At 41.0% G+C, this 72,089-nt stretch overlaps 1 protein-coding gene and 1 long non-coding RNA gene across 2 annotated transcripts; one reads left to right on the top strand and one right to left on the bottom strand.

The window, feature by feature from the left end:
* Positions 1–7,523: 7,523 nt before the first annotated feature.
* LOC133832130 (uncharacterized) lies at positions 7,524–8,491 on the top strand. The gene is made up of 2 exons (XM_062262514.1): positions 7,524–7,824; positions 7,923–8,491. The coding sequence occupies exons 1-2, from the start codon at positions 7,524–7,526 to the stop codon at positions 8,489–8,491; spliced, it is 870 nt and encodes a 289-aa protein (XP_062118498.1).
* Positions 8,492–47,391: 38,900 nt separating this feature from the next.
* Positions 47,392–49,783, bottom strand: LOC133830383 (uncharacterized). Its single transcript, XR_009892027.1, has 2 exons — positions 48,873–49,783; positions 47,392–47,635 (listed from the first exon to the last, which is right to left on the bottom strand). It is a non-coding gene; the product is annotated as an uncharacterized LOC133830383 (long non-coding RNA).
* Positions 49,784–72,089: the final 22,306 nt, after the last annotated feature.

Raw genomic sequence — 72,089 nt, 5'->3', positions numbered from 1 at the left:
TTGTAGTCCCTTTCGAGGTTCTGGAGCGAGTTAGGGAGGTAGCCTATAGGTTGTCCATGCCTCCAGCTCTATTAGGGGTTCATGTGTCCATGCTCTGAAAGTATGTATCAGATTCGACACACGTACTGAATTATGAGAGTTTGGAGCTGGATCAGGATTTGTCCTATGAGGAGAAGCTGGTTTCAGATTCTTGATCGGAAAGATAAGGTTTTGCGGAGCAAGACCATCGCCTTGGTGAAAGTGCTGTGGAGGAACAACAAAGTTGAAGAGGCGACATGGGAACTTGAATTAGACATGCGGGAGCGGTATCCCGAGTTGTTCAGGTAATTTCGAGGATGAAATCTTTGTAAGGAGGGGATAGTTGTAGTGACCCAAATTTGCTAATAAGGCTTGGAGCCTTGATTAGTGTGCCTGGAGGGCAATAATTGTTATACTGTATTAATTTATGTGAATTTAATGAATATATGGTTAGAATGCATGTTTAGGTGATTAAATATGCATGTGGGCCCCATTTGGTTGTAAGGGGCATAATGGTAATTTTAGCCCATTAAGGGCATAAATGTTATATATGTGATATTTTCGATATAATGGTAATATATTTGTGATGCACGTTCCGAGACGGTCCTAGAGAGCTATTTCGCTAAAAGTCACAACGGGATTAAATACCCGGCTCGGGAGGAGCCTAGTGGTATTTCAGGAATATTATAAATTTAGTTGGGGACTTTTAATTAATGGTTAATGGCATTTTAGTAGCTTGGGTAACCATAGGTAACCATTGAGGATAGTTACTCTAGGTGAGAAAATGGTAAGTTTGTAAGAAGATAGGAAAGGTCTAAGTTGCCCTTGAGGATTAGTTAGAATATGGGTTAGATGGAAGGGCAAATGGGTCTTTTGGCTGGGATTTAGATAACTATGGCTGAGTGGGAAAGCTATTCACGTTTTCTACACTTAGACAAATTCATCTCTTGCTGAAAGTTAAGGAAGAGTTAAGAAGCAAGAAGGAAAGGAAGGAAGGGCAAATCTCTTGGGATCAAGAAATGGGTTTAGGGCTGAGATTAGAGCAATTGAATTCAAGCTTTAGCTCAAGGGTGTGTTAATCACAGAGGTAAGAAATTCATCCATGGTTTTTCTTTAAAGTTTAAGCTTGTTTTGAGGATTTGAGAATGAGGGTTGAAGCTGAATTTGCAGCTTGTAGTTTGTGAGAATTCAGTTGGGAATCAAAGGGATTTAGCTTGGAGTTAGAGTAGGAAGAAGCTCAAGGTCGAATTCCATCTTGAGGTATGAATTTCATGCATCTTTGAAAGTTATTTCTGGTTTAGTTTAAGAATTCTGAAGGCTGGTTTAAACTTTGCAAGGGCTGGTTTAAGTTTTGAGAATTTTGAACCACTAAGTGATTCTTGAGTTTGATTGTGTATCTAGCCCCGTTGTTGATGTTTATAAGTTGTTAGATGGCTTATTTTGGGTTTTGAACTGAATTTGGGACTTAGATAAGTCTTGGTAATGATTTGGGAGTGTTTTGGCTCGGGGAAAACGTTTGGAGAAACCAGAATTTCTGGGTTTGCGAAGGGGCGTCGTGGCCTTGTTCTTCTGCGTCGCGGCGCTAGGTTGCATCAGGGAAGGGAGCCACGCTGGGCGCCGCGGCCCTTAAGGGCTAGTGCCGCAGCGCTAGGCCATTTCTGGGCAGGGGGAAATTTCAGTTTTTAGGCTTTTTCCCAGGGGGCTCGGGGGACGCTTCTGCCACCTTGTGTGAGGATCCGGGAGGTCCCGAGAGCTTGGGATTGGTTCTGGAAGATGTTTTTAAATTGATTAGTAATGGGAGTGTTATTTGTGTGTTGTGACTAGATTCTCAGTGAGGCTCGGATTAGAGGATCGTGCTCGAGGGTTCAGTGCTCAAGAAGCTCGGGACACAGGTAAGAAAGCTGCTGTACCCATAGAGCAGGGCGAGGCCCCATAGTTATGTTGCAGGGCACGGCCCTATATGATTATGTGTTGGGTGTAGCCCATTGATTATGTTAGTATATGTTTAAGTTATGTTTTAATTATGCTGTGTATGCATATATGTGAATGATCGGCAAGGGCCAGGAAAGGCAAAGGTCGGAAACGACGAAGGCCGGGAATGACAAAGGTCGGGAATGGCAAGGGGTCGGGAGCAGCATTTAGCACGCGAAGTGTGAGCTGCTAGGGTAAGGCCCTGAAGGATACCTGGGATATCCTTACAATGTAGACTGCAACTCAGGGCCTGGTAAAGCGCCTGAGACGACATGGCCGTATGTGTTTAGCTTGTTGACAAATTGGTTATATGCTAAGTGGTTCATATGTGTATGTTATCTGTTTATGTGGAGTTTTCTTGCTGGGCTTCAGCTCACGGGTGCTCTGTGGTGTAGGTAAGGGCAAGGAGAAAGTCAACTGACCATAAGTATGGAGAGCGTGATGCGGCACGTACATGTTTGGTCTGCCTGGCTACTATAGCCAGGGGTATTTTTGGAAGTTGTTTGTAAAGAACCCTATTTTGTCGTATAGTCGACTTAAAGTATATTTTGAGTTGTAAATATTTATGAACAGTGTTTTGGGAACCCAAATGCTAAACATTTTATGATTTTTCAGTAATGAAGTTATTTTCAAAGTTTATGACTCTGTTTGTGGTTTGATTACACATTTTCCTTAAAACCTCGATTAGCAAGTTAAAAGCACGTTTTAAACCCACTTAGTAACGACTCTAAGGAAGTAGGGCATTAAAGAGTAACTAGTCATAGACTAGCCAAGCGCTTTAGTTTTCTTCGACCAATAGGTTGATCAAGCCTTTAATGCTCATGTTGGTTAGTCCTAATCATTTCGGCACGCGCTAATATGCTATTGCCGCTCTTGACTCATAAGTCAATTCCATACAACCAGCGCTCAGTACTATTGCTGATCTTGAGTGATAAGTCAGAGCTTCACGACCAGTATTAAAAACCATTGTCGTTTCTGACTAATAAGTCATTGCCATTCACAAGTAAACAATGTTGTCAGGCATTTACAATGCAACCAATGTCCATATATAGAGCACTCAACATGCCTCATCAATAATCATGTATGTCACATACTGGGTGCAGTTTTCTTACCTCAGACTTGAGCGTAAAATAAATAAAGAACGACCCTTGAGAACGATCCTGTCCTTAGGCCATTAGCGATCACCTAATCATAACCAAAGATGAAATCCCATCAATAAAAAGAGTAATAAAAGGTTCATGGACTAAAACCCAGCCCTCAGGACCTCGAATCCTACTAAAACGGTTAGTAGATTCGATCTCGAGCTTTGAAATTCGAAACTCACGCCTAAGACTAAACAAAAACCCATCCTAGCTCAAAGAGGACAAGCGGGCCACAGCGTGCCCCCAAGACAGAGAGCCCCTTATTTGGGTGCCAGGGGCAGGCCGCAACTTATCCTTAAGGGCCACAACATCCTTGCCAAGCATAGCTCAATGAAGTCCCTGGGGTTCACTCAAGTCACAACTTGCATGAACTCGGTCGCGACTTGACCCCGCGTACCCAGCTCCCCTGCATTTTTCTCAATCTAAACCTCAGCCAAAACTCATCAAACAAATCCCAATATCATAACCAAACATTAATACAACATTATCGCCAATCTAGCTATAGAGTCCAAGAACTTTACTTAGCTAGTTAGATAGTAGTATAATAGTTATAGTAGTATTATTGTTATAACTGTGGATTTTTGGTTCAGACCGGGATTTATTTGGACACTCATAGTAGTACTTGTAGATTTTCTAAGTTTAACCTATAGTTTAAGAATATTAATTTTAACCTAAGGTTTGATTAATATGACTGATATTGAAGGTAATAATTATTATATTATAAGGTTTAGATAAGAACCAATTAGATAATAGCACATGCTATGTATGGGTTTATTAATGATTAAGTATTTTGAGGATTAAATATATTAAGGGTAAAATTTGAATGCTCTAAGGTCAGTCAGCAGCTTTGAAAACGAAAGGGCTTAGTCAAGGCTGTTTACTCAATTCAAATTAAGCTAAAAATGTGTAATTTCATGTTTAAATAATCAGCGTATGCCGATATATCGCAGCTATAGGGGGCGATATATCGCAGCACGAAGATACGAAAAACACGAAACATTGCACGATTGCCTCGGGCATATTGGCCCAGGCGATATATCGCCTACAGGGGGCGATATATCGCCCCTCTCAACATAATTTGAAAGTTTTTGAAATCGTTTTCCATTCAAACCTTCAACCTCTTGATAAGTCCAGCACCTTTCTGAACGAGTCTTCAGCCTCTGCTGAACGATAATTCAAATTATTTTCACATAAAAAGCCATTATTTTTATTCAAGTTAAATGAGATCTTTTCATTCCTAAACTCTATAAATAGGACCTAGTACCCAGCCATTTATTCATCTATTACTCTAAGTTCAGAGGCTGCAAGTTGCTAGGTGATTGTGAGAGTGTAAACACTTGGGTTGGGAATCATAAGCTTGATCATCATAAGCTTATCAAACACTTGGGAAGTAAGGTTTTATAGCATTTCGGTTCAAGGTTTAGATTGGTCTTACAAGTCTTCAAGGTATTCCCACACTCTAGTTCATTGGTATTATTTTATTTAAGTTCTCATATTCTTCTACTCAGCCTTCTAACCTTATTCTTTATTTTGGTTAGGAAATCTAAGAACTTGCACATAAGTTTTTGGTAAGTATATTCTCAATGGTATAGTCCTTCCATTCCTTTCATTTCTTTTCTTCAAAGTACTCACTCTGTTACAAATGGTTTTTAGGAGTGTTCCAAAGTCCCAACTCTGTCCTCATATCCCGGTAATTTTGGTAAGGAAAATAAGATAGAATTTATATGTTATATGTTTTATATGTTATCTTATGATTTTTATGTTATGAAATATGTTATGTTAAGTATGCTTGTAGGCTTGGGCATATGACCTATATGACTAACAAGCCCCAAATAGATTATGGGCATATGACTTGCTTAGCTAGCAAGACCCCACTAATCTAATGGGCATATGACTTGTTTAGTCTATGGGACCCCAAGTAATAATGGCCATTATAGTATGTATGTCATATGAGTGTTATGTTATGTTTTTTTTATGTTTTTATGAAATTTATGTATATGGACTATGTGTTAGATTTTCCTTGCTGGGCATTAGGCTCACTCCTTTTTGTTTATATGTGCAGGAAAATAGTCTTAGTGGTGGGAAAGGTTCTTGGAAGCTTGGAGAATGTGTATTGAGGAGGAATGGATTCAAGAGCCGAGCGTTTCGATTCGAGGATGTAGTTTTGTTTCTTATGGTTTTTTTACATGTATTTTTCCGCATTTTATTATGTAAATCTCTTTTTAATTATGTCATGTTTTGATTTTAAAACAATGGGATCCCATATCCTGCTTGATATTTTATGTAAGTTTAACTTTTATTTTTACAAGTTTCTTAATAAAGTTATGGTCTTTTCACTTGTAAAGATTTATTAAAGATTAGTGTTTATGTATAGTTTTCGTTAATGGTCCAAAAGTCTAGAGTAGTTGGGTCATTACACTAGCTATAAAACCCAAGCCTTTCAACACCATTAAACACTCACTTCTAAGATCAAAATCTCAAGCTTATAAACCACCTTAAAAATAGAGTAAAAATAAAGGTTTAAACTTAGAATTCCTTACCTCAATTGCGAATTAAATCCCTTCAATAGCTGCAACACAAACCTAAACTCTCAAGCCTCAAAACCTTAGGCTTCAAATCTTCTAGCTTGCCTCAAATGCTAACCGAGAGAGAGAGAGAGAGAGAGAGAGAGAGAGAGAGAGAGAGAGATGAGAAGAGAACCTCTGTTTTGCTACCTGTGTATTCTACAACCTTCCTTGGCTGAATATATCCAATGGTCTAAATGACCAAATTGCCCTTAGGGCTATCTAAAGGCTTCAAATCTAAGCAAGGGCAAAATTTTCGTTTCCCACCTATCACGTTAATCATAATTAACGTCCTCCAATTCTCGTCACTCCCAATATCCTCAAATAATTATTAAATCATATCCCATTACTTGTTCATTCCCGGTAATGTACTAAATACAAATTTACCCCTAGGCTCACCCCGAGCCCGGTAATTAACCCCGTTATGACCAAACTGCTAACTTGCATCCTAGGATCGTCTCATGCCGAATAGCTCAAAAATATCCACATAATGATGTGGTCTCATTCATATTTCATATACATGCACATAAATATACAAATACGCCCTCAACGACCAAAATTACGAAAATGCCCTTCTTATAAGAAGTGGGCCCACATGCATGTAATTATCATCATATAATAATATAATTCACATAATCATGCATATAATCACATAATAATGCATTAAATCAATTATGGCCCTCCTGACCCCCTAATTCGGGTACTAAGCCACATTAGGGAATTTGGGACATTACAATTGTCACTTGAAAGAAATCCATCTCAAGAATGGTCTATTCACTTGGTGCAATGGGAGAAATAACAATCTGATTTTTGAGAGACTGGATAGAGTGTTTTGCAATCTGGAGTGGTCTAAGCTATTTGTGGTTTCCAATATTCGTCACTTGTCGCAGTGGAATTTAGATCATTGTCCCATTCTTCTTCTCTATAATACTCAGCAGACCTCTTTTGCTTCTTCGACTTAGGGATCTCGGTTTCACTTTGGATATGCTTGGGCTGATAGTAGTGAAAGCCAAAAGATTATTGCAAATTCTTGGTGCGATTATGAGAAAATCACAACCTACAATCAACTTCGTCAATGTTTGAAGACTTGTGGCCAAAAGCTTAACTCGTAGAATAGAAGATGTAAAAGTGATTTACAGTACAATATAAAAGAGCTTAAAGATAAAATCAACTCACTTTCTCATTCTTCGCATATTACTAATTGGCTTACTGTGAAACAACTAGAAAGGAAGCTGGATGTGCTACTGGACAAGGAAGAAATCTTTTGGAAACAGAGGAGTAGAGCATTGGTTACATCATGGGGATAAAAATATCTGTTATTTCCATCAGCAAGCTACCAAGAGACTACGGAAAAATGAAATAAAAGGTATTTTTGATGATAACCTTAAGTGGCGAAGTAACAAAGAATGAATGACTGAAACTATCTGTGATCACTTCAAAAAGCTACTTACAATAAACAGCAGTCGGAGTTTATCGATAGAATACAAAGGTGTGACCCAAATTGTCTTAGCTACCAAGCCAATGAGTCTCTCCTTACTCCATTCATAGCTGAAGTTATTAAAGAGGCTGTCTTCCAAATACATCCTCTCAAAGCCCCAGGAGCAGACTTTCCAGGTGCTTTCTATCATCAAAACTGGGATCTATTGGGTCATCGGTTACTAAAGTTTTCCTTGACATACTAAATGAGGATGTTGATTGTAGTGCCATTAACGATACCCTCATTTGTCTCATCCCTAAAAATAAAAATCCCCTTCGGATTACTGAGTATCGGCCCATCAACCTTTGTAATGTGGTCTATAAAGTCATTTCGAAATGTTTGGCTCATCAGATGAAAGCTAGCTTACATGGCGTAATTTCAAAGAATCAAAGTGCTTTTATTGAAGGAAGACTCATTCAAGAAAATGCAATCATTGGGTTTGAAAGGTTGCATAGCATGAAGAAAGGAAGATTTGGCAATGGTAAGAAAGTGGCCCTTGAGCTTGATATGTCTAAAGCCTACAATAGAGTGGGATGGTATTTTATTGAAGCTATGATGAAGTGTTTGGGTTATGATGAGAAATGGGTCCAAAAGTTGATGAAGTGCATTAGCTTGGTGTCCTATTCATTCTTGATTAATGGGACTATCCAAGGCAAAGTTATCCCTCAAAGAGGTCTTCGTTAGAGAGATCCTCTCTCTCCTTATCTCTTCCTTATTTGTGTTGAAAGTCTCACTTGCTTATTCATGAAGCTGAAAGAGCTAATCAACTCCATGGTCTCAAGTTTGGTAAGAATGGTCTTAGACTCTCTCATTTATTCTTTGTGGATGATAGCTTTATCTTTTTTGATGCTTTTTTGGTTGAAGGCAAAGTATTGGCAGTAATACTAGCAACTTATGCTAAACTTTTAGGCCAATATATTAACTTTGACAAGTCTGAGTTGTGTATTGGAAAACAAGTACAAAAAGAGGAAGGGGCTACTATTGCAAACTTCTTAGGCGTTAAATTGGTGGAGTGCCATGCTACTTATTTGGGAATGCCTGCCTTTGTAGACCGAAGGAAAAGGGATGTCTTTGCTAGCCTAAAAACTAAAGTTTGGAACAAACTTCAAAGCTGGAAGTCTAACCTATTTTCACAAGCAGACATGGAAATCCTTATCAAAGCAGTCATACAAGCCTTACCTTGTTACATCATGAGTTGTTTCAAGTTACCCAAACGTCTTCTTTATGAGTTACAATCCATGGAAGCTAGATTTTGGTGGGGGTCTACTACAAATAAGAGAAAGATGCATTGGTGTAAATGGAATCATTTATGTAAGTGATAACTCTACAAAATAGAGTTATTTTACCACTTTTTATGTGCTAATTGTTGCTTAATTCTTGAGTTTTTAAGTAATTTATTAAGTTTTTAAGTAATTTTGTATTTATTAGTCTTATTGTAATTTTCCAGATTTTTATATGTTTTTTTAGATATTTTATTATAATATGTTGTAGTTTAATTATTTATAATTAATATTGTTAAGTTAGAAGTTAAAAATATAATTCTTTTGAACTTAAATGCTACATTAAATTAAGTTATAATCAATATTTTTAAATAATTAATATGATTTATTTATAATTGAAAATATTTGATTGTGATTTAATTTATCTTTATGTTGTAGGAATTATGTTGAATTTTTGGAAAAAGTAAGGAAATCAAAAGTGGTATTTGTGAAGAAAGAAAATAGAGGAAAATGAAGCCCAGGCCCTCCATTCGGCCCAGCCCGTCTGCCTCAGCCCCTTGGCCCACGCAGCCCACTCCAGCCAACCTCCCAGGCCCGCCTGGCCCTTTCTCCAGCCCACCTGCCAGCCGAAGTTGTTTCCTCCCCAATGCCTGACTCTTCCTTGCTGCTCCTCAACCAATGCCACAACCCACCTGCCACTCTTCAGTAGCCCATCACACCCAGCTGCTCCCAACGCTTCACACTTCCCAGCTGCCCAGCCAAAGAAGCACCCACCGAAGCCTTCACTCCTGCAGCTCCTCCCAGCTCCCTGGGCCGCATCTGCCCAGGCCTGAAGAAGCCAGCCCTCCAGCTGCCCAGCCGAACCCTTCATCTCCTCCATTCAGCCTTCAACTCAGCCCAACAAGCAGCCCCAAGGCCCAATCTGAAACACTCCAGCTGCTCCCCTGCCCAAAGTTGCCTTTTCTTATTTTTTTGAGCCCAACAAAAGCTCACTTTTGTACCCTTGTCCCCTTTGCCAAAAATACTATTTTTTTACCCAAAATTTTCTACACATTTTACCCCAAAACATCATCATTACATCCTACAATTTACTCCTATATGTCATATTATTCATCATTTCAAATTTAATTTAATCAATTTAAATTTATTATTTTAATACACTTTTTTTGGCTATAAATAAGGGAGTTGGGTGCTTGATTTTAGGAGGTTACACTACACATTCTACACTTTCAAGACCTCTCCATTTTCTTCTTCTTCTTTGTTGTAAATTTTCTATATGTTTTTAGAGGAAAATTTTGGGGGTTCATCCTCCAAATTTTCCTATTTATGTTTGTAATTTTTAGTTTGTATTTTTTATTCTAGTTATGAGTTTCTAATCTTTTTAAGATTATTAAGGTGATGATGAAACAATATGTAACTAGATAGTATTTATGTTGTGTGTTGATTTCTCATTTTGTGCAATAAAGTTTATGGATTTTCTTCTTCAAATATCTTATTTCATCTTAAATATCATGTATTTTGGATTGTTAGCACATATTTACACTTTGTTCTTCATTAGTGCAAAAACATAATATTCTTTGTGTAAGATGTGTCATTAAATTGTACACATCCAATGCTTAGAACAAAAATATTATGTTTTGCCTTATAAATAATGTTCATTGATTTATTTGTTATTTCATTAGATTGATTTACACTAAATGCTTTGAAATTATAATTTTAAAAGTGAAGATAAATCCTACAATTATATAGTAATTTGGGAATCAATGTACTTATAAATATTATAGAACTTATATTTTGTAGATTCTAATACCTTAATAATCTTCTTTTACCATCTTGATTTCTATTATTAATTTATGTTTATATATTGTCTTTAATTTCTTTATTATTGTCTCTTATTTGGTTTTCTTGTCACAAATTCTCATCAATCTTTGGAGCTAGGTTAGAATTTATTAATTTTGGTTTAAAATAGTTTTCTTTTGATTTTCGACAACTCATTTGTGTTCAACATCCTTGCTTACACGATCACTATTCTATATGAACGATTCATGCGCTTGCGATTTACATATTTAAAACATACCCGTTTTGGGTCCATCAGTAAGCCTAAGAGTCATGGAGGATTAGGCTTTCGTCAATTGGAAGACTTTAACAAGGCTCTTTTGTATAAACAAGGTTGGAAAATAATCTAGACCTGAGTCTCTTTTAGCTAGAGTTCTTAAGGAGAGTTACTTTTCCTCTAGCTCTTTTCTTGAAGCTAATATAAATTCCCAAAGTTCCTATCCTACATTTGGAGGGGTCTAATTTGGGGCTGAGACTTATTAGTTAATGGTGTTCATTGGTGTGTTAGATCTGGTGCTAATGTGTGAATTAATGAATACAAATGGATCCCTAGAGCGAAGTCTTTCACTCTCAGGCAGCCAGCTTGCGTTCCTAAAGATACCCGAGTAAATTGGCTAAAAAATTCTGATGGCACTTGGAACAAGTCTAGAGTTACAGAAGTCATTCATAAGGATGATGTCCCTTGGATTTTAGGATTAGCTCTATTTACCCGAAAAATGGCTGCTGATGATGTGGCAAGGATTTCTCACACGTGGCGGAAGTGCTGTTCGATTATCGACCAGAGGCACATCACTTCGTCAGGGCTTAACTATTAGATACGACCAGGCTAGTCGTATAATTTGATTTATTTCCTTCTAAGATTGTAATCCTATAATAATTGCATTGAATATTTCCTCTTTATTACCTTGATACGCGGTGATTAAGGAAAGTTAAGGCCCATTGGCCCATGTAACCCTCCTTGAGCCTATAAATATGCATGAAATAGCTCAAGGAGGGGACTTTTTGATCTCTGAATCTTTTTGCTAAGTATTAAGAGAAAGAGAGCTATAGTGTGATTATTCATCGTTTTATTGTAATTCTTTCAAAGTTTGTGAAACTCAAGAACCCTAGTTCTTTGATCACGACTTTGAGATTCAATATTAATAATAGCACTAAGTGGGCGTAGGTCATTACCATTCTTTGGGGCCGAACCACTATAAATCCTTGGTGTTTTCTTCTTTTCCATTATATTAAATTCTTAATTGTCGTTTTATCTTTTGTCATACATTTGACTCCATGTCGTTGGCCAAATCAAGGGTCAATATTCTAGTGCTTTCATTGAGAGTTTAACGAAAAACTGTAAGAAAATCTAATGGCAAAAACATCCAAGAAGACTGGACAGGCCGCTGGCACTGCACCATCCCAACCTCCTCCCCCAAATGTGGCTGAGAATGAACCACATTTGGAGTTTGAAGAGAAGGAGTTAGATTCTGAAATGCTGAGGGCAACGCTAGGGGTGTTGCAGGATGAGTTGGCTAATCTGAGGGCCAATAAGGAGAATGTTGCGGAGACAATGGCGCTGCAGCAAAGAGAAATAGAACGCCAGTGCCAGAAGCTGAGTGAGCGGCAGGCAGAAATGGATCATCGGCAGAGGGATGCCATGGCCGCTCTTGAAGCATTCATCTAATCGGCTCGGAGTCAGGCTGCGCCAGCCTCCTAGCCAGATCAGTCGCCGAATGTGCCACCTCAAAAAGGTCCCAATCCTAGCCCTCCGCTCCAGCCGGCAAGCCCTCAAAGGCCGGAGCAGCCGCCTGTGGCTCAGGATGATGTCCCACCTAGGGATCCTGAGCAGCAGCCTCCATCTCAGACTGGTCGAGGCAATCCCCAGCGCCCGAGGCAGAATAGGGTCGGGCAACCGCCCCGCAGCCCTAGACGCCCAGGGGATGAAGAGCTGAATCTACCGAGCAGGGGACAGAGTCCTTCCACCAATAGAAGGAACATCGAGTCAGGCTCTGCGGTCAGGAGCCCCTCACGACATAGCAATGCACGGGGAACCAACGACCAGCATAGACCTCCCCCTGACTCTCGGGAGATGCCAGCCCAAAAAGGAAATAGCATGAACAGCTGGTCACGCCGTAGTCAGCCACAATTTAGAGATGGCCATGACTATAATGAAGCCGATTCTGGCAAAGGAAATGCTGGACGGAGAAATGAAGAAAAAGGTGGAGGCAGAAGCCCCCCACCTAGAGAAAATAGGCCAGCTAGCCACAATATTGGGGGGCAACCCAGGCAACAGAACCTCTTTAGTCGGCTAGGAGTTAGCGAGCAGAGACATAGAGACGATGATTTAAGGGACGTACTTAACGACCGCCGTGAGAGGCACGACGAGTACGCTCCCCCAGCACCGGTGGCCCCAACAATCCTAGAAGCTGTTCAGGCTCAGATTGATGCTCTGAACCAGGCGGTACAGCAACTGATCAGGGGATATTGAGTACAATAGGAGGAGGGGCACTCCCTTTGTACAGAGGATTGCTGCGGCTGAAACCCCCAGTAAGTTCAAGATGCCAACATTGCCGAACTTTGACGGGTACGGAGACCCAGTATCTCACATTAATAAGTTTGAGATACAAATGGATATACAGAAAGTGTCGGAAGATGCCCGCTGCCGGATCTTTCCAGCGACACTGTCTGACACTGCCCAGGAGTGGTTCTTCAAGTTCCCTCCTGCTAGTATAGTATCTTGGGAAATGTTTGTGAAGGAATTTTACGGACAAATCTACGCGGGTCGCGTACACCCCACAGAGGCCAACCAGCTGGTCAAGATACGCCAGAAAGAGGGAGAGCCCTTGAAATAATATGTCCAACGCTTCATGCGAGTAGCAGGTGGAGCCAAGAAAGTGGGCGATGAAGGTAAGATGATGGCCCTAACTGCTGGGGTTAGGCACCATTCACCCCTTTGGAGTAGCCTCAGAAAGAATGGGGTAAGAAGTACCCAGGAGTTTTTGGATCGGGCTGATCGATATATCAAGCTCGAAGATACGATTGCCAATGAAGGGAAATCACCAACAAAAGACAAGGGGCCGAAGGAAGAACCTGCCAAAGTCGCCAACGGGTTGGAAAAGCCCAATGGCAATGGCAAGGGCAACAGGAATGGCAATGGTAGGAATGGTGGAAAACAGGCAAACAATGAACCCTCAGCTTCTGAGAGTAAACGCCCCAAAGCAGTCAATACGAGCCGAGATTCACCAAATACACGGCCCTTGTCGAAAGCTGAGCTAAAGTCTACCAGGAAACCAGCTCAAGCGTGCCTTACAAACGACCCGCAACTATAGGGAAAGATATCTCCAAGAAAGATACGATGAAGTTCTGTCATTTTCACAACGACTACGAGCACGACACCAATGAATGTAACCAGTTGAAAGACGAGATTGAGTTCCTGATCTGGCAGGGACATTTAAGAAGATACGTGCGAGCCACAGGAGGGTCTCAGCGAGAGGCTCAAGGTGGCAATAAGCAAGTGCCTGCACGCCAACACTCGCCACCTCTACAACCAGCTCCTGTGGCAGGCACTTTCTCACCATCTTCATAGGCCCACATCTTGCAGGAGACAGTGGGAAAGCAAGGGAACGATATGCTCGAACCCTACGCCATGACCAGGACATTGAGATGATGAGTGTGGAGGATCGAGCACCAAAAAAGGCTCGAACAGAGGAGGAATTGATAACCTTCTCTGAAGACGATGCTCAGCACGTGCGATTCCCACACTCCGATCCGCTGGTCATAGACGTACAAATTTCCAACATGATGGTGAAGAGGGTGTTGGTCGACACAGGAAGTTCGATCAACATCCTATACAAGTCTTCGCTAGAAAGAATGAAGCTATCCGTCAAAGACCTGGAGCCATGCAACCAAACCATCTATGGTTTTTTCGGTGAAGGGCTCGCCCTAACAGGGTCGATTAGGCTTCTAGTTACAGCAGGTACTGTACCTGCTAATAGGACATTACTCACTACTTTCATAGTAGTTGATTGTCCTTCAGCATACAATGCTGTAATTGGGAGACCAATTTTGGTCGACCTACAGACCGCCATTTCAATATGGCACCTTGCCATGAAATTCCCAACAGACGCAAGGGTAGGATGCGTATTGGGAAATCAGCGGGAAGCAAGGGAGTGCTACAACGCCTCGATCACCAAGGCAAAGAAGGGTGTATCGAGAGATGTTCCCGGAAAAGAGTTGCAAATGGAAATTGATGCTCAGACCCAGTCAGGTGATAATGTCACCAAATAGGGTGTTGCCCAAAGTGAGGATATAGACTTGGATCCTCGCTTTGGGGATTTTGAGGTGGAAATAGGATCCATTGAGGACCTTGAAGAGGTCCAACTCGATGAAGAAAATCTTACCAGGGTTGTGAAAGTCAGTAAAAACTTAGAGACAACAACAAAACAAGCACTAGTGGAGTTTTTAAGGAGGAACCAGGAAGTCTTCACCTGGTCGCACAAGGACATGGTCGGAATAGACCCTGCAGTCATTAGCCATGTCCTGAACATCGACAAGAGTTATCCACCGGTGCAACAGAAAAGAAGGGTGCTCGACAAAGATAGATCAAAGGCCTTAAAAGAAGAAGTCGAAAAGCTAAAGGATAATGGGTTCATCAGGGTGGCGTTTTATCCATCATGGGTCTCTAATCCCGTGCTATTTCCCAAGCCAAATGGCAAGTGGCGCACTTGCATGGATTTCACAGACCTTAATAATGCCTGCCCCAAAGATTGTTTCCCACTCCCAAGAATCGACCAGCTGGTGGATGCCACTACAGGGCATGCGATTCTCTCATTCATGGATGCATACTCCGGGTATAATCAGATTAGTATGCATCCTCCTGATGAGGATCACACTAGCTTTCGGACTGATACAGGGCTTTACTGTTACAAAGTAATGCCCTTCGGTTTGAAAAATGCTGGTGCAACTTACCAGCGACTAGTCAACCACATGTTTAAAGAGCTGATCGACACAAACATGGAGGTCTACGTCGACGACATGCTGGTCAAGTCGAAGAAGGCAGAAGGGCATATAAAGGATTTGCAAGAGTGCTTCAACTTCTTGAACAAATATAAGATGAAGTTGAATCCCCAAAAATGCTCCTTCGGAGTAGGATCAGGGAAGTTCTTGGGATTTATAGTTAACTCGAGAGGAATTGAAGCCAATCCCGAGAAAATCAAAGCCCTGATCAATATGAAATCGCCAGCAAAGATTAAGGATGTTCAAAGTTTGACCGGAAGGATTGCCACACTCAATAGATTTATTTTGAAGTCAACAGATAAGTGTGTTCCATTTTTTAATCTACTTAGAGGCAACAAAAAATTTGAGTGGACGGAGGAGTGCGAGCAGGCTTTTCAAGCATTGAAAACTCATATGGCGCAACCACCAGTCCTATCGAACCCGGTTGATAAGGAAACTTTGTCAATCTACCTGGCGATCACGGAATATGCTGCTAGTGCCGTTTTAGTAAGGGAGGAAGAAGGTGTGCAAAAGGCTGTTTATTAAGTAAGCAAGAGGCTAATTGGAGCGGAGCTGCGATACCCACCTATTGAAAAGTTAGCCTGTTGCTTAATTTTGGCCTCTAGGAAGCTACGACCTTACTTTCAAGCTCACCCAATCACGGTTTTGACCGACCAGCCTCTACGGCAAGTTCTGCAAAAACCAGAGGCTGTGGGTAGATTGTTAAAATGGGGAGTCGGACTTGGGCAGTTCGATATCTCTTACTTGCAACAAGCAGTGATAAAAGGGCAAGCCCTGGCTGACTTCATTGCAGAGTTCACCGAACTTACAGATAGCGAGTAGAACGAAGAACCAGAAGAGCCTGAGTCGCAAAACCAACCTCCCTCATGGAAGTTATTTACAGATGGCTCTTCCAATGAGCATCATGCAAGGGCAGGGGTGATCCTGATTATGCCTAAAGGGCATTGTTTTCACTGTGCAATCAGGTTCGACTTCACTGCTTCCAACAATGAGGTTGAGTATGAAGTGTTACTCGCTGGGTTACGATTAGCCAGGGATATGAATATAAAGGTGCTCGACATCTACAGTGATTCTTATCTGGTGGTGAATCAAGTCATGGGAGAGTACCAGGCACGAGGTTTAAATATGGTTGCCTATTTAAACAAAAAAAAAGATCTATTGGCTCAGTTCGACAAATACACCCTCTAGCAAGTACCTCGCGACCAAAATTCCAATGTTGATGCTTTGGCCAAGTTAGCAAGCGCGAAGGATGATGATACTCTGAACATAGTACCAGCTGAACGGCTATCTGTGCCAAGCATCCAAGCAGAGGAGACCACTTTGGTGATCCAGATGGTAGATACGTGGATGGCACCATACGTAGAGTATCTGACGCAAGGCGTGTTGCCGACGGACAGAAATAGAGCTAGGACCCTTCAACGACAAGCTGCTAGGTATGTCCTGGTAGATGGAGTCTTGTACCAGAGGGGATACTCAATGCCACTCCTCAGATGTGTTTCGAAAGAGAAAGCCAAAGAATTGATGAAAGAGGTACACGAAGGCTTTTGTGGGGACCACGCCAGGGGGCAAATCTTGTCGAAAAAGATCTTGAGGCAAGGATACTTCTGGCCCACGATGAATGAAGACTCGATGGAGTTTGTACAGATGTGCGACAAGTACCAGAGGTTCTCCAAAATCCCACGAGCAGCCCCTAATGAGCTTAAACAAATGCAAAGTTCGTGGCCGTTTGCAATTTGCGTATAGATTTGATCGGCTCTTTGCCCACCGGGAAGGGCGGCATCAAGTACGCCGTAGTTGTCGTCAATTATTTCACTAAATGGGCCGAAGCTGAGCCACTCGCAATCATAATGACCAAAAAGGTGTTGGATTTCTTGATCAAAAACATCGTTTGTCGCTATGGATTTCCAAGGAAAATCGTCTCGGATAACGACACACAGTTTGATAGTGATTTATTCACGGACTTTTGCGAACGGTATGGGATTATCAAGAGCTTTTCTTCAGTCGCTCATCCCCAAGCAAATGGACAAGTCAAAGCAGTCAACAAAATGCTAAAGGATACCCTAAAGAAAAGACTAGAAGAAGCTAAGGGTGCTTGGCCAGAGCAATTGCCTAAAGTCCTTTGGTCGTACAGAACTTCTCATCGAACAACAACAGGCCATACTCCATTCTCTTTGGCTTATGGATATGAGGCTATGTTGCCCGTGGAGTTAGATACGCCCTCACATCGCAGAATAACATATGATCAAGGCTTGAACAGCCAGCTATTGATGGAATCCCTGGACTTGATCGATGAGAAACGTGAACAAGCACAACTCCGAGTAGCTGCGTACCAGCAAAAAGTCGCTCGATATTTCAACTCTAAAGTACACGAGAGAAAATTTAGCGTTGGATATTTAGTACTTCGAAGAGTTTTCCTAAACACCCGCGACCAGGCTACTGGAGTACTCGGACCTAATTGGGAAGGGCCTTACCAGATTGAAGAAGTCCTCCATCCAGGCACCTACAAACTTGCTCGCTTAAACGGAGATCTCATTCCTCGCTATTGGAATGGAGAACACCTGCGCAAGTACTATCAATGAACAATTCTTCTTAAAGGATTGGCTTGTATTAATTTTTCTTTTTACAAGTTATGAAAAAGGGTTGGTCATTTTATGTGACTAATCGCTTATAAGTGTAAGATCTTATTGTTAGAAAAATATAAATTGCTTCAATGGAAATGGTAAGAAAATGTTACAACTCTATGCAAAGTAATACAATAGACAAGGATTGATTAAATTAAAGTGTTACAACTCTATAACTGAAAATACAAATAAAAATAGAAGGAGATGAAAGATGATAGAAATAGAAAGTACAACTCTATTACAAAAAGATACAAGTAAACTAGAAGTGTTTGAACAAAGGAAATAAAAAGGATTACAACTCTTAAACAAAAGTACAAGTAAATAGAATAAGAAGAAAGAGCAATAGAAGAAAATAAGAACAAGAATCAAAACAATAAACTCTCACTCACACAACCAAAGTGAAGAGTGTTGGGGATCACCAACTTGAACAAGGTTTGAAACCTTTGTCCAAAAGCTTATTTCCCCCTAACTCAAGCACTAAGGGATCTCTCACAGATTATAGGAAAATCTTTCTGGAATTATCAAGCCTCAAGGTGTTTCTAGCCAAGTGCTCTAATGGATAGAAATATTGTGTCTTACAAGTGAGCTATAGGCTCCTATTTATAGAGTTTAGAGACACCCTTTGAATTTCAAATTCCACCAACTCCCATGGCTGTTACCAATGTTTAATTGGATTAATATGGAATTAAAAATGAGATTTGGGAGTTATTTGGGTTTTTTGAGCCGTTCAACAAAGATTGAAAAAACTGAAAAATTGGTCAGTTTTGGCCTGTGGCCGCAGCCACCGACCAATTTCAGCACAAAAAATGTGTTGTTTTTCCAAACGGTTCCAAACCCTCCCAAATGATTTTGTAACTCCCAAAACACATTATTGGGGTTAAAATCATATCTCTAACATCCATATCACATATGGCTTTATGAAATTCATCTCAATATTGTGTAACAACAATTTTACACAATAAAGGGTAATATTTGGAAGTTACAAATTTATAACACCAAATATGTTACATTATTTGGATATATCTCATATATCTAAATATTGCAACTCTCTATTATATGTTACAATATGTGGCACACTTTGTCACATTTATTTAATCTAAAACATTATATTATAATATAATATAGTATTACATTATATTATAAAATAATATAACATTCCCCCACTAGATTAAATAGTTATCTATTGTAACACTTAATTAATCAATCATTATATTTTGAAATATAACATATCCCCCACTTGATTAAATAAGAAATCTCTCTTATAGGAGTCATTGCATTAGTGCATAAAGCAAAGTGTTTTTCAACTTGAACTTTACTATAGTGTAATTATCACAAAATTTGTCGAAAATTAGGTTGCACTAGGCATTGAACCATCTTTTCATGATGAGAAATCGGTGATAACACACACACCTTTGCAATGTTCACTTGAGACCACTATGTCTCGCTTTGCACCGTTAATGGCCATGTGCACTTTCCATTCATGGACGTTCTTGAGAATACTCCCAATTCTCATGAGAGGCGGCACCACCCCTAGGTCCATATAGGTAGAATTCTTACAGTATTTCGTTACAAAAAATACTTGTCTTTACAAGACTGAATTCTATTAAAAAAAAAACCTTTCGGTTTTAACCCTAAACTTGGTAACACACAAGTACTCAATATCTCAGATGGGACTTGTTTTGAATACAACTAATATTCACTTGATTGACTTGTTATTACCTATTGAACCTAACACTAGTTGAATAACTAGTGTTAAGATAGGTTACCGTCAATTGTGAATCTCTTTAGGGAGTTTAAGTCCCATCCCTCAAGATGAGGCAGCCACTAAATCCCCGTTAGTGGCTTAGTGAAAGGATCCGCCAGATTTTTACTTGTTCTCACATAAGATATTGAGATGACTCCTCTTTGAATCAATTCTTTTACATATCCATGTCTTAGACTAATATGTCTAGACTTCCCATTATACTCTCCGCTGTATGCTCTAGCCAATGTCGCTTGGCTATCACAATATATCGATATAGTAAATACATAATCTTTTATTAGGGGAATCTCTATCAACAGATCCCTTAACCATTCGGCCTCTTTGCCGGTAGCAGCTAGAGCTATGTACTCTGCTTCCATAGTGGAATGAGATATACAGGTTTGCTTCTTGGAACCCAAGAAATTGCACCTCCACCAAGTGTAAATACCCAAGCAGTTGTGGACAAGTTGTCCCCAAGATTGGATATCCAACTTGCATCTGTATATCCTTCTAATATCGAAGGAAATTTGGAGTAGTGAAGGCTTAGTCCTTTGGTTTTCTTGAGATAACCTAGGACTCTTCCAATTGCCTTCCAGTGATCCACACTTGGATTACTTGTAAACCTACTAAGTTTATTTACCGCAAATGCTATATCAGGTCTAGTACACTGGGCAGCGTACATTAGACTCCCTATAGCACTAGTGTACTCCAATTGAGCCATCGCTCTACCTTCATTCTTCTCTAGTTTTACACTATGATCGAATGGAGTATTGACATATTTAACCTTGAGATGGTTAAATTTGTTCAATACTTTCTCAACATAATGGGCTTGCCCTAACGCAAAACCCCCACTATGTTCCTTTACTTTGATACCGAGTATGGTATCAACTTCTCCAAGATCTTTCATCTTGAAGGTTGATGATAGAAACCTCTTCGTTTCTTCTATTCCTTTCATGCTATTACTTAGAATAAGCATGCATCCACATATAAGAAAACAATGATCACATATCCCTTACAAGTTTTGGAATACAAACACTTGTCTCCATTGTTATGTCTAAACCCATTAGACATGATGGCTTGATCAAATTTCCCATGCCATTGCTTAGGAGCTTGTTTCAATCCATATAAGGATTTTACAAGTCTACAAACTTTATGTTCATATTTTGGTAGGACAAACCCTTCGGGTTGTTCCATATAGACCTCCTCATTGAGGTCACCATTAAGGAATGTCGTTTTGACATCCATTTGATGAACATACAAGTTGTGTATAGAAGCTAAAGCGAACAAAATTCTTATAGAAGTTGTTCTTGCAACAGGCGCATAGGTATTGAAATAATCAATACCCTCTTTTTGCCTAAACCCTTTAGCTACTAATCTAGCTTTAAAGGTTTGGATAGTGCCGTCAGTGTGGTATTTTCTCCTAAATACCCACTTACACCCAATTGGCTCAGACCCCGGTGGGAGGTCTACCAATTCCCAAGTGTTATTGGAAAGAATGGAATCCATCTCATCATTGATGGCTTCTTTCCAAAATGCACTATCTCTCGATTGCATAGCTTCTCTATAAGTCTTAGGATCATCTTCAACAAGAAGTACAATAGGAATTTTCCTAATGACTTCCTCTCTATTTCCTTCTACCATGTAGAATGAAATTCGTTGAGAATCTATCTCATCCACTACTAGACTTTTATGATTTTTAAGCCTTTGACTTCTTCTAGGTTCAAAGGGTTGCTTTACATCTTTTTTAGAATTCTCCTCTTGAGAATCAACTTTGGATGTAGAAGCTTGAGAATTGTTCTCATATAACAAATTCTCCTTTAGAAATGTTGAAGCTTGAGAATTGTTGTCACATAACATGTTCTCAAAGAATTCAACTTCTCTAGATTCAATCACTATATTAGACTCTAAGTCTAATAGCCTATAAGCTTTACTATTGTTGGAATAACCAACAAAAACACACTTTATGGCTCTTGAACCTAACTTTGTTCTATTAGGTTCGTTTTTTTTGCAATATGCAAGACACCCCCACACTTTGAAGTACCCTATGTTGGGTTTTCTTCATTTCCATAACTCATATGGAGATATCTCATTTTTCTTCATCGGTATTCGATTAAGAATGTGACAAGCGGTTAAAAGCGCTTCACCCCATAAGTTGAAGTTCAACTTAGAAAACACCGACATAGAATTTATCATCTCTAGATAAGTCATATTTTTCCTTTCGGCAACACCATTGTGTTGTGGTGTATAAGGTGCAGTGCACTCATGAATTATACCATTTTCTTCACAAAATGTATTGAATTCATTAGAGAAGTACTCTCATCCTCTATCACTTCTTAGCACCTTAATCTTTTTATTTAGTTGATTTTCAACTTCTAATTTGTACAATTTAAAAGCATCAAAAGTTTCATCTTTATGCTTTAAAAGAAACACATAGGTATATCTACTAAAATCATCTATAAAAGTAAGAAAATACCTTTTACCACCTCTAGTTAAAACACCATTTAATTCATAAAGAACACTATGGATTAAATCTAGCAAATTAGATGATCTTTCTACACTAGGAAATGGTTTCTTAATCATTTTTGCCTTAACACATGTTTCACATTTACCATAGTTTTTAAAATTGCATGCAATCATACCACATTTTACTACTCTTTTCATGGTTGAAAAACCTATATGCGATAGTCTAAGATGCCACAAAAATAAAGAATCATACTCAACAATATAGGCGGAATTAGCATTTTTATTGATAACATTAAAAGTTACATCATTGGTGCACAATTTAACCATACCCTCACAAGAGTACCCCTTCCAAAAATACATTTGATTTGGTAAGTATAAGTTTACATGACTCAAAAACAGCTTTAATGCCGGGCTTGCCAAGCAAATCACCACTTACCAAGTTTCTACTCATTTCGGGAACATAAAGTACATTCACTAATGTAACTTTCTTGCTGGAGGTGAAGTAGACTTCAATAGTACCTTTGCCAAGTACCTTGTATTTTCCCTCATTGCCCATTTGTAACTCATGGTTGCTCTTTGACTCTTCAAAGGTCTTGAACAATGATTTGTCATAGGTGACATGGACGGTGGCACATGTAACATACCACGACCCTTTCACCTTGCCTTGGACCGCATTCACCTCACTAAGGGTAGCAACTATGTTTTCCTCTTGAGTTGTGTTCACCTTAGGTCCTTTTTGGTCTTTTCTATGCCTACATTCTCTAGCATAGTGACCATTTTTCCCACACACAAAGCAAGGATCTTTCTCGCCCTTAAACTTGTTTGGGTTGGTTTTTGGACCCAAAGGTTTCTGATTACCCTTTTTCCCTTTGTTTTTGGGATGTTTTGGTTGTGACACCGCATTTTCTTTGGAAGTCTCTCCATTAGACCCCTCCACAAGTTTATCTCTACATATCGATTCCTCTTCAATTCGAATATGCTTTTGGATCTCCTCCAAAGAATAATCCTCATTTTTATGAAGGATTCTTTTCCTATAGCTCTTCCAAGTTGGTGGTAATTTAGCCACTATAGCACCAACTTGAAAGGCCTCGGGAAGCTCAATCTTTAACACTTTCAATTTATTAACAATAATTTGCAATTCATGAATTTGAGGAAGAATAGGTTTATCATCAAAAAATTTGAAATCAAAGTGTTTACCGAGTTTTTCGGAAACGAATAACTAACAGAATAATAAAAAGATAAGAACCGTAGAAATACTGAAATGTAACTAAACAAACAGTGTTTTTACGTGGTTCAGGCGTTAACAAGCCCTAGTCCACGAGTCGATGTTATTATACTTGGAAAAGATTACAGTAAGATGGCTGGTGCATAAGAACTTCCCACCCTCACAATGTTTCTCTCGGGTTCTCTTAAAGAAGATGAAGCTAGAGAGATTTTGGTAGAGTCCTCTCCTCTCTCTCTTTTTTCTTCTTGTAAAAGGAAGGAGTCTTTATAGCTAGGGTTTCGGATCAGGGTTTTTCTCTACGTACATGAGTCTTAATTACACCAGCCATAAATAGGGGATACAATTACTATCGTCGCATGGCTACCAGACTCTATGTGGGTATATTTACGTGAAAGTATGGGGAACACACAAAGTCAGCCGTCTTTTCCAAGTTGTCAGCGGAACAGTAGGCGAAAAGGTACCCTTAGGCGTGCTGGGATGTGTGCGGCTTTGACCTGACGGGCGTGTCAGGCGGGATCCTGTGTCAGACGGATATCATTCCAAGCATGCCTTCTCCCGGACTCGACCGTTCGGTCTTGTTCTGTGCGGGGCACGGAACTGTTCCCGCGGAGACCACTCGAAGAGCCTCTCCTGGAAGGGGCCTCCCCGAGGGGTATCCTTCGGGAGTCCGGGAGAGTTGACGAGTTTCCGTGTTGTGCTTGTTTCGAAGAGTAATCCGGATACTAGACAGGAGAGGCGAAGCCTTTCTGTCCATCCGCTAGCTCTGGTCACCCTCCGTGAAAGACATCGATAATTCTGCTTCCCCGAGGTCATCAATCTAAACGCTATCCGGAAATCTGGATAACATTTACCCCCCAAGGTCGCGGAGCTTTGAGAGATCCGGGAGCTTGTACAATCGGTTTCTTAGATTAGGCGAGGGGGCACCTTCTGTGTTCCCGGAAGGGTTCCTTTTTCCCGCCTGAGTATAAGTATGAAAGAGAAAAAGGAATTTCTTTTGTTTGAGATCAAGTACTCAAGTGCGGCAAGGATCACGTGTCATTCTAGGAATGGTTCTGCGACCGAGACGTGTGCGTGAGGCGACTGGTTGAGGATGCGTGCGTCAGTCATCTGACTATTTGACGTTTTTTAATGGTACTCAGGGCCCGAGGTGGTGTAATGATGGGAAATAAATATTTTATTCCCATCCGAGGAGTCATAAATAGGATCGTCGCTTCCTCTCCAGCCGTTGGATCTGACGCACATGGAATGGGAAGATCGGGACCGTCCACTCGAGGAATTCGAAACGGCTTCTTCCCTGCTATAAAAACGAGGGAAAGGACCTTTCTTCCTCTTTACGCTTTCAGATTCTCCATCTTTAGGATTTTCAGATTTCCAAACCTCCGAACTCTCAGGCTTCCCAGCTTACGTTCCTCCGAACTTGCCATTTCTTTTGGTAAGTATCTGGAAACTTTTCTTTTTGATTTGGCAGTGGGTTTATTCCCCAAAGTTCTTGGTTTGAATCGCCGTTCATCTTTGCAGCTTTTACTTCTCGCGATCGTGCTGTGCAGTGATCCAGTTACTCCTTCAACCTCTACCTACCCGAATATCAGTAAGTATTTCTACTGTGCTCTTTCCTCCCAAACCTTAGGTTGTTGGTAGTTGTTAGAGTAGAGGTTTCTGCCATTATTGCTTATGTGCATGTGTGAATAGGGCTTTGGTAGGCATGTGATTGATTGTGAGTCGATAAGTAGCCTTTTCTGCGTGTTTTGGCGATTTGCGTTTGGAAAGTCGTCCCTTGTTTTGCTGTTTTAGGGCATAAGCATGAACGCCTTTAGGGTGTCTTTCTCTGGAAAAACACTTCTTTTGGTGGGCTTAGGCTCGGGGTCTGAGTCTGGTTCCTTGCTGTCCTTCGGGTGGCATGGTGCCAATCCCTCGGCAAGCTCGGTGGGAACCTCTCCAAGCAGTTTTCGGGGAGGGTCTCCCCGACGCCTTTGATACCACTATGGTATGACAAGGGTGCTGACTGCCCAGAGTGTTTTCTTCTTTCTTTTCTTTTGTCCAGTGACGAACATCTCGAAGGAACAACTCCTTGCTGCGGGGGAGGCTGAATCTGCCCAAGAGAAGGGCTCTCCTATCGCTGGTGGAAAGGGGAAAGGAAAGGCGAAAGCGGTCGCGGCTAGCCCACCAACCTACAATAGTTCCATCTGGGAGATGGACCAAAAACCGAACCTTTTCAGGAATTATGGCATGCTGGAGCTGTATTCCTCTGAGGCAGGCCTGAAGAACATCCCAGGTCTGATGTGGCACCGTCTGTCGGTGCTGGGCGAGTCAGCTAGCCAGAGCCACGAGGGCTTTGGTGCCTGGAGCTGGGCACATATAGTGTGCGGAGCGCACTTGCCCCTATGGAGTTACTTCGCCAATTTCTGTGTGAAGGTGGGGATTGCCCCCTTCCAGTTAATTCCTCCCAGCTACAAGCTCTTAGCGGGGTGGTTCATCTTTTGCAAGTCCCGGAGACTGGAAGCTCCTACCCCGGAGGAGGTGCTGTACTTTTATGGGTTGAAGTCTCAGCCTATGAGGGGTCACTCAGACAAGGTGGGGTTTTACAAGCTAGAAAGGCACCCGGATGTGATGTGCCCCACTTGTCATACCGCGAGGGTTCCAGACCTCCGGGAATACTGGTTCCTGACGACTGGCTTCCCGCTGAAGAGGGTGCCAGCTCTATCTTTGGACTTCAAAATCCCTGGTAAGTGTTTCCTCTTTTCCTTTTCAACTTTGTTTCTTTGTATTTGATTTGCCTTTTGGGAGGATCTCTAACGCTTGTATTTGATTTTTGCAGAAGTCGTTCCGCGGTCACCTCGCTGCGCGGAGATGATAAGGAGGTCCAAGTTCTACGAAGGGCTTTCTGAGGAAGAGTTGAGAGTGGAGGGACTTGTGACCTCCGAATCGTTGAGGGAGTATGGGTTACTCGCCTCCTTCCAAAATATCGAGCCAGTAAGTGGTAGGGGGCAGACTCAGGTGTCGGCTGACATCCGGGAGCAGATTGCCCTGGAGCTGTCTAAGGTGATCACCCAAGCCGCTCGGGACGAAAATACTCTATCTCCTAGTTGGGCGGAGAGGTTCCCCGACCCCCAGCCGGAGGGAGAGGAGATCGAGGCTCGCCACGCCGCGGCTTACCCTAATGAAGGGGCTCCGGGGGCTAGTTCCTCCGGGAGAGGTAAGACTAGTTTTCGATTGATCCACACCCCCAGCCTGTCTGAAGTTACCCAAACCTCTCAGATGGGGTTTGATCCTCGTTTCCTTAGGCTAGATCCGCGTAGGATACCTTTCGACAGGTACTGTGATAGGGTAGATGAGCTCCTTTGGTGTCTGAGTGATGGTAGTCTGCCAGAAGGTGTCACCATGGTTGACCCTTCTTCTCTCAGCATGTTCTTCCCGGACTTCAAGGAGTACGGGAGCTTCCTGGAGCAGGAAGCGATGTTTTGTTTTGCTCGGGGAAGGCCATCCACGTTTCTCGTGCATGGTCGTCCCTTTCAAACTTTTCTTTTTCTTGTTTCTTGTTCCCTGCTGGCGGGCTTGCTTGTACTTTTATGTTGCTGATTGTCTTGTCTTCCGCTTATCTTCTTTCTCATTTCTTGTTGGTTCGTTAACCTTGCTTTGTACGTTTCTTGCAGAGTATCCCGAAGCCAAGATGTTGGGGAGGGTTACTTTGCTTATTAAGAAGGCTGCCACCAGCCAAGACCCGCCCACGGGAAAAGGAAGGAAGACCAAGGCTGGTAGGGGAGGTAAGGCTGCTTCCCCCAAGAAGACAAGCGGCGAGGCGCAAGCGTCTCCGAGGGTAGAGAAGTCCCCTGCTGAAGGGCCTTCCGAGACTATGATGGTCTCGAGTAGCAGTAGCGACGGGGAAGGGCTTGTGTTCCCCGTGAGGACAACTGGGGTGAGCAAGCGTCCCGGAGAAGATGCTGAGGGTGCTAAGAACAAACGCCTTAGACACTCTTCTCCCGGTCGAAGGCAACAACAACAGCAACGACAGCAATCACAACTACAACAACAGCAGCAACAGGAACAAGAGACACAATCACCAACGCCGCAGCAGCAGCAACAGCAACATCCAAACCAGCAGCAGCAACAAGGGCAATTACTTCTGCTACCGCAGCAGCAAAAGCAACAGACCGGGGCCTTAATACCCCGGCTGCCTCCTCCTCCAGCCCAAAGGGGGGCCACCCTTCCGGGGTCTCCGTCTTCTCAGACAACCAATCTTCCCCTGCCTGGCCTGAAGTTCCACTTTCCGCGGAAGCCGACCAGTTTTCCCGCTGCCCTCCTGGAGGGTGTAAGACGGGCCGATAGTTTTTTGAAGAGGCGGCTAGAGGCGGAGAAGGCCGTTACTCAGGGAAGGGCAGATAACTTGTCTGCCGTGAAGAGGGCTGAGCTGGCCGAGGGGGTGAGATCTCCTCACCCGGCCGGAGCGGTTCTGGATGGTCCAGCCTTGGAGAAGAGGCTGGTGCCTAGGCTCGGACGTGCATTGGCGCCGTTCGGAGCTGAGATGATGGAGGACATGGCCCTGAGCTTATGCGAGCTCAATTCTGAGAAATGGGCCATCAGCAGCAGCAAGGATCCGCTGTTGCTGACACACGCTGTGAAGCAGCAACTGTCCGGGGTAAGCCGTCAGTTGTAGTTTTTTTTTTGGGGACCACCTGTCTTTTGGTCCTGCTTTAGCTCACTCTGTTGTCTTTCCTTGCAGGCCTCTATGATCGCGGAACGCTCGTTCCGGGAGGTTGGTGCAGCTCTGGTTCAGCTGGAGGAGAGCCAACTGGCTCGCCAGGCCTTGGAAGCGGAGAAACAGAAACTGACCCAACAGGCCTTGGGGGCTTCGGAGAAGATTGATCAGGCCCGGCGCACGGCTGAAGAAGAGGCGGAGAAGAAATATCTTGCCAAATATCAAGAGTACCGGGCCAAGGCAGAGAATGAGTTTAGACAGCGGTCGGATGGAATTAAGACCGAAAACTCCAAGCTCCGGGAAGAGCTGTCCCAAGCCAAGGTGGAGAAAGATACCCTGGAAGCCCGCTTGCAATCAAAGAACGATCTCCTCCTTAAGCGGCAAGAGGAATATTCCAGTCTTCAGAGTAAGCTGCACGACGAGGAGCAACTTCATAAGAGGAGCAGGGATCTCGTGTCTATGCTTCAGTCGGGGCTCGCCGAGAAGGATAAAGAGATCGGGGCTTTGCAATTCACTGCCAGGGGGCATGTGACCGAGAAGCAATCTGTGCTGAACCAAAATAGGGAGCAGCGCAAGGCGATTGATTCTCTTAAGGGGGAGCGGGATGCCTCCAAGGCCGAAATGGAAAAATTGAGGGCCCAACTAATTGTCGCGGAAGAACAGCTGGCAACCTCCGAGGCGGAGCGGTTGAAGGAGAAGGAGGATGCTGAGGTGATACTGAACAGAACTATTAATATATCGCATGTGGTCCTCATGCATCAACTCTGGAAAGTGAACCCGGAGGTGTTAGGCTATCTGGGAGATGATGCCGAAGCCATGAGGGAGAAGCTACTCGTGTGGGATCAGGGCCCAGAGGCGTACGTCCAAACTTATAACATTGACGAACGTGCTGAAGCTCCTGAGGCGGGAGATCCCGGAGAGGCGGGGACCTCTGAACCTTCTCATGACCAAATCCCTCCTTCCAATGAACCGACTCCGCCAGCCTCAGCTGAAACAGATGCCCCCGAAGCTGCGGTCGTGGACGCTGTAGTTACCCCCAATGCTTGAAGGGGTTTTATCTTTAATTGTTTTTCATTTTGAGTTTTTCATTGCGGACAATTTTGCCATAATCATAACATTCTCCTTTCTTTTTCTGCCGAGTTCTTTATTTATCTTTGCGCTTAGGGTAGACATTTATACGGTAGAAACTGTTGTAGGGGCGTATGGGGTTTTGGTTCCAACGGCCAAAACTTATGCACTTCCCAGTTGAAGCTTTAACGGATGATGTCTCTCCCCACGTAGTTTCTAGGTTACGAAGGTTTTCTGGTTCCAACGGCCAGGCTCCTTTCACCGTACTTTATCTTTCCTGAGGCAAATAGCCAATCCCGGGACTTGTAGTTATACTGTTCGCTGGGATTGCTAAGGTGAGTCGTTCTATTGTTTGGAACGGGAGTTCTTTTGGTGAGCGTCGCTAGACTTAAGGTTAGATCTTTGCGAAGCAAAACTAACTGTTGTTGCGAACCTCATGGTGGCTGGCTTCAGGGATCTGGCATGGAGCCCTGCGAGGCTAGATCCGCGCGAAGCAGAGCTTTAGAGCGCTCGCGGATCTTGCCATCTTTTGCCTTGCAGGATCCGGAGCTAGAGCATGCGAAGCAAAGCTTTACAGCGCTCGCGGATCTTGCCATCTTTTGTCTTGCGGGACCCGGAGCTGGAGCTTGCGAAGCAAAGCTCTTCAGCGCTCGCGGATCTTGCCATCTTTTCTCTTGCGGGACCCGGAGCTGGAGCTTGCAAAGCAAAGCTCTTCAGCGCTCGCGGATCTTGCCATCTTTCGCCTTACGGGACCCGGAGCTGGAGCTTGCGAAGCAAAGCTCTACAGAGCTCGCGGAGAATTCTGCAAAGGACTTGTCAAGGAGCTGGGCTACACAAGAGATAATTCTCATGATACATAATGGCAGGCATTTCTGTGGCAATTTTCACTTAAGCACATAATGCACATATGACACGTAATGCAAGCATGTTCATGGCAACAAATAAACCTAAGCTTAACAATTAGAGCAAAACAATTTAAAAACTTCAAACACAATGCTAGCACATAAGTGGTGTTTTGTTCAAGGGGCGTATGGCTAAGCCTTAGCCATGTATACCCCCCAAGTGAGCGTGGGGTCCGGACGTCTCCGGACCGCGTGGTCACTTGTTAAAACGCAGCTTTGAACATAGGGATAAAAAGTGCAGTAAAAGCGGGGTGAATCCCTCTGTGTTTCATTAAAATAGCCTGCTAGGCGTTAGTTTTTCAACAGGGAGGATTATTTCCACATTTTTCACTTTTGTTATTTTCACCAAGGACTTCCGACTGGATGGTCCGGGGCCTACTGGTAGTAACGGCGGAGGTGCTCCGCGTTCCAGGCGCGCGGGACTTTAGATCCGTCGAGTCTCTTTAAGTGATACGTCCCATGGCCCACTTTTTCTTGGACTTCGTAGGGGCCTTCCCAGTTGGGTCCGAGGACTCCTACTCCCGGATCCTGCGTAGCAGGAAATACTCTCCGTAGGACAAGGTCCCCAACTTCGAATGCACGGCTCTGGACTCTCGTGTTAAAGTGTCGGGCTATCTTGCCTTGGTACATTTTTAGTTGGACCTGCGACTGCTCCCGGAGCTCTTCGATCATGTCTAAGGACTCCTGGAGGAGGGCATGGTTCCGGGTAGGATCGTAGGTGTCTTGCCTGTGAGAGGGGATCATAGCTTCTACTGGGATGACGGCCTCGCAACCGAAGGTCATGGAATAAGGCGTGTGCCCCGTCGAAGTTCTCTCTGTTGTGCGATAAGCCCAAAGTACTCGCGGAAGTTCTTCCGGCCAGTGAGCCTTGCATGCTTGGAGTTTTTTCTTCAACGTGGTCTTTAATATTTTGTTTACAGCTTCCACTTGTCCATTAGCCTGGGGTCTGGCGACTGCGGAAAAGCTTTTGATAATTCCATGCGAAGCACAGAAGTTCGTGAAGTGTTCACTGTCAAACTGCTTTCCGTTGTCGGACACAATTTTCCGTGGAAGCCCAAAACGACACACTATATTCCTGATGACAAAATCCAGTGCTTTTTTAGATGTGACCGTGTTCATAGGTTCAGCTTCAGCCCATTTGGTGAAGTAGTCTACCGCGACTATGGCGTACTTCACTCCACCCTTTCCAGTGGGGAGGGAACCTACTAGGTCAATGCCCCAAACGGCGAACGGCCAGGGGCTGGTCATTAGGGTAATTTCCGTAGGCGGCGCTCGCGGAACCTTGGCGTACCTCTGGCACTGCTCACACTTCCTGACATAATCCACACAATCCTTCTTCATGGTGGGCCAGAAGTATCCTTGTCGAAGGATTTTTTTGGAGAGGCTCAGCCCGGAGGTATGATCGCCACAGAAGCCTCCGTGAATCTCATGGATGATGGTGCTGACTTCGGTTCCGGCAACACACCTAAGGAAGGGTATGGACAACCCCCTGCGGTAAAGCTTTCCATCCATAACCATGTATCGGGGAGCTTGATACTGGAGCTTCCTTGCGTCAGCTTTATCGGTGGGGAGTTCTCCGGTGGTGAGAAATCTGAGGATGGGTCCTATCCAGGAGTGGGAATGGTCGATGATGGCGTTTATCCTTCGCGTCTCAGTACTGGGGGCTTCTAAGTGCCCGATGGGGACTAAGCCATACTGTTCAATCTCCGGGTCCGTTGCAAGCTTGGCCAGCGTGTCCGCAAGTGAGTTCTGGTCCCGGGGGACCTGGTGGATGTTGTAGCCTTTGAAATGCTGCAGTAGGTCGCGGGAGAGAGACACGTAGGCAGCCATCCTTTCGCCTTTCGTCTGGTATTCCCCGGATATTTGGTTTACCACAAGTAGGGAGTCGCTGTACACTTCGATTTTTTGGGCTCCGACTTCTCTGGCCAGTCGTAACCCAGCTAACATGGCTTCGTGTTCTGCCTCGTTGTTGGATGCTGGGAATGCGAAACGGATGGCGCTCTGGAGCTGATGCCCTTGGGGAGATATTAGGATAACCCCCGCTCCAGCTCCTTTTTCATTTGAGGCTCCGTCTACGTAGACCTTCCAGGTGGGAAGTTCCGGGACAGGATCTTCTGGGAGGTCATTCATTCCCGAGCACTCCACAATAAAGTCCGCGAGAGCTTGACCTTTTATGGAAACACGCGGTTGGTAGTGGACGTCGAACTGGCTTAGTTCCATAGCCCACTTAAGCAATCTGCCAGAAGACTCGGGCTTCTGCAGGACTTGTCGGAGAGGGTGGTTGGTGAGTACTTTGATGGTGTGCGCCTGGAAATATGGCCTCAGCTTCCGTGAAGCGATCAGCAAGCAGAGGGAGAGTTTCTCGATCATCGAATATCTGGACTCGGCGTCCAATAACCTCTTGCTTACGTAATACACAGGGAGCTGGATACGGCCATCTTCCCGGACGAGAGCGGCACTTACTGCGTGCTCAGTCACAGCTAGGTATAAGAACAACACCTCTCCTTCGACCGGCTTGGACAGAATGGGGGCTCGGGTTAGATGTTCTTTGAGGTGTTGGAAGGCCGCTTCGCATTCGGGGGTCCACTCGAACTTCTTGTTCCCTCGCAGAACATTGAAGAAGGGGATACACTTGTCGGTGGCCTTGGATACGAAGCGACTGAGAGCAGCTATCCTTCCGGTGACGCTTTGGACATCCTTATGCTTCCGGGGGGAAGGCATATCTATGAACGCCTTTATTTTCTCAGGGTTGGCTTCCACGCCGCGGGAGCTGACAATAAAACCGAGGAACTTCCCAGACGAGACCCCGAAAGTACATTTCTTTGGATTTAGTTTCATCCCGTACTTCCGGATCACGGCGAAAGCTTCCTCAAGGTCGTTACTGTGGTCCCCGGAGGTCTTGGACTTTACCAACATGTCGTCCACGTACACCTCCATGTTCCTCCCCAGTTGGTCCTTGAACATTCTGTTTACCAGACGCTGGTAAGTCGCCCCAGCATTCTTCAAACCGAAAGGCATGACCACGTAACAGTAGACACCCTTATCCGTGAGGAAGCTGGTGTGTTCCTGGTCTGCGACATGCATCTTGATCTGGTTGTATCCGGAGTACGCATCCATGAAGGATAAGAGTTCGTACCCGGAAGTAGCGTCTACCATCTGATCGATTCGCGGGAGAGGGAAACAATCTTTCGGGCAGGCCTTGTTTAGGTCCGTGAAGTCAATGCACATTCTCCAGGATCCATCGGGTTTCGGGACCAGAACTGGGTTGGCCAACCACACGGGATAGTGCGACTCCTGGAGAAAGCCTATGGACATCAATTTGTCCACTTCAGCTTTGACGGCTTCGGCTCTCACTGGGTCCAGCGGCCTCCTCTTTTGGCGAATTGGAGTTGCAGCTGGGTCTATGTTGAGTGCGTGGAACGCAACATTGGGATTAATCCCCGTCATATCAGCGTGGCACCATGCCAGGATATCCTGATTATCCTTCACAGTGGCCACGATCTTATCTCGAACGGCCGACGGCAGGTTTTTTCCCACCTGAATGACCTTGGTGGGTTCTCCCGGATTGAGGATCACCTCTTCGACTTCCTCCATCGGCTCTATTGCTTTCTCGATTCCCACTCTTGGGTCGAGTTCGTCAAAGTATGCCTCCTGAGCATCCCTAGTTTCTGGCAATACTTCCGCCAAAGGAATGGCAGCAAACGTCTCTCGGACCGTGTAGACAGCTCGGACGGAGACGTTATAACAGCTCCGTGCACTTCTCTGGTCTCCTCGGAGGGTGCCAATACGCCCATCGTCGCAGGGAAACTTCAAGCATAAGTGACGTATCGAGGTTATGGCCCCACAATCGATCAGGACCGGTCGGCCTAAGATGGCATTATACGCCGTGGGGCAGTCGACCACCACGAATGTGCTATGCTTGAAGGCACAAGCGTCGCTTTCTCCTCTGAGGGTGACCGGAAGTTGAATTTTTCCTAATGGCATGAGTGCGTCCCCATTGAAACCTTGAAGCTGGATGGGGCATGGGGCCAGGTCCGTCTCGGTCAATCCGATCGCGTGGAAGGCCGCTTTGAAGAGGATGTTCACGGAGCTTCCGTCATCGATCAAGACCCGTGAGACCTTCTTATTGGCAATCTGGGCTTCCACCACGAGGGGATCGTTGTGGGGGAAATGCACATGTCGAGCATCGTCCTCCGTGAAGGTGATGGGAAGATCCATCATTCGGGGACGTTGAGCAGGTGATTGGACCAAGGCGCACATCTCCTCGGCGTGCTCTAACTCCTTCAAGTACCTCTTCTGGGAATTGCGGGTGCTTCCGGCAAGGTGTGGTCCTCCGGAAATGGTGGCGACGTGTCCGTCAACGGGTGGCGGAGCAAGGCCGGGCGGATATGGGTTGCCTGGCCCTGGAGCCAACAAGGCAATGGGCGCCGGAGCAGGTGGAGGAGGAAGTGCTGGGAACTGAGACCCGGGAGCTTGGGGGTGACCGGCTCCAGGAGCGCTAACGGTCCCCCTCTGTCCCGGTGAATATGCAGCTCCGTGAACTACCCCCTGTCCGGGATAGATTATGGGTATTCTCACCCACTGACCGAGGTGTCCCGCTCTTGCCAGGGACTCGATCTCATCCTTCAGCTGAAGGCACTCATTCGTGGTGTGCCCCACGTCTCCGTGGAACTCACACCTCTTATTGGAGTCTCGCGGACGCCTTCCTCCGTGAGACACTTTCGGGGGCTTCCTGTAGTTGACCATATTACAGGTCGCCCGATAGACATTCTCTCGCGAGTCTATCAAACTGGTATATTCCGTGAACTTGGGCTCATAATCCTTTCGGGGTTTCTTTGAATGGTCTCCCCGGTTGGAGTTTCTTCCGCTTCGCTTGCTCCGCGATTGGCTCAAACTTCGTTCCGGGGCTTCCGCTTGCGGCTGCGGCATGCTAGGAGCGATACTACATCCGGTTTGTACCGCTCCATACCCAGAGAAATGGGTTTGACCCGGCGTCTGAGCAGACGCGGAAGGCCCATACACACTCGGAGTGAATCGGGCTCCTGGAAGCGTGAGGACTGGTGCGGGAGCTTGCGAAGCAAAGCTCGGCGCAGTCACGGAAGGGGTTGGAGCCGGGGGAACTCCAAAGGCTTGCTGGTAGGCATCCTCAAGGTTGATGATTCCCTGAGCTTTTGACATGAATTCGGACAGGGTTTCTGCCCGTCTCCTTTGCATTTCCCCCCATAGCAGGGAGCCGACAGTAAGGCCCGATTGAAGGGCGATCAGCTTCATGTCATCGCTGACCTTGGTTTTTGCAGCAGCTTCCATCATTCTCTGAATGAAAGCTTTGAGGTTCTCAGTGGGTTGCTGTTTGATGTTGGTTAGGGAACCAACCTCCATGTCGTGGTCGCGGGCAGCAATAAACTGCCTCCTAAACGCGGACTGTAGCTCCTTCCAACTGTGGATTGATCCGGGAGCTAATCTTTTCCACCAGTCCTCCGCAGACTTGGTAAGGGTGAGTGAGAAGCACATGCATTTGGCGTCCTCACTGACGCGCGCCACTTGCATCATTTTATTGTATTTAGCTAGGTGGGTACGCGGGTCTGTCCTCCCATCATATAATTCTATGTGAGGCATTTTGAAGTTATCCGGGAGGGACGTTTCCGCGATCCTCCTAATACATGGTTCCGGGTCTTCCTCCTCAGAATCTGACAGGGCCCCACTTTGCTTCCGGACCAGCTTGGTCAAGGCAGCAATCTGTTCCTCGAGCCTCTTCGTATCACTTTCCGGGAGGTCACGTCCCCGGAGCTTGTCATTAATATGATTTCGGAGGTCATCTCCGCGAGGCCGGGCCTTTTCCCCTTTGGCCTTCTCATACTTGGCCTCCAACCTTCTTCTTAGGTCCACCGTGGACCAGCTATCTTCGGAGTGCGAGTTCGCAGCCCGACCGTCCTGATTGACGGAATCACTGGGGCGGTTGTTCCTTCCCCTAGGCCTGGGTGCCTTAGCACCGGGCCCTTTAGGCACAGAGTGCCCCCTTGGGGCTGAAGGGCGTCTGGGCTTAGGAGCGCCAGAGACCTTCTGCGCGCGGGGGGGGCAGTCGGCCTGGTGATTCACGCCTTTAGGAGGTGCAGGGGCGTCAGCGCGCACAGGCTCTCCAACTTTTTCTTTGCCCTTGTTAGGGGCGGCTTTGGATGGTCCAGCAGCGGCTGGATCCGGCATGGGGGCATCAGCACCACCCCGAACAGAGGTATCCTCGTCCGAGTCGCCTAGATCTCCGAACTTACTTTGGAGGCGTTCCATCATGCGTTGCATTCTTTCGGAGACGCGCTCCTGCTCAGCAAGCTTGGCCTTAGTGGCCACCAGTTCTTCGGCTACTTGGACCAGTTCTGGGTCCTTCTCATAGTAGCAGCCGTCCTTGTAATAACCGTCTTGGACATACTCTTCTTCGTCTTCTAAGTATGTTGTATCTTCGGTACTGACCTGATCCTGGCGGGATGTCGGGTCTTCACCTCGGTAGTCTAAGGGTTCGCTCTGCACCACATCTTCCATCACGGTATCGGGGTTGACCGTAGCATTTTTGTCAACAGCGGATTTTCGCGTAGTCACCATCTCTTTAGTACGAAGTGAATACAAAAAACGTACACAGAAAAAGAGCTGACTAACAACTTCCTACAGCTCTCAATGAAAGCACCAAAATGTTTACCGAGTTTTTCGGAAACGAATAACTAACAGAATAATAAAAAGATAAGAACCGTAGAAATACTGAAATGTAACTAAACAAACAGTGTTTTTACGTGGTTCAGGCGTTAACAAGCCCTAGTCCACGAGTCGATGTTATTATACTTGGAAAAGATTACAGTAAGATGGCTGGTGCATAAGAACTTCCCACCCTCACAATGTTTCTCTCGGGTTCTCTTAAAGAAGATGAAGCTAGAGAGATTTTGGTAGAGTCCTCTCCTCTCTCTCTTTTTTCTTCTTGTAAAAGGAAGGAGTCTTTATAGCTAGGGTTTCGGATCAGGGTTTTTCTCTACGTACATGAGTCTTAATTACACCAGCCATAAATAGGGGATACAATTACTATCGTCGCATGGCTACCAGACTCTATGTGGGTATATTTACGTGAAAGTATGGGGAACACACAAAGTCAGCCGTCTTTTCCAAGTTGTCAGCGGAACAGTAGGCGAAAAGGTACCCTTAGGCGTGCTGGGATGTGTGCGGCTTTGACCTGACGGGCGTGTCAGGCGGGATCCTGTGTCAGACGGATATCATTCCAAGCATGCCTTCTCCCGGACTCGACCGTTCGGTCTTGTTCTGTGCGGGGCACGGAACTGTTCCCGCGGAGACCACTCGAAGAGCCTCTCCTGGAAGGGGCCTCCCCGAGGGGTATCCTTCGGGAGTCCGGGAGAGTTGACGAGTTTCCGTGTTGTGCTTGTTTGGAAGAGTAATCCGGATACTAGACAGGAGAGGCGAAGCCTTTCTGTCCATCCGCTAGCTCTGGTCACCCTCCGTGAAAGACATCGATAATTCTGCTTCCCCGAGGTCATCAATCTAAACGCTATCCGGAAATCTGGATAACACAAAGTATTGAGATATCAAAAAAAATTTGGTACCTTCCTCTTCCGCCTTAAACTTTTTCTCAAGTGCATCCCATATCTCCATGGCTGATTTGGTCTCGGTGTAGAGGTCATAGAGCCTATCGGATAGGGCATTGAGGATATGACCCCTACAAAGAAGGTTGTCATCCTCCCTCTTTCTTCTCTTCTCCACCTCCTCGGGAGTGTCTTTGTCGGATGGCTCGGCTAGAGGTGCCAAGGATGACTCAAGGATGTATGCGATTTTAAGAGTGCTTAAAAGAAACCTCACCTTGTCTTGCCACCTAGTAAAATTGGATCCATCAAACCTATCCAACCTCACTAGGTCTTGGTTCATGATCTTGATGGTCTCCCCTTCCATTGAAACAAAAAAGGGATAAGCTTTTGAATGTTAGGACAATATAAATTGCCTCAATGGAAATGGTAAGAAAATGTTACAACTCTATGCAAAATATTACAATAGACAATGATTGATTAAATAAAGTGTTACAACTCTATAACTGAAAATAAAAATAAAAGGAGAAGCAGATGAAAGATGATAGAAATAGAAAGTACAACTCTATTACAATAAGATACAAGTAAACTAGAAGTGTTTGAACAAAGGAAATAAAAAGGATTACATCTCTTAAAAAAAAGTACAAGTAAATAGAATAAGAAGAAAAGAAGAAAGAGCAATAGAAGAAAATAAGAACAAGAATCAAAACAATAAACTCTCACTCACACAACCAAAGTGAAGAGTGTTGGGGATCACCAACTTGAACAAGGTTTGAAACCTTTGTCCAAAAGCTTATTTCCCCCTAACTCAAGCACTAAGAGATCTCTCACTGATTATAGGATAAGCTTTCTGGAATTATCAAGCCTCAAGGTGTTTCTAGCCAAGTGCTCTAATGGATAGAAATGTTGTGTCTTACAAGTGAGCTATAGGCTCCTATTTATAAAGTTTAGAGACACCCTTTGAATTTCAAATTCCACCAACCCCCATGGCTGTTACCAATGTTTAATTGGATTAATATGGAATTAAAAATGAGATTTGGGAGTTATTTGGGTTTTTTGAGCCGTTCAACAAAGATTGAAAAAACTGAAAAATTAGTCAGTTTTGGCCTGTGGCCGCGGCCAGAGACATTAGTGTTCGTGGCCACTAGTCTCTGTCCAACAGGCCGCGGCCACTGAATGTTGGTGGCCATGCCCACCGACCAATTTTAGCACAAAATATGTGCTATTTTTCCAAACAGTTCCAAACCCTCCCAAATGATTTTGTAACTCCCAAAACACATTATTGGGGTTAAAATCATATCTCTAACAACCATATCACATATGGCTTTATGAAATTCATCTCAATATTGTGTAACAACAATTTTACACAATAAAGGGTAATATTTGGAAGTTACAAATTTGTAACACCAAATATGTTACATTATTTGGATATATCTCATATATCTAAATATTGTAACTCTCTATTATATGTTACAATATGTGACACACTTTGTCACATTTATTTAATCTAAAACATTATATTATAATATAATATAATATAATATTGCATTATATTATAAAATAATATAACACTTATTGATCACTCGTACAGACACGTTTTGTCCATTTATTACGAGAAATATAAGGGACTTTGCGCAGCCAGTCATTCTTGCCATTTATTGTATTTTATACAAGTATTTGCTCATTACGTGTGTTGTTTTGCTGTATTATAATTTTAATTGATTTGCTCTGAGCAATAATGTTCGAACAGGTTTTGGTCAAGGCAAGTGAGCAAGGACCTAAAGCTCCTCGATCACTTGGAAGGCATATAAGGTATCCAGTAGGCAAATGTTTAACGCCCAAACGTGACTTCCACTTAGCGGTTGTCGTAGTATAGATCGGGCGGTCGATTCCACAAGGAGGCAAAGAAATAAAGTTAATCAATAAATAAATGTTAGAGATAAATAATATGAAGAAAATAGAACAAGTGATATTTTTGTTGTTTTTGAAATTTAAAGATTATAAATAAAGATAGAATAAAGTGTGATGTAACAATAGGTAACAAATAAGAAGGATCAAGAGTCACCAATATGCATACTTATTTATTTGGATATTTGATTCACAAAAATTACACAAATGGATAGTTCACATCCCAACTATTCATTTGGAAGATTTATCATTAAAGCACAAATATATTTCACAAAATGTATTCAAGTGATTATTATTCTTTACCATGAAAAGATGAGATAAATCTTATGAGAAATCTTAAAATGACATTATACCATTGGCAATAATGCAATAAAAGATTGGACATAAAACCTAACACAAATATTACTTTTACTATTTATAAAATACATAGAAAGAGCATGACTAATTCTATATAGATTTAGTAAAAGTAAATATATATGAATGAGATGGAGAAAATGATGAAGATATTATCTATATTATTTTCACTAATTTGATAATACATAGAAAGTGCATGACAAAATCTATATACTATTAGTAAATATAAATATAGATAACAAGATGAAGAAGTAGAGATGAAAGAAAATAAATCACTCAAATATATAAACTTTAAGCACATGGTGAATCAAAAATATCAAACAAAGTCATAATGCATATAGGATCATCCTAACCTTCCTAAGAAGGTTAGCCTATTATGCTAGACATTCTCATGAAATTTTAGAGAGAAAATATGAGAAATGAGACTAAAATTTGGTAGAGTTTTGCTACCTAAAAATTACATAGAAAATGTGAAGAAAGTGTCCCTATTTATAGATGGAGAAAAGGACTAAAAAGAAATTAAACCACAATTTGGGGTTTACAAAATAAATCTGAAATATTAATAATAAAATATGATTTTGGAAAATCAAATCTTATTATAAATATTAACCTAGTTATTTTGGTGTATGGTCAAAATGCCCTTTTTCAAAAGCATCAAAAAAGATGAGCTTTAAAGCTCAAAATGGTAATTTTGCAAGGCCCAATACCCACAAAACATGGCTGGTGACACAAGAGGGTTTTGACCCATTTTCAGCCAATGAGGGAGTGCCACGTAGGCAAGCTGCTGGAAGATGTTATTGGGTCACGGGCCTATGTTGTGGCAGCTGGGAAATGCTTGGGAGAGGCTGGGTCGTTGGACATGTTGGGCCTTCAGCTGAATGAAGCTTGCTGTGAAGGTGCATGGCTGAAGGAAGGACTTGGGCCTGCGTTGGGCTTCAGCTGGGAAATTGTTGGATGAACGTGAGGCAACTGGGAAATGCTTGATGGTCACTTGCTTTGGAGGAGAGGAGCGGACACGTGGCACGCTGGGGCTGTGACACCTGGCGAAGAGGTGGAGAAAGAGGCCAGCGGGCCTGGGCTTTCGTTTGGGCCTTCGGGACTGGGCTAAACTCCTTCAAAAATGCCATTTTCTTCATTCCTTTCTTCAACTTTATTTATTTATTTCTTTTCTTTTCTTTGTGACAAAATGCATATTTAATTCCTACAAAATAACAATAAATTAAATCATAATTAAATATTTCCATTTATAAAATAAATCATATTAATTCAATGAAAATATTAATTAAAATTAATTTATTTTGGCTATTAAAATCAATAAATAATGCAATTTTCACCACTAATCAGCAAAGCATACCGAAAGGTATGTAAACACATGAGCAAAATAAGTGAAAGCATGCTAGGGTACTTAGAGTATTTTTCAAAATTTTGTATTTTGTTAAATCAAACCAAAGTACTATGCTAAGTTCAGTCATGCGAACAGATGTTATAATAAAATGCAAATATTATAATATCTTGAGGAAACCTTTTACACCGCGAGCAATCACTGCTCAGATGTAATTGTTCAATTAAAAGTAAAAGCTGCCCGTGCAACAATAAAAGTTTAACTAGAAAATTAAAGTGTCTTTACATCACGACCCGTAGGCCGTGTACTTAAAAGATTAAAGAGTAAAAGAAAAATAGCAGACTACAAGGCTGGAGGATCTTGAGAGGTGCCCTGATCGACGACAATTGTAACGTCATTTTCCGCCTCTTCTACACCAGTGGCCAAGGAGATTTCGGGCGAGGCAGGTACCTTTGCTCTCTCTTCTTCCGCCAAGCGAGCAATGCAGCAGGCTATCTCAACATGTCTTGTGCGCTAAGGAAGATAGCTGAAATTAGCCTCCTGGTTATGTTTCCAGAAGTCATAGAAACACTTAACCGTGGCGTTCTTGTACCTTTCCAAATTGCTGGCGTTGGCTTTTTCAAGCTTCTCGATCCGTCCCTCCAATGTTATAGTCTCTTGTCTGCTCGCAATCAAGTCCTCCTCGAGCTTTTTAACCTCGTGGTAGTTGACGCAGTTAGACTCCTTGAACTGGTCTCTTTGCTCGACGACCTTGTCCAGGGCAATCTGCTTCTCCCTTAACTCCTCAGCCATCTTGTCCTTTTCCTCGAGCAGTGCTTCGTTTGTCTTCTGAGCCGCCTCAAGTTGTTCAGCATATTTTGCTTCGGCAGCTTTGAGTTCTTCAGTGTGCCGTTGCTCGGAGGTTTTGGACTGTTCGGTAATAGCTCCCGAGCGAAGACGGCCGGCAGTCACAGTTAGCATTGCCTGGATTAGCACATAAGTTAAATTGACTGATAAATAAAAGGACTTAGTCTCTACAGAAAAAGATAACTTACACTGGCAAGCTCGTTTAGTGAGCGGGTTAATATCTGTTCGACGTCCATCATCTCTGTCCCAGCCATCGCTTCTCGGCAACGTTCATGCTTCAAAATCTTTGCCATCCTGTCCTTGGCTGATCTTAGGGCACGGCTTGATATGTCACCCCTTGTGGAAGCAGGGGCAGCCTGATGTGTCTGGGCAGCTGGGGCTGGTGGGGAAGGTGTCGACCCGACTGGAGTAGGTGGAGATTCCCGCTCGAGGGGAGAAGCAGGTGGTGTGGCATTTGTTGAGGGTACGTCTGCTGGAGGGTTTGCAATACGGCATTTCTTAGCCGGAGGCGCTTTACTGCTTTCCCCTTAATGCCGCCTACTCGCTTTCTTCTTGCTCGCAAGAGCTTCAGAAGCCTCGGGAGCACAGTACATGTCGAACACGTTTTCAGAGTCCATGTCTGCAAGAAAGCAAATACATGAACAGTGAGATAGTACAAACGACTGAGTATGTTGTGTCAGGAAAAGAAACAAAGAAAATCGTAAGTAAAATACCTGAGCTATCATTACTGGTCGCTACATTATATACTCTACTAGTGTTACACTCACTCTCTAGCATGAAGAAGTCTGAATCTAAATTGAGAGCGTACTTAAAATTGTCGTCCCCGTCAAACAAGTGACAGGGAATTGGCACTATCTAAGAGCGAAAGATCAGTAACATTCTCCTCCAATGACTTAAGAATAGGCTTTGTGGCCTTCTTCTTTCCCTTCCCTGGAGGGGCCGGTGCGGCAGCAAGTTGGGGGGCACCAGTTGGCTCATTGATGGTCACCCCAGTTGCCCTCCTCGGAGGAGGTTGTGACACATCTGGCTGTTGTTCGGGGACTTCATGCCGGTAGCACTCCCCGCAGTAGATTCCCTCACATCCTGGTGAGGAGACAAAAGGCCGACCAGTCTCAGATTGGCCTCTGTAACCAGTTGTTTGACACTTTTCTCTATGTCAGTCAGGCTGGCCAGGAGGGCTAATCAGATCACCATGTCCGGAGTAGGGTCTGGTTGCAACCATGGGCCTGAAACGCACTAAATTTCTAAGGGAAGTGCAGCAAAAAATTAAAGAAAAATAAACGACCAGTGGTACAAAGACTTTACCTCCTTGTGTGAAGGCCAAGTTGTTTGCAACCATGTCAGTCGTCAGAAAGTACTCCAGATGGTACTTCCCCACGTTCGAGATAAAAGTAGTATCAGTCAAGAAAGTGCGACCTGTTTCCTGGTGACAGAAGTAGAAGAACCCCGTGTTTTCCTGGTTGGGGTTGGATGTTAAGTCGAACAAGTAGTTGACCTCATGTGGTGTGGGGACGGGCCATTTCTTATGGTTATAGAGGATATATAGTGCAGAAAGCATTCTATATCTGTTGGGAGTTATTTGAAAAGGAGCGACCCCAAAATAATTGTCCATTCCTTGGAAGAAAGGATGTAGAGGCAGGATCGCTCCTGCCTCGATGTGATATCTCGACCAAGTGCTGAAAGCGCCTCCACGCAAGTTCGCCCGTTGGTCTTTGGTGGGTTGGACTAGAGTCTCCCCAGGAAGTCCATATTTTTAAATGTAATTGGCAATCATCCTAATCGTAACTCGGCTAGGAGGGGCGACGTACCATTCAACATCTGGTTGAGTGGCATTTCGAAGTTGAGCGTGAGTTTGGATGCTAGGGTCGAGGATATTTCTTTCTCAACCACTGGTCGAGGGAATTTCTGCTTGGGGGCAGGCTGGTTTGCAGAAGGTTTTTGTGTTTTCTTTTTCTGGGCAGTGGATTTTACTCTACCCATGACTGGAATGTTTGACTGAGGTCTATTGGGTGGGGTTCGAGAAAAAGGAATTTTTGGTATCAACAGTGACGGTTGCTCCTCGTCTTCAAGCAATTGGGCAAGCAAGTCGTCGTCGATAGGCCTCTCACCTCCTCACGGATCTTGCATGAAAAGCTGTGAACAGAGAAAGGGGGAGATGAGAAGGTAAAGCCTAAAAATCTGTGTTGAGAGTTGGGATAACGTTGCTCGCGTATAAAAGTTAGCTTTTATACGGTCAGCAACATTCTAACAAAAGAACTAAATTTTATTCGAGCAGTTGTAGAAACAGATTAAAAAGCAGAAGTAAAAAAAATTTCAGAAAAAAGCTTTTTCGACTCCGAAGGAGCAGGAAAAACCCAGTTTTTCAACTAGCTTAAAAATCGAATTTTTACTTCGATTTTACGCCCTTAAAGCTACAATCTCGACTACCGAACTGGCTCCTAAATCCTATGAAACGTTACTTCACTACCCTAACAAGCATCTATGGATATACACACAATCCCCATAACAGTTTCGGCCAAGAACATTCAAAGGTTCAGAGATAAAAATAAGTATGAAACAGTTTTGCATGGCAACTCAAACGTCTAAGGAGTTCGTGAAACTTACTTAGATGAAAAAAAAATTCTGAACATGAAAGCTTTTGAACATCCGGATGTGAGTTCCTGGGATTTCTGGGCTCTGAAGATGGAAGTTCTTTGCAGTTCTTGGAGAGGAGATGGCGAGTGAAAAGTAAAAAGTAAAAATGTGGATTTGGGGTATTATTTATAGTGACTGCGACACAGTAGAAGAAGTGTCATGAATTACCTTTTTCAAAACATGAGGAAGTGTAATAGCCATCAGAAAAAATTTTGGGAAGCCAAAAAAGGCTAGATTAGACATGATTGATTGCTTTTCCCGAGAGGGCATGGGTGGCTCTGACAGATTTCGTGGGGTATTCGAAGAGTCAGTTTCCTAAGTTTACTTATTGCTTGTCCTAATAAATAAACTTGGGGGTAAATTTTTACCCGAAAAACGGCTGCTGATGATGTGGCAATGATTTCTCACACATGGTTGACACGTGGCGGAAGTGTTGTTCGACAATCGACCAGAGGCACATCACTTCGTCAGGGCTTAACTATTAGATACGACCAGGCTGGTCATGTAATTTGATTTATTTCCTTCTAAGATTGTAATCTTATAATAATTGCATTGAATATTTCCTCTTTATTACCTTGATACGCAGTGATTAAGGAAAGTTAAGGCCCATTGGCCCATGTAACCCTCCTTGAGCCTATAAATATGCATGAAATAGCTCAAGGAGGTGACTTTTTGATCTCTGAATCTTTTTGCTAAGTATTAAGAGAAAGAGAGCTGTAGTGTGATTATTCATCGTTTTATTGTAATTCTTTCAAGGTTTGTGAAACTCAAGAACCCTAGTTCTTTGATCACGGCTTTGAGATTCAATATTAATAATAGCACTAAGTGGACGTAGGTCATTACCATTCTTTGGGGCCGAACCACTATAAATCCTTGGTGTTTTCTTCTTTTCCATTATATTAAATTCTTAATTGTCGTTTTATCTTTTGTCGTACATTTGACTCCGTGTCGTTAGCCAAATCAATGGTCAACAAGCTCCTAGCCTAACATCCAAACACGATGATCTAATATGGGATTCTACCCGAAATGGTCGGTATTTAGTCAAAAAGTCGCTACCATCTTGCCACTACTTGGACAGGAAACGCGGAATGTTCTAATGCCATGAATTTGGTTCAATGGTGGAAATATGTTTGGAAACTTCAAGTCCCTGCGAAAGTCTGATTTTTTTGGCGGCGAGTGTGCCATAGTTGGCTGCCAGTTCAACATACCTTGAGGAATAGAGGTTTACTTGTTGATCCTCACTGTTGTTGGTGTTTCTCTAACAAGGAGTCTATCACTCATGCTTTATGGCTTTGCCCCAAGGTCAGGAAAATATGGAAATTAGTTGGGTTGTCTCAGTATTTCCCTTCTAACATAGAAGCTCCAGAGGCTTTTATTCTATGGATGAAAAATCATTGTTCTAGAACTGATTTTACCCACTTTGTTATGATTTTTTGGGTTGTTTGGTACAGAAGAAACATAAAGTATTTTAGTTTAAGTGTCCCTACTGATGCTGATTTAGTCTCTTGGGCTATGGACCTCTTACAAAGATACCAAGATACTTTGACTCATATAACTCCCAAGGACCCCAAGCTTCCTTCTCGATGGTGTGCTCCAACTAATGATTCTCTTCTCTTAAACTGCAATGCTGCTATTCTCCCCTTTAAGCTTGGTTGTGGTTTAGGGGCTGTCATCCGAAATGGTTGTGGCTTGGTAGTTGTTGCTGAAACTCGGTACATGGAAGGTCTTTTCTCTATCCCAATGGTTGAATGCCTTGCTATCAAAATGGGTCTTGATCTGATTTTGAAACTTCCTCCCTACCATTTTAATCTTACTTCTAATTGTGCCCTTATTATTCAAGCTTTACTTATCAACGATCACAACCCGCTTGATTGGGGAGCTCTAGTAGATGACATCAAAGAAAGGGGTCTCCTTCTCCACTGTAATTCTATTTTTTATTATGTAAGAGATACTAATAAAGAGGCTCACTCTCTAGCTAATTTTGCTCTTTCTCATTGTATAAACTCTATTTGTTTTGGGGTTGTTCCCATTTGCGCATATGGCATTGTTATTGCAGAGTTGCCTGAACCTTGTAATTAGTTTTGTTGAATGAAGTTCCTTTCTTTCAAAAAAGAAATAACTTTATATACATTATTATTAAATCTTAAAAATATGTAAGAAATAAAAAAGCATAAACATAATAAAAATTAATAGTATCAAAATAGTCGAGATAATATAATTATTAATATTAATTATAAAACAATAATGTAGGTAAGAATATTTTTTTAATAAAACATTAATTTAATATATAAAAATATTAAATATTTTTAAAAATACCTTGGAAATATTTTTTTTCTCATATCATGTTTGTTATTGTCATTAATTAAATGTCCAAATATTTTTAAAATAATTTTGTATTTTAAAAGAAAAAAGAAACAAAAATAACATTTAAGAACCTAAATAATACAATTTGAAAATATTGAAAACCTAACTGAAACAAAATCAACTTTTATAACCTAAATGTTACAAAGTGTAAAAAATGAAGATTGCAACTGAAATAAACCCTTCTTTTAACATAAACAAAATAGCTATATATTTTTTATTTTTTTGGAAGCAAAATCAGTACTAGCAATAACTTTCTATTAAGTTTTCATTTTAAAATAGTTACAAACTCATTCAACAGCTTCACAACTAGAAAATTGTTGTATATTCAAAGTAATAAATAGATCTGCCTATCATAATACTACAAAGATTTATAATTTTTCTTTAATAAAAATCAATGCATGGGTATTATTGAATATTGCTGACCAAAAACATGGTCTCAAACCGGGGAAAAATATAATCACATATTCTATTTATGTTACTTAAATTATGCAAAAAGAATTTCCTTGTCTACTTTGATTGCCAAGGATTATCTCCATAGTAGTAAGCAGTGCCAACCATAAGCGCCACCGTAGCACCTTGGACAACCACACGAGCTCTCATTAGCATCTGACCCAGTTGAGAATTGCCTCGCTTGAAGCTTATTAACCCAGCTGTGAGCACCCCCGCAGTCAAAAACGCCCCTAAAATGTTTACGCTAGCCCATTAGATTACAACAAAACAATTTGTTATCCAGACACTTTTTCAGAAATACTGCAATGAAAGGAACATATGAGTTTTGTCTCTAGGTATTTGACCAAATAGGAAAGTGTATAATACATAAACCAAGTCATTACACATGGCATATCAATATGACAGCCATTCAGTTTATCAGATTACACTGATGTTATACATGTATTACTTTTGCAACTATAGTCAAGACATGAATAGAATTGGAATTTACACTTATTTACACTTCCTACGATCTCAAGTCTTAACGTCTCTTGCTAGAGAGTTTAGGACAGATTGTATTCAACCTGGAAATCCAACTAGCATTCAAAACACACATAAAAAATCATATATTTAGTCTTTCTTCTCAATTTCATCAAAAGCATGTTCAACCAGAACTTTTAAAGAAAACTATATCAAGCCTTAGGCTAAGTACAAACTTTTGGGGGAAATGTGAGTCACAGACATCAATGGATCAAAAGAAACTCCAACTGAAACTACTTTACCATATCACTATATGCCACAATACAAGTTATACAATCATCTCAAGAAGATTCAAAAGGTGTAATTCAATGTATAGTTGGGGGCATATCTTGCATTTATCAATGAAATATTTAGTGACAACAATTACAATTTGAGCATGGTCATCAAAATTGAAATAGACCATACTCATCAGAGGCATCATAGAACTTTCCATATTAGATCCAATCTAACTCATACCCAACTAAACACATATAACTTTGTTGGCTCTGATGAGTATGGTATATTTCAATCCCTACTCAATAACATCAACCTTGCAAACAACCACACTAAAGCATCCAAAATTTAATATTTTTCCAATCTAACTCCTATAAATACATTTTTTTCCCTCAACATCTCTACATTTCTGCAAAGAGTTGCTACAAAGTACCACAAACTCATTCTCCGAACTACCTACTCCTAAATTCATATTCCAACAAAAAAAAATACACTACTCTGCATAATTTTCCATGCACTTAGTTCATATATTGACAATAAATTTTCAGAACCCCATATCTAATCTACCCTATTGCTTATTCAAAAAAAAAAAAATCCAATTAACAATCCAAACATTATAGCCCTAAAATCCAATTGAAGCTTGACTGTGGCATAATAATATATTAAACTTTAATATTCAAGAAATACCATAAATCAAAATGGGAGAAAATAATAATAGGTGATTCGAGACTTTACCAACGGGAACAAAAGGATTCCTGATCCGTTTCTTCTCCTCAAAAAAATCCTCGAAATCGGTCTCAGCTGAACCCATCTTGATCTTTTCCAAGTGAAAATACGTAAATAACTTATACCTGTACCAACATGAAATTCCTTAAGAGTAAACGAAAATTGGATCCGGGCAACAATCGATTTAGGATTTGAAATTTGGGGTTGAGAGCCCCAATCGACTAAAGCTAGAAATTTTAAAGCTAAAATATCCCTCTGTTCGTTCCCCTTATTTTCTATGTATTTTTTATTTAATTTATATTTTTCCCAATGCTACTATTACAAGAATACCCTTGCATAAAAATAAATAAATGAATAATCTGAAAATATATACTGGAAGGTGGGATATTTGCTGCTGTTATTTGTGATGTGAATGTCGAAAGTATTTATAGCAAGTTAAAAAGAAAAAAAAAAACAGAATTACGTCAGTGCAAGAAATGAGCTGAAAAATAGTAAAAAAAAAACACGAGAGAAAGGTGAAGAAATCATTAAAGCAAAAGGGTCTGGTGTAAACGGCCCGGATTAGCAAGTTTCAAAGTTATCGGGTTCAGATTTTTGCAGGTTTTGAGTTTGTAAAATAGATACCGAATCCGCCAAAATATTTTCAGATTTTGCATATTTTAGGTTTCGGGTATTCGTGTGTGATCGGGTCGGGTGAGTGTGGGTTTCAGATTTTGATGGGCCTATTTTCGAATTTGGGCCTTTAGTGGGCTTTGATAACATGTTTTCCAAAAATAGTAATTTTTTATCATTTTTTTACTTTTAACATTTTTTATATAAAAAACAAATTGAGAAAAACTTGTAAAAGCTAATTTGTTCAATTATTTTGGTCAAATTTGATAAGTTTTTTTTTCCACCCAAATTATGAAACAAAAATCTCTAAAAACTTAATTCCTAAACAAAATTTAAAAAGAAATTATAAAAACTTCATGTCCAAAATACCAAAGATAGAAGAAACGAGCATTAGCTCTCATCAAAATAGATCAAGAACTAGACAAATAAGCTGACCAAAACAGAAATAAGCATCTGCAGCAGGAGTACTGTCTCCTTTATCACATCCAATAATGACTAACGCTGCCCAAAATAGATCAAGAACAAGAACTAGACAAATAAGATGTGTAGTCCACAATCATCATTACCAACAAAGAGCATAAATCACTACAAACATTGAAACAAAGTGTGATTCAAATCTATCTTTGTTGATTCAATTCCCTTTTTCTCAACCTTGCATACATATATTACTTACCTTGCAATCATCCAACTTTGACAATACAATCAAATAGTGCAGCTAAGAACATCATCACCAATTAGAAGAGAAAAAAATTATAAAAAGATAAGAAAGCAAAATTCTCAACCAAGATATGGGGACAACAAACGAGATTTTAACCAGAACATCATAAAACCCCCATATTATCTCTATATTTGTGTGGTACTTGGGCTACGGCAGAACACATAAACAAAAATAGTCTGCATTTATATATATATATATATATATATATATATATATATATACTAGACTACTTTTTCCTACCTTTGACTCCATTAGTTCATTAAGATATATGAATCAAAATAGAGTTAGAAAATGAAAAACATTACAGAAACAATTACGAAGACATGAAAAAAGAAGGCTATAAAACTCTGAGATCCCAAAACAAAAAAGACACAATCATTAAAAGTTATAAAATTATAGGGGGTGTTTGGTAAAAAATTTTGTTTAAAAATTTTTTAAACACAAAAATAGAAATATTATTTTATTTTTATTTATTTATTTTTAAAAAATTAAAATATATTTGGTAACTATTTTTGTTTTTTGTTTTTAAAAACAAAAAATAATAAATGCGTTTAATAACTTTTATTTTTATTTTTTGTTTAACAATATGAGGTGTTGATTTGAAGAAGAGAAGAAAAAAAGAAAGGAAATTTTGAAAAACTGTTTAAAAAAATTTTAAAAGTAAAAAAATTCTATTTTCAAAATTTAATAAATTTTAATTAAAATTTAAAAAATAATAAATAATAATAGAGTTACTAAACATATTTTTTGTTTAATTGGCAAATTTTTAATTAAATAAATAAAAAACTATTTTTTTAAGTGTTACCAAACAACACCATAATTATCTCGTATGAGATCCCAAAAGACGAAAAATATAAACCTCAGATTCCTTGCCCTTTATAACTTTGGGAAACAAGAGTGTTAACGCGGTTCTTCGGCAACAGATAATTATACGAATAAACGGGATGGGTTAGTGCTAGATAATGAACCGTAATATGTAAATATTTATATTCCAAACTGGTGAAAATAGTATAGGGGGGAGGTTATAACTCCTTTCCTTTTAGGTGGTTCGAATGTTAAAATCCCTCTAGTCCACCAGTCAATATTATTGATATCTCTCTAGTATTCCTTACAGGGTGTTTCTTTACAAACTAGACGCCAACCCTTTGTAACGCCCAGGGTCTCCATATTTATAGGGAGAGGACACCTGAGTGTTGGTAAAGGGGGCCATCCCGTGACCTTCTTACCCATCATGTCACCTCTGTGACACTTATGATTAATTCCTAAAACCTGACAATGAAGTGTTGTCTAATCAATAGGTAAGGGGGATAATGGGCCGCATGGCCCAAACCAGTCATGGGACGCCTAAACACGCACGTTTATGCTGCGTGTCCGAGAATTCAGGAATGGAGTAGACACGTGATGTCTGATATGCGCATGTTTACATTGTGTGGTTAACTTCACAAAGGGACAGGGGTGCCAGATCTATGCCGCACCTCGAGCTTGATGTAGCATCAGCTCGTGATATCTACACTGTTGATCTGATGCCTTCAAGCATACTTGCTAGCCCTTTGATTAGCTCGGGCTACAAAGGTGGAGACTCGTAATAACAGCTCCGGGTAGGAGGCATCCACGTGGCGGATAGAATTATGCCCTTTTCCAGCTCGCTAATAACCCGTGGATATTTAGGGCGTACATTTGCCCCCTAAGCCCCTGCTCGTGGCACGTGGCGTCACCTGTAGCCACAGTGGGGGCTTTTAGGCTTCCTTTTCGACTCCTCATGTCCCACCTATTGCGCTTGCGTCGGATACGTGGAGCATCGTTGTTGGTGACGGCCCGTCTTCCGAGAATCTCATTAAATGGCCTAGCCTATCTTCGGCCGTCGTTTCGTCTTTCGAGTTGTGACCTTCGTATCTCGCATTAAGATGATCAAACGGTCCTCGTTCCTTTGCCTTTTACGTATATATAAGGTTGGCCACCTTTCGCATGAGCCACCCTTTATTTGAAAAAAAAAATTCCTTCCGGTCTTCGTTCCAGAAGTCTTTGAGTTCCAGACACAAGGGTTTCTCCGTGATTCCAGTTCTAAAGGCTCCACTAGGATTCTGATTCCTACGCCCCTTTCGATCTTCACACAGCAAAAACCTCTATAAGTCCTTTGCCTGCTGTATGTTTAAATGTTTCCATTTTTCTTTGTTTATGTAAACTTCTTTCTTAGTCGCACACTGTAGGTTGTTTTTTTTCTTTTTTGGCTGGTATTTTGTGCGTAGGTTTTTATCCTAGGGGTATCGACCATAGGAGAAAATGCTTAGGAATATAACGCATAGGACAAGATAATTCTGGGGTGACTTTTTTGGGTAATCTCTTGAAATGCCTGTTTGGAGAGGGGACGACGACAAGTTTCTGGGGTGCAAAACCGGGTAGCTTAGGGGTCACACTTCCCAGGCGGTTTTGCTTTTGAAACTTTCCCTCCAAGGCAAGCATTATCCTGACCCTCCTGACACACAGATCCCGAGCAATCGGGGACCCGTTGGGAGCATAGGCGCGCGTTCATAGAACCGCGTGGCCTCACACACTGCAGGCTGAGATTACCTCAGCCCGTGTAAGGAAAATCATTCCTCGCGCTAGATTCCCTTTCTTATTTCTAGGTCGCCTTTATAAATTTTCTTCATCTTTGTTCGTTAGGAGACTAGATGGGACCCAGGAAAAACATGCCCAAGAAGAGTGTCGTCAGCTCGTCATCCCAGCAGACCAGCAAGGGGAAGGAGGTGGTAGCAGATTCCCCTATCCCCCACTTCGGTCCCACCATGGAGAAAGAGGTCGAGGTGGGACCTGATGCCTTCTTCGAGGCCAAGAGGATTGCCTCGAAGGTTACAACTCAGGGGAAGGTCAACAAGATCCTGCTTTCCCACAACATCGACATAGGGACAGGCGCTCTTGTTGCTCGTCCTCCTCTTGAGGGCGAGCAGAGCTGCGCACCGCTCGACGAGGAGTTCGTGGCCTGGAGCGACGAACACCTCAAGGCCGGGGCCTTTCTTCCTCTGGACCAGTACTTCGTGGACTTCCTGAACTTTGTGAAGCTGGCCCCCTTTCAGCTCCCCCCTAACTCCTACCGTCTGTTAGCGGGGCTGAGGTACCTGTTCCTGAAGCAGGAATGGGAGGTCCCTACACCGGCGGACATTCTCTACTTTTTCTGCCTCAAAGCCAGCCCGGATCAACGGAGGTGAGGCGATGGGTTCTATTACTTGACCCGTTTCTCCAACTTCGCCGCAGTCATCGAGCTATCCAGCCACCCCAACGACTTCAAGGACTAGTTCTTCATGTCGACGGGGTTCTGGAACTACGAACACCATTAATTTAACCGTCCTCGTAAGTTCTTTCTATCCTTAGCTCACGAAATCGTTGCTGACTTGTTTCTTTCCATGCGTATTGATTTGAATACCATCGTGTAGCTATTTTTGCGAGGACGGCTAAATTGGTGACCCTTGGGGGTCAATATGAAACTTTGGCGAGGCTCCCTCCAAGCGAAAAAGACTATCGCCAGCTCATGTCTGATGAGACGATGCTGGCGTGTAAGTTAATTTCTCCGGGCCAGACCCTGGCCTTAAGGAGGCCGCGGACCATCCCTGCAGCTCGTGAGATGGCACCCATCCCCGAGGGGGGTGTTGCGGATGACGACGAGCAAGACGAGGAAGACGAGGTGCCGCTCGTGCGTCGGAAGCGGGCTCTTGAGATCGCCCAGGAGGTCAACACGGAGCGAATCCAGTTCGGGGCAGCAGTTGGGCCCTCCGGCCAAGGTAACCCATACTTGTTTAAGGATTTAGACAAGGATGCCGCAGACCTACGACTTGCTAGGTATAACCCCAACCAACTCGTTCACTGTCATCAAAATGACCCAGCTCATAACGTAACTCTGCTCCAGTGCGTTGACCAACTAGTGTTGCGCTATGACATGGGCCGCCCTAGGGGCACTGTAGTAGTAGACAATAGCCTGACCTTTAGGTCGGCCTTTTTTGAGGAGTACGGGACCAACCTTAGGTCGTGGCCCTCCCTTCTGGAGGGTATAGTAGCTTCGGGGCTTAGGCAGTATGTAGAAGAGTCCAGTCCTGAGGCGGATCCGGACCCAGAGCCCCCTCTCATTCGTGAAGTTATAATTTTAGACTCCCCCGTAGAAGCTCCGCGGCCGGAGGTCGTGGCAATATATTCCTCCTCTAGCTCGGAGGGTAGGACCTTTTTCAATACATTCTTTAGATTTTTTGTGATAAAATATTTTTACATGCATACTGATGCTTCGTTGTCTTTGTTTCACGCGAGGAGATGTCACAGCCCGGGGACAACGTTCTGCGATCCATGTTTCGGGGGGGGGGGAATCCTTCCTCCGGGTCGTCCAGACCATTGGTCAAGAAGCTCCGGCTGACCAAGAAAACTCCCCCTCCTGGGACCACTTCCAAGTCTCCTACCAAGGGGAAAGGCCAGGGTCCTTCCGCCATAGAGAAGGTGCCTCCAGCCCCTCCCGCCATAGAGAAGATGGCTCCACCTCCCCCGCGACCTCCTGTCTCTAATCGGGAACTGGAGGTACCAACCGGGACCTTGCCAGCTCTGGTTCCCACCGTGTGCATCCCAGTCAACACTCAGGCCCTGGAGAAAATCCCCGAGGCCTTTCGAGGGACGGTTTATGAAACTGCAACCTATATGGTGGATCACTGCTACAATGCCATCCCAAGGGATCTGTAGGAGATCGAGATGAGGAGCCCCGAGAACGTTATGGAGTCTTCACTGGGGATGACCCTCACGGTAAGTCTGCTCAATCAATGGTTCTCTTTGCTTTTTCTAAAGCACATGCCTTATCATCTTTTGACCTTGCAGGCGGCTTTGGCCCTACACCGAAGCAAGCTTGGTCCCGGGCCAAGTTTGACGAGGTCAAGGGCGAGTTCCAGACTGCCAAGGGTGATCTTGCGTCTGCTCAACAACAAGAGTGAGATGCCAAGGCTGCCCTGACGGCTGCCAGGGAAAGCAAGAAGGTCGCGCAGGCCGCTTTGATAGCTGCGCAGGCCGACCTGGAGGCAACCCGGGCCAAGCTGCTGGAGGTCGGGGCTACACAGGTTGCCTTGGATACTGCAAAGGTCGAGCTTGAGGAGGCCAAGGCTGCCCTGGTGGCAGAGAGGGCATCTTCTAGCTCCTCCATGGAGGCCATGCTGTATCATTGCTGGGCCTTCAACCAGGATGGTGAGTTTTCCTTCCTGAGACCGGAGGTGTGGGAGCCCTTCCTCGAGTAGTTCAAGGCTCGACTTCAACAGGAGGCGCCCTCTGAGACTGGGGAGACTTCCGCTGCAGCCGAGCAGGACGTTGAAGGGGTGACTTCGTCGGAGTGGCTTGGTGGGGCTTAGGACTTTTGCTCCTTTTTCTCTTATTTTTTATTTGTAACTTTTTATCACGAGGTTTTTTATCCTCGAGACAATTGGTTTCCTCAGATTTACTTTAATATATTTATATATATATATATTTGTGGTTTAACTTTATTGTTACTCCTCTTTAACGCATTTGATGAGAACTTAGTTTCTGTTGGTGTTATGATTGACATCTCATACTTTTAGGAAAAAACATCGATTAATCAATTTGAACCAACTTCTAAGTTTTAGGACCTGGTTGTATCCAGGACATTAATTTTAAAAACTTAGTTCGCGTTAATCCTTTATTGATATCTCGCGCTTTTTAAGAAAAACATCGATTAATCAATTTGAATCAACCTCTAAGTTTTAGGACCTGGTTGTATCCAGGACATTAATTTTAAAAACTTAGTTCGCGTTAATCCTTTATTGATATCTCGCGTTTTTTTAAGAAAAACATCGATTAATCAATTTGAATCAACCTCTAAGTTTTAGGACCTGGTTGTATCTAGGACATTAATTTTAAAAACTTAGTTCGTATTAATCCTTTATTGATATCTCGCACTTTTTAAGAAAAACATCGATTAATCAATTTGAATCAACTTCTAAGTTTTAGGACCTGGTTGTATCCAGGACATTAATTTTAAAAACTTAGTTCGCGTGAATCCTTTATTGATATCTTGCGCTTTTTAAGAAAAACATCGATTAATCAATTTGAATCAACTTCTAAGTTTGAGGACCTGGTTGTATCCAGGACATATGCCCCCCAAGTAATCAGGAAGGGACCTTTTGTGGTTGCTTGACATTACATCCACAAACATATATGACACCGCGAAAAGACTCATTATTTAATAAACAAAAGGTGGCTTTCCTACTTAAGCCTTACAAAGATATTACTGATAATATTTCTTCAGGTGTATAGCATTCCAAGTCTGTGGGACTGCTTCTCCATTAAGCCGAGCTAACTTGAAGGTTCCTTTTTTCACGACCTCTGTTATTTGATAGGGCCCTTCCCAGTTTGGTCCCAACACTCCGTCCTTGGGATCCTTATCGGCTAAGAAGACTCTTCTGAGTACCAGGTCGCCTACGCTAAAGACGCGTTTCTTGACCTTTGAGTTGAAATAACGAGTGATCTTTTGTTGATAATGCACGAGCTGCAGCTGTGAAGCTTCTCGTTTTTCGTCAATTAGGTCGAGGGACGCGCAGAGCAATTCGTTGTTCCGGCCTTGGTCAAATGCTTGGACTCTGTGCGAGGCTACCTTTACTTCGACAGGAAGGACGACCTCACTCCCGAAAGCCAGGGAGAAAGGAGTGTGACCCGTCGAAGTTCGGTGCGAGGTCCGGTATGCCCACAGTACCTGGGGGAGCTGTTCGGGCTAGACTCCCTTGGCTTCATCCAGTCTCTTCTTAAGGATTGCTTTTAGTGTCTTGTTGACAGCCTCGACTTGCCCATTGGCCTGGGGATAGGCCACGGAGGAGAAGCTTTTAACAATGTCGTGCCTCTCACAAAATTCGGTGAAGAGATCGCTGTCAAACTACGTTCCGTTATCTAATACGATCTTCTTTGGTAGCCCGAATCGGCAAACAATATTCTTGACCACAAAGTCGAGGACCCTTTTTGAAGTGATCGTCGCCAGAGGCTCTGCTTCTGCCCACTTTGTGAAATAGTCGATAGCCACCACCACGTAGTGAACTCCTCCTTTCCCAGTAGGGAGGGCACCAACCAGGTCAATCCCCCAGACCGCGAACGGCCATGGGGACGAGATCATCTTCAGCTCGACCGGAGGAGCCCGAGCAATTGTGGTGAATCGTTGGCACTTGTTACATTTTTGGACGTAGGAGATCGAGTCCTTTGACAGAGTGGGCCAATAGTACCCTTGCCTTAATATCTTCAGGGCCAGGCTTTGCCCCCCAGCGTGATCTCCGCAAAAGCCCTCATGCACCTCCTGCAAAATGGTCTTCGCCTCGCTTGGTAGAACACACCGTAGGAGAGGTAAAGAGAGGCCACGTTGGTATAATATCCTATCTATCACTGTATACCTCGGAGCCTGGTAAAGTACCCTCCTTGCGTCATTTCGCCCCTCGGGTAACTTCCCTGCTGTGAGATACTCGAGGATGGGAGTCATCCAAGTCGGTCTAGTGTCGATCATCTCGACCTCTGCCCTGATTTCCTCTATGCTTGGTCTTTCCAAGAACTCTACCGGCACCAGCCCCAAAGTCTCTGCCTCCCCTTCTATTTTCATCTCCCGATCGCATTTTCGAAGGTAACTTGAGTTCTAGGACTCGGATTTAAGCGAGGATCGAGGCATAGCGATCCTAGGGAAGATTAGAAGCTTATTAGCCGAAGGATTTAGTTGGAAACAACTCAATCGGAGGTAATTCCAGTTTTAAGTTTTAAGTTTTAAGTTTTTAAGCTTGAATTGGACTTTGTGTTTTGATGAGTTTTTGATGGAATTGAAGCTTGGGTTTTATGGGTTTTGGATCATGGAGATGTTTGTGATCGTCGTGGATGATGGTTTTGTGGTGTTTTCTCAGCGGAAATTTTCCAAGGTCAAGGAATGCCTTAAGGGCAGGAGCTTCCTTGAGTGGTAAAGGCATTTCAGGTGCCTTGGGAAATAGTTCTAAGTCTTCTTGCAGATCAGAACTAGATAGTAGGTTGTTATGACACCTCAGTAGCAGAGAAAATTGATTGCCTATGCAATATGTTGGTTAACGTATCTGACCAGAACTAGAGTAGAGTTTCTGGTGGGCCAGGTGGCCAGTTTTATGTTTGAGATTATTATCTCAGAGAAGATCAAGAGGAAAACAATTAAGTGAACCACAGATAGGAAAGATTGAGTGGAAAGTCTTAGCTGGATTAGCTAAGAGTTGTGCAGTATCAGATATGAATTTATTGTGGTATAGGGTCGGATTTGAGATCCTATGGACACCGAGATTAATTGGGAGATTCTGGATGAATCTCATGCTACTCTCTTATTCTCTTCATTCAGGCACCATGAAATTTTTATAGTGGTGGCCTGAGATGGAGAGGGGCATAATGGAATGCGTGGTAAAGTTCTTAACCTGTTAGCAGGTCAGATCAGAGTGTCAGAAATCGGTGAGGCCATGGTAGCCTTTGAGTATTTTATAATGGAAATAAGATAGCATTGTGATGGGTTTCGCGGTGGGATTGCCTAGGTTAGTGGGCCAGTATGAGTTGGCATTGAGTCATTATGGACCAATAGTCCAAGTGAGTTTATTTTTGTTAGTAAGGATAAGTAACACAGCTGATCAATATTCAGATCTCTTTGAGAAAGGAAGAGAGTTATCTAGTGTTGAAAAGGTACCTTATGAGATAAGGTATGGTAGAGCGTGTTCTTCACCCATTCATTGGAATGAGATGGGTAAGATGTTATATCTGGATCATGAGATGGTTCAAGGGACCATTGAGACTATTAGAGGTTGGAGCTTCGATGCTCACTTCGCAGAGTAAATGGAAAAGTTTTACTGGATTGAAAAGCAGGAACATAGAGTTCCAGGTAGAAGATCATATCTTCCTTACAAGTATCACCATGGAAAGGGGTGATGAGTTAAGGGCAAGTTGAGCCCTAGAGAAGTATAACAGTTTGAGTCTTGGATACACTGGTCAGGTTGACTTGATTCAATCTTGTTTTTGGCACTATCAATTATGAACAATGTATTTTGTATTTACATGCTGAGGACATGGGTTAAAAGAAACTCATGAGTTGGGTTATGAGAATCTGGGGGTTTGAGGCTAAGTTATCCTGTAAGGATTAGCCAATCCAGATATGAGACAGAAAGAATACGGTTCTGAGGAACAAGTTATACCTTGAGTTAAGGTATGATACAGAAACATTGAGGTCGAGGGAATGACCTGGGGAAACTGGAATCAGTTGTGCAGAATTTATATTCCGGGTGGTTCAGATAAATTTCGAGGATGAAATTTTTGTAAGGAGGGGATAGTTGTAATGCCCCAAATTTCCTAATATGGTTTAAGACCTTGATTAGGAGGCTGGGAGGACCATAATTTATTTATTATGTTATTAAATGATAATATGCATGTTTAGGTGTATTAAATATGCATGTGAACCCATTTCTGAGTAATTGGGTGATTTTCATATTTTGGCCATTTCGGTCATATTCGACATATATGTGATATGTGTATGGTGCTTTATTATTGTTTGGTTATGCTAGGGTTACTCAACACAAGACGATCCTAGGAGGTAAGCTAGTGGGAAAGTCACGACGGGATTTGTTCTTGACTTGGAGTGAGTCAAATGGTATTTAGAGCATTACCGGGTTATTGGGTAATGAGAACTAATATTTGGTGATAAATTGGGAGTTAGTAAGATCAGGGGGAAATTCTGGAGGTTTTGACTATTTTGTCCCCGGGAGTGTTTTCGGGACCCCGAGCGTTAGGATTTGGTTGAGGCTACTTAAGCTTGAAGTAACCTTCTAAGAAATAAAAAGAACGTTCTGTACGTTCTCTCTCCCTCAAAGTTTTATTTTCATCTCCCGGTCGCATTTTCGAAGGTAACTTGAATTCTAGGACTTGGATTCAAGCGAGGATCGAGGCATAGCGATCCTAGGGAAGATTAGAAGATTATTAGCCAAAGGATTTAGTTGGAAACAAGTCAATCAGAGGTAATTTGAGTTTTAAGTTTAAGTTTTTTTTAAGTTTTTAAGCTTGAATTGGACTTTGTGTTTTGATGAGTTTTTGATGGAATTGAAGCTTGGGTTTTAAGGGTTTTGGATCATGGGGATGTTTGGGAACTTTGATTTTTGAATTTGGAGGTGTTTAGGTATGTTTTTGGGAGGTTCTAAAAGGTTAAAATCGGGTTTGTGGCTGGTTCTGGGTGGGGGGTCGTGGCCCTATTCTTGGGCGCCGCGGCCCTAACTCGTAGAAGCAGGTGTAGGGTTTTTGCCTTGCTGGGCGCCGTGGCCCGTGCTCCTAGTGTGGCTGGGGGCCGCGGCTAAAGGTGCTAGGGCCGTAGCCCTTGGGTAGTTTTGAGCCCGTTTGAGTGTTTTGACCTCGGGAACTTGGTTTTAGGCCTCGGGATCATTCCTACTATCCGGATTGGTGGGGTTTGATGTCTTGGAGGCTAGGTTTCGGTTTCGAGATTAGTTTTAGAACTTGAACTCATTGGATCACCATTTGTGTTGTGACTAGGTTATCACTAGAGGCTTGGAATCGGGATCGTGCTTGTGGCTCATTTATTGGTAACTTGTGCTTGGACCAAAGGTAAGAAAACTGCACCCCATATGTGACATGCATGGTTATTTTTTATGCATGTTGGATGTTTAAATGTAAACATTGATAGCATATTGAATGCTTAGCAATCTTGCTCATTTGCATATGGTTATTATTGAGGCATGCTGGATGATTAAATGTGATGCATGTGATGCACGAGAAACATGTGATTAGGGCATGCCGTGAATATTGACTATGAGACTGATCAGAGCTTGATTCTCTGTGTTTATGCATGATCATAACTTGTGCATGGTACTGACTAATTAGTTAGATTTGGCAAAGGTGCCAGTATCAACTGTGAAGCTGGGACTTATTAGTCAAGTTCGGCAGTGGTACTGGGCACTGGTCACACAGTGCTGACTTATAAGTCAGGACAGCCTTAGTGTGTTCAACGCAAGCCAATAAAGATTAGATCTAATCAACATCTGCATTAAATGACTCAGAAGAGCGTTAATGCCGGACCGACCTCAAGTTCGATGAAAACTAAAAGCGCTTGTGTGACTTACCCATCAGTCACTCATCTGTTTAAGCTAGTGACTACCCATTGGTCACTCATCTGTTTAAGCTAGTGACTTACCCAGTAGTCACTCATCTTATTAGAGCCATTGCAGGAAAGCCCAGATAACGGTTTCGTTACACGGCTATGGGCACCGAGCCCCATAGCGACTTGTTTGTCAGTCACTTAGTATGGTTAACAGAACCTCAAAGTGATATTCACTCATCTGTTCAGGGTTATAAGCTCTGTACGATCATTCTGGTCATCATTTGCATGGCTTTGGGTACTGAGCCCCGTAGTGACTTGCTTGTCAGTCACTCAGTATGGTTTACCAGAACCTCAAGTGTCAAATCACTCATCTTATTAGGATTGACTTGATAGTCATCCAATCAGAAGGGCAGGATTTCTTATCCACGATTCCCCAGCATTGTTTGAATTTATTTGCATGCTTGAATAAAGCTATGTTTGCTAGGCATGCCAGATATGATTTGATATCATGATATGATTGTTCATGAGCATATAGAGTTTTCTTGCTGGGCTTCAGCTCACAGGTGCTATGTGGTGCAGGTAAAGGCAAAAGAAAGATGGACCATCCTTGACTTGGAGAGCTTAGGTGACAATGTGTACATATGCAGCTGCTTGACCGCCACAGCCGAGGTTTGAAGGAGTGGAACTAGGGTTAAACCCTGTTTTGCCGCTTAGATCGGCTGGTTGTAAATATTTTGTTATAATAAACCTTTAAATTATATTTTTGGGATCCCAATGTATACAGTAAACGTTCTAGTGAAACGTTATATCTTAACCAAAAATTTTAATTCCTAAACCGCTAATCATACTTAGTCACACATTTATGGCCAAATGACTGGGTTAGCGAGTTTAACACTGTTTGCAATGTGCACCGTAACGGTCCCTGGAGTTTAGGGCTTTACAGATATGGAGAAGCGTAAAGCAGTCTGCATTCTCATATTCCACCATGGAAGCTGAGTACATAGCCGCGTTAGAAGCGGCTAAGGAAATAGTCTGGCTAAAGAAGTTCTATTCGGATCTTAGTGTTATTCCAGAAATGGATAAACCGCTTGTGTTGTTTTGTGACAATACATGAGCGATAGCCAACTCGAAAGAACCTCGTAGTCACAAAAGGAGTAAGCATATAGAAAAGAAGTATCACATTATTAGAGAATATGTGGCCAGGGGAGATGTGAAGGTTATGAAGATTGCAATTGAAGACAATCTTGCAGATCCGTTTACAAAGACACTACCATAAGCTACATTTGATAAGCATATAAAAGGAAATGGGATTAGTAGAATTAAGGCATTAGTTTCAATTAGTGCAAGTGGAAGTTTGTTGGGGGTTTTATGCCCTAATTAAAACTCAATTTCTTTGTAATCTCATTTTACTATCAATAAAAAAATAGAAATCATTTTTTTTACTTGGTCAATCACTTTGCTCACATGTTTTATTTTCATGATTATTTGTTTAATATAAACTTCTATTAAATCCCGAGCATATAGCTAATCGTATTTATAGTGACGTAATCACAGTGGAATACAAATTTGATTATATGTTCAAAATAAGTTAGTCCTAAGATTAATCAGTGCACAGGATTTACATTGACTTGCCAATCTACGATATGATCTACTTACACATTGTGGTGTTATGTTCTTTCAAGAACATTAGCAAAGTAGATAAGATAGGATGTATTTGTTACATCGGACAAGACCGATATTGATAGTTGATAAGATAATTAAACATACAGTTATTATCTATTCTAGTCATATCATATAGTTGACCATAGGTCAATTCAATCTCAATTCTGAGTGGTTAGTATTCTAACTGATTTTATTATTCGAGTTCTTTTACTTGTTCATTACCAGCTTATCCTGCGGACTAGCCCATACTTACATCTTGGGAACTCGATAGTATAATTGAGCGGGAGTGTCAATCATAGATATGAACATCTATAGCTTCTAATAAAGAAGTGAAACGATGGTTTCCTTTTAGTTTGGTTCAAGGTATTAAATGATAGAGATCTTATTTCAGTAATTAAATTAGTTTACTGAAATATCATTTACAAGGAACTAAGTGTTTTAAGGATAAAATACAATGAGGAGTAAAATGATATTTTAATCCTATCTCATTGTAGACCGTCTATAGAGGATTGAGTGACAATTATGGTTGTAACAATGGATAATTAATAGCGTATCTATATTTTATATAGAACATTCTATGAATTCAAGAGTGCAATTCCGAGTCTTTAGTGGAGTCACAAGGAATTAATAAGTTAGTAAATTTATTTGTTAGATTTATGATAGCTTATTGGAGCTTGATTTTATAGGCCCATGGTCCCCATTGTACCTTGGACAAAATCATCTAGATAGTCTTAATTAATTGATCTAATTATCAATTAGAATTATCAAAGTTGACTAAGTCAATTTTGGATCACAACAAGAAAAAATGGCTTTTACTTCGGTTTTTAAGCTGAATTTACTTCGGTTTTCGCTAAAATTCGCAACCGCAGTAGTTCGAAGCGAAGTAAAAAGTAGTTAAAAACCGAAGTAAAAAATAGGCTTTCCACTTCGGTTATTTTGTAAAAACCGAAGTAGAAAGTGGGGATTCTACTTCGGTTTTTACATAATAACCGAAGTAGAAAGTGGGGCACGCTTCCTTGCAGGACACTTTCTACTTCGGTTATTATGTAAAAACCGAAGTAGAATCCTCACTTTCTACTTCGATTTTTACATAATAACCGAAGTAGAAAGCCCATCACCCCCTTTTTTTAATAATTATTTCTAATTATTTTTAAATGGCCCAATTATATATATATATTTTTTGCCCTAATTTTTTTAAAGAGTCTAATTATATGAATTTATAGTTATATATTTTTACAATTGGAATTGGTTTATTTTCATTTAATTTATAACAGAAATAAAAATCACAAAATTTATACACTTAGAATTAAAATTCTTATAAAATTAAATATTTATACATTCACATAATTTTTAAGTAGAATAACCTAATCATTCATGTATACATTCACATAATTGTAATGAAGTAAAATAGCCGAAACATTTATATATGCATTCACATAAAACTAAAGGTGTGTATAAACAAAATAATCTTACTAATATATTCTTGTTGGATTGGCAAGATGTCCTCCCGACCCTTGGCGATAATTTAACTACTAGGAACTTTGTCATTTAGTTCATTCTGCGAAATAAACCAATGATAGATTAAATTAGTAACTTGTAACAACACTTAAAAAAAATTCCTACTTTGCTTTAAAACACTTACAACTCTTTCTTCAATTTTGTTGTCCAAATTATCTTCGACAAGAGTTTTCTTCGTTTCTCGCGATCTTATCCAAATTTCATATCCATCTACATCTTCCACTCCTAGTTCTTTTTTTTAGGACATCAAACATAATTGGAGTTTAATTATTAAATTTTCCTAAGGCTAATAAAATTTCGGCAACATAACAACTGCATTTTAACATCTCTAAAATTTTTAAAACCTGTAAATAACACAAAATATCTCGACATAGTGTGCGAATTGAAAAAGGAAAACAATTAATAAAATCTATAAAAATTGGCAGAGTTTCCTTTGTTTTTGTAGCATATACCAATTTTATAGTTATATATAAATTCAACACAAATAAACACAAAATCAACATACATAATTACATCCTTATATCACCGCCAACAATAAATTTCTCAGAACCTACTTCACTAAAGTAAAACATGCATGATTTAACTCTAATTTTATAAATAAATATTGCAATAGTAATAAATAAAATTTAAAGATTACTCACCTCCAATATTACTCTTGAAGTCATCCAAAATCAATACCAAATTGGTAACTAAATCAACAACCCTACTAAAAAGCTTAAACAAAAAGATATAAAAATCAATTACATAATTAATTAAACTAGTTACATAATCATCAAACAACATATCAAGCTAGCTAGTTATAGAAAATAAAAAACAAATGTCACTAATAATCCAAACATTTCAAGTTCTAACATTGGCAACAACATTACATATTGAAGCTATGTTTAGAAATTTAAATAGCAAGTCACAACAATTTTTAAATTTTACTAATATATATATATATTTAATTAATAACATTATATAAAATAACAAAATAAATAAAAAAATATAACACAAATATACTAAAAAATAAGTATTAAATTCGGAATAATATAAAATAAATTAACACAAACAAAGTTTTAAGGTAACAAACCTTCTTTGATGCTCAAAACAACATCTAAATCAATATTAGCAACTCTAAAACCTATATATAATAAACACATTATATCTATAAGAAAAAAAATCTGAAAATAATATAGAAAATAAAAAAAATCATACAAACAAAGATTTAGTGATTCATACCTTTTTTGAAGCTCAAGAACTTATTTTAATGTAAGAAAACCAGTCAAAGTCCAATAACAATACCCATTTTCGAACCCTAAAAATACCCACACCCAAAGTCTTTATTTTCTCCCTCAAAAATAAAAATGGAACTAATATTTCTGTTTTTAAGAAAGAAAAATGGTTTCAAATGGTAAAAAAAACATAAAAAGGGTATATTTAGTGAAACCCTCGTGGGAGTACGACAACAATGGAGGTTTTCTGGGTTTGGCGTTTGGGATTTTTGCTTCAGAGAGACGAATGAGGGGCGGGAGCTATATATTAAGGGTATTAAAACTCTTTAACTTTGGTTCTTATATAAAAACCGAAGTAGAAAGGGTACTTTCTACTTTTTCTACTTTGGTTTTTGTATCAGAACCAAAGTAGAAAGTACAATTTATACTTCAGTTTTTATATAAGAACCGAAGTAAAAGCCTTCAGGGCCGCGTTTGGTTTGCTCCACTTTTCACTTCAGTTTTTTCATAAAAACCGAAGTGAAAAGCCCCAATATAGTGTGCAAACCAAACATGGCCCTTGTCTATTTTCTATTTTAACTTCGTTTTTTTAAGAAACCGAAGTAATAGCATTTTTTTATGTACTACCAATCCCAAAAGCGAAGTAAAAACCCATTGAAAGTAACTTCAGTTTTTTTATATTCTATGTGTAAAAAACGAAGTAAAAGCCTATATTTCTAGTGGTGGATAGTTTCACAGAGTTATGTAATTTTGAGAAGAAAAGAGAAATTAGGGCATATTTATTAATTAAGATAAATTTGTATCTAAATGAATAAATAAGTTTAAATCCACGTTCAAATTATAAATAATTAATTTGATAAAGGATTTAAATAATTATTTATTTAATTAAATCAATAGAAAATAATACAGGTCTTAATTTTAAGTCCAATGGGCTTATAATCAAATGGGAAATTTCACGAGCCTAAAGCCCATGATAATTTCGACCTAGGGCTGTTAATTGGCTATTATTTTATTTATTTTTTAATTAAATTAAATGGCCTAATTGAGTCTATAAAAGGAATGTTAAGAGAGATTTGAAATCAGAAGTCAAAAACACAAGTTTATGATAGTTTTTAGATTCTCTCTAAACACAAGTCTTTTTCTAAGCCTCTTAGTTCTTTTCTTTTCTTCTCTCTGTATCAATCTCATGTGTTGAGAATTTCCCACTCTAGTCTAGGTGGTTCAAAGGATACTTTAGAAGGTTGTGAAGAAAATTGAAGCTCAGTTCAGTTTCTTGGTAATACTCTGCGACAGAAAGGATACAAGGGTTTGAGAAACTGAAAGAAGGACTCATGCATTCCATTGTGTATACTGTAAGTATTCTTATCATTGTTTCTCTTTGAATTAAATTTTAGAAACATGTTCTAGGTTATCTCATATTAATTTGTTTAATATTAGATCTACATAAAAATAAATAAAGATCCTGTAAAAGTTTCCTAACATTATTGGCCTGGATTTGCTTGTTGTTCTCATCAACCAACTCCTTCAACGATCTATCTCGGTCAGTAATTTTTTTCTCAGCTTGCTCAGTCTTTTCTTGGAGATCTTTCTCAAACTTAGTCAAACTTTCAATATTTTCCTGGGGTTCCACCAGTTGATCATTCAAGACCTTGACCAGCTCCTTATAGTCGACTGCTCGGCATTGAGCATGACCAACCGTGATGAGTCCCTGGAGTAAATAACAGGAAAAGTATTCAAAATAAGAACAATCAATAAGAAAGTGAGTGTTTCTGATAAGATTCTTACACTCATAATTTGAGCAAGGTCTTTGTGATGGACAACTTCAATGCTTTTTCTGGGTAGAGTCTCAAAGGTCCGTGTTGTCGTTGTAATGACCCGACTATTTCTAAGATCTCGGACCATTAAAATACTACTATGACATAGCTACTAATTTGAATACATATATAAGAAATAACATATATTTATTTAAAACCCAAAATATTGTGCCAAATACAAAATAAAGTATGAAATACGGTATGGGTACCCATTGTTTAGTACATAAAAACATAAACACATAAACTTAAATCAATTGTTAAAAACTACGTGCAGAAATACATAAAAATATAATTTAAAAGACTTTAAACAACGTCATCCTCGATCATCCAACAGTCCATTCAATCCATTCATCCTCAACACACATGCCAAGCTGCCACGAATCCTTCCCGCCTTCCACGTTCATTTTCCTGCATCATTCTAAAAAGAAAGGAATGAGCCTAATACCCAGAAAGGAAAATCTACTAACAACATATATCATAAATCATAAACATAAGACTATATCATAAACATATACTATAAAACATATGACTATAAAAACGTATATCGTATAGCACTACAATATTAATGGACATTAACTCATTATATTGGTATGTGATAAAACCATCTAGGTCCTCTATTTACTAATTGAGGTAGGTTAGATCACAACTATAGTATATGATAACCCATCTAGGTCCTCTGTCTACTAATCGAGGTAGGGTAAATCATAACTCTAAACCATGAAAATGATAAAAAAAATCTTGGCGCTTGCTATCTAAGATTTAAAAACCACAAACTTTAAAAACAGCCTTAACCACTTGGACCTGCGTTTGAACGATTTTGACTGAGTTATGGACATCTGTTGAACAAAAATTCAAATCTTTTTCATTTTATATTCATTTATTTATTCAAATTAAAAGGGGTTAGTTTCACTCCTTGAACTCTATAAATAAGACCTAGTACTCAGCCATTTCCTTCATTCATTCAAGCATTGTTCAGAGCCTCCAAGTTGCTAAGGTAACTATAGAGAGAAACAGTTGGGTTTTGGGATAAAAAGCTTTTCCAATCTAAGCTTTTCTAAACACATGGGAAATTATTTCGGTATCGAGGTATAGATCAAGTCATAAGATCATTCAAGGTATTCTTATCCTTAAGTTCACTTCTTCATGGTTCTTTAGTTTTCTTTCAGATCCTAAGTCTTGTTTAAGTTTCTCTTGAACCTTAAGGTTTTTGGTAAGTTTCTACTCGGATGGTTTAGTTTTCTTTTCATCTCTTTTCTTTAGAAACTCATCGTTTTACTGTTGGTTTTAGGAGTGTTCCAAATCCCGTTCTTGTCTCCAATTATCCCGGTTTTTTTTTAAGGATAGATGATATGTGTTTATATGTTTATGTTATGATATGTTGTTATGCTACAATATGTATATGTATAAATATTTTTTGTAGTCCTTGGGCATATGACTTTCTTAGATAGCAAGTCCCAAGAATATGTTTTGTAGTCGCTTGGGCATATATCGCCTAGACCATTTTCTCAAGCCCTGTTCGTTCGTTCGTGCGAAGTCGACATATTTTCCGTATCTCCCGTAGGCAATATATCGGCATACGTTGATATATCAAACACTTATTTGCAGTTTTTCAGCATATTTTGAATTGATTAAACAACTTTTACTGAGTCAAAACGTGATCCTAACAGCTGTTGGAAGGCTCTAGAGCTTCTAGATCTTTCTTATATTTATACTATTCATCAAAAATACTTAAATCCTTAATAATATGATTATTACATGTGTCATATTCTTAATAATTCTATCTAAACCTTAGGTTATAATAAATAATATTTCTAAACTATAGGTTAAACTTAAAAAATCCATAATTGTTGATATGAGTTTCCAACTAAGTCCTGGCTTGAACCAAAATCCACAGAAACTAACATACTACAAACTATACTAACTACTAATACTACTATCTGTTATATTTTAATATAATATTTGGTTGATTAAATATGTGTTACAAAAGTGATTATTTAATCTAGTGGGGGAATGATCTATTATTTCATATAACATAATGTTAGATTAAATAATGTGACAAAATGTGATTTGTCACACCTTGTAAAATATTATTGAGAGTCACAAAATTAGACACATGTGTGTGCCCAAATATGACATATTTTGGAGTTACAAAATCAGTTACAAACTTGTAACTCCCAAATATTACCTAATAATGTGTATATTATATGTTACGCATTTGAGATTGGATTTCACAAAGCCATGAAGAAATATGGCTGTTGGAGACATGTTTTTAACTCCCAATAGGTGTTTGGAGGTTACAAAATCATGTGAGAAAGGATTTGGGACGTTTTGGAATGTTTTGGAAAAATGACTTTTTTTGTGCTGAAAATGGCTTGTGGCCGCGGCCTTGGGGACAAAAGCCAGTGGTCGCGGCCACTGAAAAGTCTTAGTCGCGGCCAGTGAGGGGTACAACCTATTTGGTTTTTCATTTTGTTCCAAATTGAACGGTTCTAACATCCCAAATAACTCCTAAATCTCCATTTTAATTCCATAAACATTCAATTAAACATTGGTAACAGCCATGGGGGTTGGTGGAATTTGAAATCCAAAGGGGTATCTCAAACTCTATAAATAGGAGCCTAATGCTCACTTGTAAGATACACCATTTTCCATCCACAAAGCACTTGGCTGGAAAATACACCATAGAGGCTTGATAATTCCAGAGAGCTATTTCCTAGAGAGATCCCTTAGTGCTTAGAGAATAGGGGAAATAAGCTTTTGGACAAAGGTTTTGAACTTTGTTCAAGTTGGTGATCCTCATTACTCTACACTTTGGTGGTGTGAGAGTTTGTCCCTTTTATTAGTTTTCTTTTCATTCTGTTGTTCTTCTTTTATTATTAGTGTATTGAGTTTGTAATCCTCTACTTCTATTTATATTTACATATTTATTGGTATCTTTTGTTTGAGAGTTTTAGTTATAATAATTCTCTTATTTCTCTCTTTTCTACATTTACTTGTATTGTTGGTCATTGAGTTGTAAACCTATTTATCTATCATCTTGTCTAATGTATTTTGGCATAAAGTTGTATCTTGGTTTTATCATTTCCATTGAGCAATAACATATATTCTCTAACAATCAAAAGCTTATTTTCCTTTTTCAATGGACGGAGAAACCATGGAGATCATATGAGGATCCAACTTTGAAAAGACGGTAAGATGAGGTAATGTTCTTCTTTGGTTTTCTTAGAAGATCTAATGGTTTTCATATAGTGATAGAAATGAGAAGAAGAAAAGTTTATAAATGAGGTTCATTGTTTTCTAATCTCCTTTGTTTTTTAGTGGTTAGATTAGAAGATAATATAATATCTTGAGTTTTTGTTATATGTGATTAATATGTAAATAATCTAGTAGATTATTGGGTAATATGTTAGCATGTTATAGAATTTTCTTATTATGTGATAATGATAAGTTATTAGAATGACAATTTTATGAGTTCTATATGACATGCACAAATATATTTATTTTGTGAATCAATAGAAATATGAAATCATATGTGTATGATACTTGTAATTTATGTTTACATATTAATAAAGAGCCATGTTAGTATGATATATGTCATATATGTTGATAACTATGTGAAATTATATTGAAATATAATCATGCAAACATTTGTGAGATGTTAATATGTTTTAACCAATCTTATTGTTAGTATGTGATTTGTGAATAAAAGAATTATTTGAGAATTTAAATTTTTCTCATTTAATAGATGAGCATCTCATTTTATGAGATAAGAAAATATGAACCTAAGGGGGTTACATCTTTTAATGGTTGTGTCTTGCCATTGCAAGAAAAATGGATCAAAGTGGATTCAAAAATTGTGGGATGACAGGTTGGCTCAATAGACTTATAGTTTAGAGTGTGGTCAAATGAAATATATTTGAGATTTATTTAGTGACAATAATTCTTAAATATTCAATGAGGAGACATTTCAAAATTGGAGAAGCAATTTTGAATCTTTACACCAATGGTGAATAAAAGAGAACTTTATTCATTTTGGTTAAAGATGGTGATATGTTTAAATTAATCTCAATGAAGAGATAATTTTAAACAAAAACATAAGAAATCAAAGTGTTTAAATAAATCAATGAGGGTTTATTTTTTTGATTTAAAGTGTTTAAAAAATTGACATTTTCATTTTGATTTTGATGAGAAAATCAATGGATGTCAAATTAATGTTTTCAAAAGAATCTTAAAGAGACTCTTAAGAAATACACAAAAGTAGTTTAAGTGATTTTGAGATTATTTAGACAACTAAAAATGAAAATTTGTTATTATTTGTTTGAGAAATTCTCACATTACATTTGTGCTCACATTTTATTTTGTGAAATATATAAAAGAAAGCAACCAAGTGAAAGTTACTTTCAAATAAGTGTTTCTTGCTTTAGCAAGTAAATAAATCAAGATAAACATTGAGGTTTTATCGTGAGAGTTTATCATGTGGCATAGAGGACTCATGATGAACTTTGAGAATCATAGGTCTAGATTTATCTGGGAGGATAAATGACTTAATAGAAATGAAGAGATTTCTATTTTAAAGTGATATTTTATTAT

The sequence above is a fragment of the Humulus lupulus genome, chromosome 4, assembly GCF_963169125.1.
Source record: "Humulus lupulus chromosome 4, drHumLupu1.1, whole genome shotgun sequence".
NCBI lineage: Eukaryota > Viridiplantae > Streptophyta > Magnoliopsida > Rosales > Cannabaceae > Humulus > Humulus lupulus.
Note: the sequence above shows the minus strand (reverse complement) of the source record. Positions and strands in the feature narration are given on the sequence as shown.

Bases quoted from the DNA above. Each gene is read 5' to 3' on its own strand.
- LOC133832130 (XM_062262514.1), top strand. From the start codon at position 7,524: ATGAAAGCTAGCTTACATGGCGTAATTTCAAAGAATCAAAGTGCTTTT. The intron at 7,825-7,922 runs GCAAAGTTATCC...TTATTCATGAAG, and splicing joins GATTAATGGGACTATCCAAG to CTGAAAGAGCTAATCAACTC.